Consider the following 70,317-nt stretch of genomic DNA (forward strand, 5'->3'; position numbering starts at 1 on the left):
CCACAAAATAACTTGCTATTAAACAATAAATTGATTTTGATTGGGATTGCTTTAATCTATAGATCAAGTTAGGAAGAACTGACATCTTGACAATATTGAATCTTCCTATCCACAAACATGAAATAAATCTCTCTATTATTTAGTTCTTCTTCATCAAAATTTTGTAGTTTTCTTTATATAAATCTTGTACATATTTTGTTAGATTTTATACCTAAGAGCTTCATTTCAGGGAGAGTTAACGTAAATAGTATTGTTTTTAATTTCAAATTCCACTTGTTCATTGCTAGTATAAAGGAAAGTGATGGACTTTTGTATATTTACCTTGTGTCATGCAACCTTGCTATAATTGCTTATTCATTGCAGGAATTTTTGTCATTGATCTTCAGATTTTCTACATAGACATCATGCTATTCATGGACAAATGTTTTATTTCTTCCTTCCTAATCTGTATATCTTGCATTTCCTTTTCTTATTCCATTAGCTACAACTTTCAGTACAATGTTGAAGAGCAATGGTTAGAGGGGACATCCTTGCCTTCTTCCTGATGGTAGTGGGAAAGATCTGAGTTTCTTACCATTAAGTATGATGTCAGCTGTAGGTTTTTGTAGATATTATTTATCAAATTGAAGAAGCTCCCCTCTATTTCTTGTTTGCCAAGAGTTGGGGTTTTTTGTTTTGTTTTTTTAATCATGAATGGACATTGGATTTCAAATGCTTTTTCAGCATCTATTGATATGAATATGTGATGTTTCTTCTTTAGCCTGTTGATGTGATAGATTACACTGATTTTTGAATGTTGAGCCAGCCTTGTGTAACCGGGATAAATCTCACTTGGTCAAGGTGTATAATTATCTTTATACATGGTTGGGTTCAATTTGCTGATATTTTATTGAGGATTTTTGCATCCATGTTCGTGACATGTTGGTCTGTCATTTTCTTTTCTTGTAATGTCTGTCTGGTTTTCATATTAGGGTAATGCTGGCTTCATGGAATGCTGCTTCTATCTTTCAAAAGAGATTGTAGAAAATAGGTATAATTTATAATAAAGAATTCACCAGTGAACCCATCTGGACTTGGTTTTTTTTGGAAAGTTATTACTTATTGATTCAATTTCTTTAATGGGCATAGGCCTATTCTGGTTGTCTGTTTCCTCTTGTGTATTGGCAGATCGTGCCTTTCAATAAACTGATCTATTTCATCTAGGTTATCAAATTTGTGGACATAGACTTGTCATATTATTCCTTTATTATCCTTTTTATTTGTTTTTTTTAAGATTTTATTTATTTGAGATAGAGTGAGAGAAAGAGAGAAAGCACGAGTGAGAGGCAGGGGAGAGGGAGAGGGAGAAGCAGGCTCTCAACTGAGCAGGGAGCCTGATGCAGGGCTTGATTCCAGGACCCTGGGATCATGACCTAAGCCGAAGGCAGACACTTAACCAACTGAGCCACCCAGGTGCCCCTATAATCCTTTTTTTTAAAAAAGATTTTTAAAAATTATGTATTTGAGAGAGACAGAGAGAGAGCACAAGTCGGGGGGGTGGCAGAAGGACAGGGAGAGGGACAAGCAGACTCCCTGTTGAATGTGGAGCTCAGCATGGGCCTTGATCCCAAGACCCTGAGATCATGACCTGAGCCGAAGTCAGATGCTTAATCAACTGAGCCACCCAGGCACCCCACTTTATTACCCTTTTAGTGTCCATGGGATCTATAGTGATGTCTCCTTTTTCATTTCTGATATTAGTAATTTGTGTCCTCTCTCTTTTTTTCTTGGTTAGCCTGGCTAGAGACTTATTGATCTTATTAATCTTTTCAAAGAAATGGCTTTTGGTTTTGTTGATTTTCTCTATTAATTTGTTTTCAAATTTATTGTTTTCTGCTCTAGTTTTTATTTATTTTTCCTGCATCCTTTGGATTTAATTTGTTCTTTTTCTAGTTTCCTAAGGTGGAAGCTTAGATGATTGATTTTTATATCTTTTCTTTTTTCCTAATACATGCAATCAATACTTATAAACTTCCCTGTAAGCACTGGTTTCACTCCATCCTACAAGATAAAAATGTGTTTTCATTTTTAGTTCAAAATATTTTTAAAATTCCTCAACTATCCTTCTGTCGTTGATTTCTAACTTAATTCTATTGTGGTCTAAGAGCAGACACTGTATGATTTCTCTTCTTTTAAATTTGTTAAAGTGTATTTTATGGCAAAATGTGGTCTAATCTTGGTGAATCTTCCATGTGAGGTTGAGAATGTATATCCTGCTATTGTTGGATGAAGAGGTCTATGGATATCCATTATATCCAGCTTATTGTTGGTGCTGTTGAGTTCAACATCCTTACTGATTTTCTGTCTGCTGGATGTGTCCATTTCTGATAAAGGAATGTTAAAGTCTCCAACTATTAATAGTGAGTTCATCTATTTCTCTTTGCAGTTCTTTCAGTTTTTGTCTCAGTTTGATACTCTGTTGTTAGGTGCATACATATTAAGGACTGTTATGTCTTCTTGGAGAATTGACCCATTTATCATTATGTAATGCCCCTTTTTATTCCTGATGACCTTCTTTGCTCTGAAGTCTGCTCTGTTCTATCGGAAATTAATATAGCTATCCTTGTTTCTGTCCGATTATTGTTAGCATGGTATATGTTTCTCCATCCATTTACTTTCAATTTATATGTATCTTTATATTTAAAGCATGTTTCTTATAGACAACATATGGTTGAGTCTTGTTTCTTGATCCATTCTGATAATCTGTTTTTTTTTTCTGATAATCTGTTTTAACTGGTACATTTAGACCATTAATATTCAAAGTGATTATTGATATAGTTTGATTAATATCTATCATATGTTACTGTTTAATATTTGTTATTCTCATTCTCCATTCCTATTTTCTGCCTTTGTGGTTTTGAGCATTTTACATGATTCCATTTTCTCTCCTTAGTATATTATTTATACTTCTTTTATTTATTTATTTTACTTTTTTTAGTGGCTGCCCTGGAGTTTGCCATATTTATAGCTACTCCAAGCCCACTTTCAAACAACACTATACCACTTCACAGGTACTGCGAGTACCTTATAATAACAAAAGAATCCTAATACCTCCATCCCATCCCTGTATCACTGATGTCATTCATTTCACTTATACTTAAGTGTGTGTGACATATAATACATAGCATACATAGTCAAATATATCATTGCCGTTATTATTTCGAACATATTTTTATTTTTTAGATCAATTAAGCTAAAGAAGTTTTCATTTTGCCTCTACTTATTCTTTCTCCAATGCTCTTCCTTTCTTCATGTAGATCCAAATTTCTTATCCATTATCATTTTCCTTCTCTCTAAAGAACTTCTTTTAACATTTCTTGCAAAATAGGTCTTTTGGCAACAAATTCCTTAACTTTGTCTGAGAAAGTCTTTGTTTCCCCTGAACTTTTGAAGGATAATTTCACAAGGTACAGAATGGTAGGTTGGTAGGGACTTTTTCTCTCTCTCTTAACACTTTAAATATTTCGGTCTACTCTCTTCTTGCTTGTATGGTTTCCATGCTTGCATGGAAAAGCTGGATGCAATTCTTTTTTTTTTTTTAAAGATTTTATTTATTTGACAGAGAGAGACACAGCGAGAGAGGGAATACAAGCAGGGGGAGTGGGAGAGGGAGAAGCAGGCTTCCTGCCGAGCAGGGAGCCCGATGCGGGGCTCTATCCCAGGACCCTGGATCATGACCTGAGCTGAAGGCAGACGCTTAACGACTGAGCCACCCAGCCGCCCTGCTGGATGCAATTCTTATCTTTGCTTCTCTATAGGTAAGGTGTTTGTCCTGGTTTTTCAGGATTTTTTTCTTTATCTTTGATTTTCTGTAGTTATAATATGCTTAAGTGTAGTTTTCTTTGGTATTTATCCTGCTTGGTATTCTTCGAGCTTCCTGGATCTATGGTTTGGTGTTTGACACTATTTTAGGGAAAATTCCCAGTCATTATTTTTTCAAATATCTCTTCTGTTCCTTTCTTTTTTCTTCTGGTTTTCTGATTATGTATATATTATACCTCTTGTAGTTGTCCTACAGTTTTGGATAATCTGTTCTGGTCTTTTCAGTCTTTCTCTGTTTGCTTTTCAGTTTTGGAGGTTGCCATTGAAATATCCTCTAGCTCAGAGATTCTTTCCTCAGCCATGTCCATTCTACCTATAAGTTTGTCAAAGGCATTCTTCATTTCTTTCTTTTTTAAAATTCTTTTTTATAATTTATTTAAGTATAACTAACATGTCATTCTTCATTCCTATTACAATGATTTTTTTTTAATCTCTAGTATATCTTTTTGGTTCTTTCTATGAATTCCCATCTCTGTTTACATTGTCCCTCTGTTCTTTCATGCTGTTTTGTTTGTTAGAGGTCTTAGCATATTAATCATAATTGTTTTTAATTCCCAATCTGATAATTCCAGCATGCCATATCTGAGTCTGGTTCTGATTTCCAATTGTGTTTTCTTTTTAATATGTCTCATGATTTTTTTTTTTTTTTGACAGGCATGATGTACTGGGTAACAGGAACTATTACAGTCTTTAGTAATGTTAAGTTGTAGGGGGAGAGGAAGCATTCTACAGTCCTATGATTAGGTCTCTGAGCCTGTGCCTCTAGACTGAGAACTTCACATGTACTTCTCGGTCCCTCCTACCCCACTTAGGTGGGACAGGATGGCCAGAGGGAGCTGGTGGGTATTTCCCTTCCCCCAGGTGAGTTAGGCTCTGATAAACCCCAGCAAATCAGACTCCAGTTAAATAGCTTCTCTGGAAGCAGACCTTGCTAAGACAAATGCTCTGGTGTATTTCAAAATGGTTCCTTTTCCTCCTCTCCCTTCCAGAAGCATGTGGAAATTTTTCCATTTATTCACTGTGAGATCCAGGTAGAACTACAGAAGGTAAAACTCACAAAAGTGTGAGGACCTCTGGATGACTGGGTTCCCCTGGAGTTTTTAATTCTCAGAATTTTCCATACTGAGCTCCCAGCAATTCATAAATTACAGTTCATGTTTCCATACCCTAGCACTGGTTCCTACAGAGGTTTCAGCTCATTGGGTTCCTGCTACTGTCAGCTCTGATTCTCTCCATTTACCTATTGGTCTCTTCAATGCAGAGGGCAACACCTTGCCCTAATGACTTCACTTCTCTTACAAATCGAAGAAGAGTTGTTGATTTTTCAGTTTGTTTAGTTTTTTGTTGTTAGGGCAGAGTGGTGACTTCTAAGCCCAGAAACTGGAAGTCTTATATCTTATTATTACTGATTTCCAGCTTATGTGTCAGATTTTAATCCCATAAAATTTGTAGAGATGTCTGTTATGGCCCAGCTTAAAACAAGACTCAAAAGGATCAAACTGTTGCCAGGTAACTTAACTGCATCCCAGAACAGAGCTCAAATACAGGAATATTCTAAAGGAATAGAAAATAACCCAACACCCAATAAAGTAAAATTCACAATGATTGGCACCCAATCAAAGATTACTTGGCTTACAAAGAAGCAGAAAAATATCACCTAAAAGGAAGAAAAAAATTAATCAAAACCAACCCAGAACTGATACAGATTTTAGGATCAGCAGCCAAGGGCATTAAAACAGTTATTGTAACTGTATTACATATGTTCAATGGTTAAGTGAACACTCAGAAGAAAGTTTTTAAAAGAACTAAATCAACCATCTACAGATGAAACTACAATGTGTGAGACTGAAAGGGATTAGCAACAGCTTAGACACTGCAGAAAGAAAAGACTAGTGAACCTGAAGACACAGACTGTGGTAAGTTTAAGATGTATGCTATAAACCCTACAGGAGCCACCAAAATAACGAACACAGAGTTATATAGCTAAAAATCCAATGAAGCAAAGAGTAGAATAATAAAAGGTACTCAGTCCAAAAGAAGGGAGAAAAGGAGGAAAGGGGAGCAAAGAACAGATAGGACAAATAGAAAACAAACAAGGTAATAATCAACCTAACCATATTTTAAAAATCACATTAAATGTAGCTGAATTAATTAAATGGCAGAGATTGTCAGTTTGGATTTTTAAAAAAAGACCCAACTATGTGTCTCCTAAAAGAAACACACTTCAAATATAAAGACACAGACATTTTTAAAAAGTAAAAGGACAGAAAAAGACATATCATGCTATCAGTAAAAGAAAGCCAAGATGACTATGTTAATACTGGACAAAGTAGATTTCAGAGAAAAAATATAACCAGGAATAAAGAAAGTCATTATATAATGACAAAGGGTCAATTCATCAAAAGAACATGAGAAGCCTGAGTGTTTATGCACCTGAAAGCAGAGCTCCAAGATTCAGAATGCAAAAACTAATAGGACTGCCTGGAGTAATCCAGGATTCTATTCAGAGATTTCAATATCCCTCTGTCAATAACGGATAAACAAGTAGAAATTCATAAGGATAGAGAAGGTATAAGCAACCACTATCAACCACCTTAACCTAAGTGACATTTATAGAACAGTCCTCTCAACAACAGCAACATTCTTTTCAGTCAGATATGCAGGTCTGCAGCTTAGAAGAGCCACCTGGGTAGGAAAGAGACTTGAGAGTCATTAGCTTTAAGATGGCAATCAAAGCCTTGAGAGTGGAGACAAAGAGTGTAGAGGGTGAGAAGAGAGGATGAGTGAAGGAAGAGGAACCAGCAGAGCAACCTGAGGAGCAGCCAAGATGTAGAAGCAGGAGAGTGGGTGTAATCAAGACCACTGAAGAGTGTTTCATGCAGGGACTGGCCCATAGAGTCAAGTCTGCATTTATTCATTCAACAATTCTGAGCACCTGCCTCATAGCAGGCACTGTGCTAGGGACACACTGGAAGAGAAAAAGCAGACTTAGACCCTACTGTCCTGGTGTTCACAGTCTAGTGGGGAAGTCAATCAAATAAATCCACCAACAAATTTGTAATTACCAAGATGGTTTTGTGAGAGGATATATCAAAGGAATTCAATCTTCCTGAGGAAGTAACATTTGAGCAAGATCAAGACAGGCGGACTCTAGATAAAACATCAAAAGCACAAGCAACCAAAGGAAAAATAGGTAAGCTGGACTTCATCAAAATTAAAAATTTTTGTGCTTCAAAGGACACCATCAAGAAAGTGAAAACATACCCTGAGCACAGGAGAAAATGTTTGTAAAACATGTATCTGAAAAGGTATTTCTATCTAGAATATATTAATTTAAAAATTTTTTAAGACTTTATTTATTTGACAAAGAGAGTGTGTGTGTGTACGCGCATGAGTCGGGGGGAGAAGCAGAGGAAGAGGGAGAAAATCTCAAGCCAACTCCGTGCTGAGCCAGAGTCCGACACAGGGCTCTGATCCCACGACCCTGAGATCATGACGTGAGCCAAAATCAAGAGTCGGATGCTTAACCGACTGAGCCACCCAGGCACCCCTAGAATATATTAAGAACTCCTAATACTCAATAATAAAAGGACAAACAACCCAATTTAAAAGTGAGCAGAGGATGTGAATGGACATTTATCCAAAGTTATACAAATGGCTAGTAAGCATGTGAAAGTATGCACCAAAACATTTGCACTAAGGAAATGCAAATCAAAACCATAATGAGATACAGCCTCACACCCAAAAGGATGGTCATAATGATAACCTTTAAAGTGGAAAATAACAAGTGTTGGTGAATGTACTAGTTTGCTAATGCTGCCATAACAGAGTACCATAAACTGAGTGTTAAACAAAAATTTATTAACTCACAGTTTTAGATGTGTTAAAAGATAAACTGAGGCACATTAAAAATTTCAAGAGTTTATTTGAGCAAAAATTGATTTGAATCAGGCAGCATCCAATCTAGCAGATAGAAGGGACCTCTGAGGAGCTGTACAAAATGAAAGACTTTCATAGACAGAAGGCAGTGGGAATAAGGAAGTTACAGCAGCAAAAAGCAGATTCGTTCTTGCAAGGTTACTTTCCTTTAGGGGATGGCAGAGGTCTAGCTAGTGCTGATCAGGTGATTCCTGATTGACTGGTTTAAGATTCCATTTCTGGGGAGCTGAAACTGTAATTAAGTTAAGCCTCAGTCTGGTGATGTGGGGCTCAGTATAAGTGACTCCATTGTGGGTCTGTTATCTTGTTTTTAACAGAGGCTAGAAGTCCAAGATCAAGGGGTCAGCAGGGCCATGCTCCCTCCAAAGGGGCTAGGGAAGGATCTGTCCCAGGCCTCTCTCCCAGTTTCTGGTAGTTGCTTGGTTTGTGGCAGCCTGATGCCAATCTTCACACAGCATTCTCCTTGTGTGCGAGTCTCTGTGTCCAGATTTCTCCTTTTAACAAAAGACCCCTGTCATATTGGATTAAGAGTCCAGTTTGCCCTCATCGTAACTAATTACACACGCAATAACCCTATTTCCAAAGAAGTTCACATTATGAGGGACTCCGGGATTAGGACTTCAACATATGAATTTTGAACGGACATAATTCAACCCATAGCAGCAAGGATATGGAGAAACTGGAACCCTCATACAGTGCTTTTGGGAATGTAAAATGGTGCAGCCACTTTGAAACACAGTCTGGCAGTTTCTCAACATGTTAAACATAGAATTACCATATGATCTAGCAATTCCACTCCTAGGTACATAACCAAGAAAATGAAAACATATGTCCATACAAAAAATTATATACAAATATTCATAGCAGCATAACTCATGAAAGCCAAAAAGGGGAAACAGTCCAAATGTCCTTCAACTGATGACTGGATAAACAAAATGTAGTATTACCACACCACAGAATATTATTTGGCAATAAAATAAATGAAGTACTTAAACTTACACGGTATTATATGTCAATTATATCTCAATAAAAAATGAGGTACTGACACATGAGTCAGCATGACAGCATGGATGCACCTTGAAAATGTTATGCTAAGTAAAAGACGCCAGTCATACAAGACCACATAATGTATGATTCCATTTATAAGAAATGTTCAGAGTTGGCAAATTTGCAGAGGCAGAAAGGAGATTGGTGGCCCAGGGCTGGGGAATTTGTGGAAGGTATGGGGAAGTGACTATCTATGGGTACAAGGTTTCTTTCTGGGGTAATGAAAATGTTCTGAAATTGAGTGTGGTAATGGTTGCACAACTATGAATACACAAAGTTTAGCTGTATACTTTCAATGGGTGGATTTTATAGTATGTGAATCGTATCTTAATAAAACTGTTATTAAAAAATAACAACAAACAAATAGGAATAAATAAATAAACTCCTTACCATGAAAGAAGAGGAAGAAAGGGGAAGAACATTCCAGCAAAAAATAATCACCAGAAGGTGAGTTCCAGAAAGGCAGCAATTTTTGCCAGTTTTGTTCACTACTGCACTCCCAGTACCAAAACAATGTCTGGTAAATAGTAGGTATAATGTGTGTACACACACATATTTATAGTGTACAGTATAACGTATAATATAGTGACATGTGCAAAAGTCTCGTGGCTGGCTCAGTCGGTAGAGCATGCAACTCTTGATCCTGGGGTCATGAGTTCAAGCCCCATGTTGGGGGTAGAGTTTACATTAAAAAAATAAAAAGCCCTGTATCCAGAAAAGAGCACTGGCCTCTGGAGAAAAAGATCGGTGTGTGTGTGACCCGGATGATGCTGAAGAGGACCAGTGGACTGTGAAGGTCAGAGATTTGGATCTGAATCCTAAAAGCAATGGGGAGCCACTGAAGGATTTTAAGTGGAGGTGGAAAAGATTTATATTTTAAAAGACCGCACCAGTAGCAGGGGAGGGTCGATTCAGGTAAGGACTGAAAAGTTGGATTTAGCAACGAAGAAGTTGTTGGTGACCTTGGACAATATCAGTCCAGGTAGAGAGACGGGGTGACTAATTTTGGGAACTGGAAAGGAAGTAGAGCTGGCAAAATTATACTACACTTGGTAAGACCTCTCCATATTCACAAGTCTCCAAGGAAACCGACCAAAAATACACTTGGCTTGGGAAATAACAAAAGACATGTTCATATGAATATTCACACACAGCCGGTTCACCAGCTGATTCTGTTTCTGTTCAAGGGTTCCACACTTCTCACCCTGACACAGAGGGAGGACCCATGGCACAGTTCTTCATTCCCTCCCACCAGATGCGGCCTTTCATTGCTGGGAGTGGTGGATGGAAGGCCACAGAGAAGGCTGCCATCGTCTGAGAATTGGGGACACTTCAGAAACATAACTTGTGCCCTTTTAGCTTCACTGGGCCTCTTACCTGGACTACGTACAACCCCAGAACCCAAGGGCAAGCCAAGTGGACACACTCAAGGCCTATTCACTGGAGACTAAAGGTGAAAGCTTTTGGAATAGGGCACTTGTCCATAGTGTGACCAGATATCTGAACTCAGAACCAAAAAGGCTGGGTTCTAGTTCTCGTTCTGTCAGTCACCGTAGCAAAGCCTTGGGCAAGCAACTTAAACTCTCTGGGCTTCCATCCGCTCAGCTTAAAAATGAAGAGAATAAACACATGCCCTGACCTGATCAGAGTGGTTAGGAGGAGATGACAACCATGCAAGGGCATATCTAGATTTTATGGGTCCTGAAGTTTATATCATTTCATGGAACCCCTTTAAGAGAAAGTATATAAAATTATAAGAACAAAATTAGGTACGGATGTGAATATGTTTATAATGAGAATTATATCAAACAATAAATTTTAAGAAGGTAATAAAAAAATCAAAACATTTTTTGGGGCATCTGGGTGGCTCAGTCGTTAAGCATCTGCGTTCGGCTCAGGTCATGGTCCCGGGGTCCTGGGATTGAGCCCCACATCGGGCTCCCTGTTCCACGGGAAGTCTGCTTCTCCCTCTCCCACTCCCCCTGCTTGTGTTCCCTCTCTCACTGTGTGTCTCTCTCTGCCAAATAAATAAATAAATAAATAAATAAAATCTTAAAAAAAGTCAAAACATTTTTTAAAATCACATATTTGTTGGGGTGCCTCGGTGGCTCAGTGGGTTGAGTGCCCAACTCTTGGTTTTGGCTCAGGTCATATCAGGGTCATAGGGTCGAGCCTGTGTCGGGCTCACTTTCACCACAGTCTGTTGGAGGTTCTCTCCCTTTCCCTCTCCTTCCCCCTCTGCCCCTCTCAGGGTATGAGCTCTTGTAAGAGTTCTCTCTCTCTCCCTCTCAAATAAATAAAATATATTTTTTTAAATCACCTATTTGTTAAATTAATTGCCTGGAATACTACTATCCATTTTTTCCCCACCACATTTTTTGGCTACATATTCTTGAATGGTTTCCTCAAAGACAACAATTTTGTAATGTTTTCTATGGAGAGAACAGGAAGATAATTTAGTCTTTCTCTCTCATGGTTGATCAAAATTTGTTATTACTGCCAGTTCAAAAAAGATACTTTCAGTGTCCCAGCTCATTATTTTACAATGGTTCTCAAATTTGGGGAAATCTCTATCAAACTTCTTTTCTTTCTAAGCTATAAGATTTCAAGGATTTTCACATTTTCTTGTGCAGTGATTAATCTTTTATATCTCCTCATTCTTCTGGTGCTGGACACAACGGGACCAAAGGACCTCTGGCACCTTCAGATCACCATGCTTGTAATTCAACAAAAGGAGTTAGGAGTATTCTAGAAGCCATTCCTACACATGGGAGGCAGCAATAATTTAACTATATACACGAACCAAATATATGTATCCCAACTTAACTCAAATTAAGAGTATTTCCTGCTCCAAAATGTCTACAAATGCTCATGGCTACTTCAGTAGCCCCACATAGGGAAGTTGTAGTGAAAAGAGACCACTGGTGATCTTAACAGGTTTGGGCTAAAATATCGTAGCTTTGGGGCGCCTGGGTGGCTCAGTCGGTTAAACCTCTGCCTTTGGCTCAGGTCATGATCCCGGGGTCCTGGGATCCGCCTGCATGGGGGGCTCCCTGTTCAGAGGGGGGTCCGCTTCTCCCTCTCCCTCTGCCCCTCCTCGTTAGTAGTGTTCTCTCTCTCTCTCTTCAAATAAATAAATTAATTAAATAAGTCTTTAAAAAAATAAAATATCCTAGTTCTGCTAATTTTATAAAAACACGACCTCTTCCATGGCCATAGAGGGGGCCTGGGGCGAGTGAGGGTCCAGAAAGTGAAGTTGCGTTAGCGCTGGGGCAAATCACCTCCGTGGCCACAAATACTCTTTAAAAGGCTGAGCCAGAGGCAGGGAATGTTACTCACGTTTGGAGGGATGCACAGCGGCCCCAAAAGCCTGGCTCATAGCTGGTGGCCGGCCCACGGTAGTGCCCCAGTGAATGAAGCTGTGGCCACTGCCAGCCAAACCTCACACGGAGGTCCTGGCTGACCCCGCCCCCCCACACACACACCTGCGGCCCCACTCTAGGCCCACAAAGGTCAGCTACCTCCAGCCCACCTTTCCGCTACGCAGGTCTCCGCGTCGGGTTTCAAAAGGAGCGCGCTCCCTCGGGCCCGCCCCCCACTTCCGGCCTGGAAACGCTTTGGTCCCACCGGGTCTCGCGATATCGCGACTTCTCGCCTCCCCGAGCTAACCTCAGAGAGCAGCACCTGCCGGTCTCCCGGTGGTGACGTTGCTGGCTGGTGTTTGGGACCAGGGCTCTTCGCCCGGCACGTTTTCTAGCAGCACGGCCCAGGCTATTAAGGCGCACTTAAGTCCATGAGGCCCAAGGTTCAGATCAGGAGCGGAGGGGCGAGGGTCCTCCTTCAACCTGACCCTGGTCTAGTTGTGCGCGTATGGGTGACAAGGACTCAAAAATATGAATGACTACCGGACACTGGGCTCTACGCATGTCATCTCATTTAATCCCCACAATAACCCCGAGAGAAAGGCGTGGTTTTTACCCTCGTTATAGAGATGGGGAAACTGAGGCTCAAAAGCGGAGGAATGCCGAGGTCATGGGAAAGGATGTGACGGGACAGTCTGACTGTAAGGTCTCTTTACTTGGTAAAGCAATTTGTCAACAGATTCCTCTGACCCCTAGATTCCTAGAGGACAGCGTAGCTCCGTGAAAACTATTCCACCTTTGGGTTCACACCGACTCATGTTCATATGAAAATCCAGACACGTTCTATGCTGTGTGGCCTCGAACAACTCGCTTAACCTTTCTGAGACTCAAGTGATGGGAATAATAATACCTCATGGGATTATGAGGATCGGATGTATAGTCAGTGCCTGCTCCAAAATAAGCACTCAATAAATGGAAGCTATTGTTATTAATAATCTTTGTATCCCCTTACATGTTGTGCAGTGTTCGATGGGTAGGAGATGCTTAATAAGCCATAAGTGAATGAGGTGAATGAATGGAGGGAGAAATGAATAAGTCTGGCCAGACACCAGGTGTCCCTGCCTCCAGTCCACTAATCTCATCCCCTTCCCTGGTGTGGCTACACCTCAAAGGGCTTGAAGTGGGAAATGACGGTTCATCCTCCTTTTCCCAAACAATTGTGTGTGTGTTCACTTGTTATTAAAGTAGCATACAGAAAAATGCACGAATCAAAGGGCGCCTGGGTGGCTCAGTCAGTTAAGCGTCTGCCTTGGGCTCAGGTCATGATCCTGGGATCCTGGGATCGAGCCCGGCATCGGGCTCTCTGCTTGGCGGGGAGCCCGCTTCTCTCTCTTCTTGGCGGGGAGCCCGCTTCTCCCTCTCCTTCTGCCAGCAGCTCTGCCTGCTTGTGCATGCTCGCTCTCTCTGTGTGTCAAAGAAATAAATAAAATATTTTTAAAAAAGAAAAATGCACAAATCTTAAGTGCACTTAAGTTCTTATAAAATGAACACACTGGTATAACCAGTCCCCTGATGAAGAAGCAAAACATTACCAGCCCCCAGAATGCCCTTCATGTTTTCTTCTAGGCATATATCCCTCTGGGTTAACCATTTTATTGCCTTCTACTAATAGACATTAGGTTTGCTTGTTTTTGCATGGGATGCAACTGGAATCAGATAGCATGTGCTAATCTGTAACTCCCAGATTTCCATGTTTCCTCGCTTCCAGTGGGAGTCCAGGAAGAAGCCTGATGGGGTTGACTCCATGTGATCAGGGCGACTGCCCAATGCCACCCATCTCAACATCATGGCTAGCCTCTCTACCTGCTCACTGGCCCATGGATCCCTGTGCCCATGGATTCCTGGCATAACTCTCCCTTTCTGAGGCAAGAAAGCATCCTCTGCTGCTTCTTCTCAGCTCTTTCATAAGGATTCCGATGGTAGAGATGCGTGTCCCTGGTGGCCCCTGTTTTTGCCATTATACCCCAGATCTTTCCTCCTCCACCGGGAAGGCCCTGGGAGAGTGGATGATGGGGATGTGCTGAGCCACAAGGAGGTCATGCCCAGCTTCACAGCATTCCAAGTTAATACTCCTCCCTCTGCTTGTTTCAGTGTGCTCCTTCCCTCTCCATCAAAAACTGTTTCTCGCTCAGGGTGATGAGCTCTTGAGGTCTCTGCTGTTCCTCCTTGCCGTCTAGCATCTGCCAGATTCCCTCGGCCCACTAGACATGTTTGTTCATTCCCAAACCCCAATTGTGGGCATGGTTTTTGTCCTCTTACAAAGGACTCCTGATGCCATGCAGATTAAGGGATGTGACTTACGGGTTCTGGGCATTCTGCCTCGAGGGGGCAGTGTCGCCTAATACCACAAGACAGCCCAGTCCTTAGCCTAGTCAAGAAGCCCCATTACACAGATATTATTATCAAACCCATGTTACATATGAGGAGGGTAAGGCTCAGAGAAGTTTAAGGGATTTGTCCAAAACCCTATAGTTCATAAGTGATGACAAGTAGACCTCAGGAGTGCCGTTTGATGCAGGTCTAGAAGGCTTGATATCTGCTAAAGGCCATCATTCAATGAAACTAGAATGAGACACATGGATATTTTACATATTTCATATCTAGCCCTAAAACAACTCCAGGAGAAAGGTTGTTGTTTTTTTTAATTTCCATACGGCAGATACAGAAATTGAGGTCCAGAGAAATTAATTATTCTGCCCAAGATCACAGGGATAGAGACTAAACTAGGATTCAGCCCTTCCCATCCCACAGACTGACCCTAAAGCCTGGCTCTTTCTTCTGTGCTCTGCCACACTCATCAAAGGGATTCTGGCAAGTACAGATATGAGTGGGTACATGATAAGATAGGACAGTGGGGACTAGGTATTTACCCAAAGACTACAAAAATACTAATTCAAAGGGCACCCTGGTGTTTACAGCAGCATTATCTACAATAGCCAAATTATGGAAACAGCCCAGTGTCCACCAACTGATGAATGAATAAAGAATACACATATATAACATATATATACACACACACAGAGAATGGAAAATTATTCAGCCATAAAAAAGAAGGAAATCTTGCCATCTGCAACAACATGGATGAGCTGGAAAGTAACATGCTAAGTGAAATAAGTCAGTCAGAGAAAGACAAATACCATATGATTTCACTCATATATGGAATTTAAGAAACAAAACAAATGAGCAAAGGGGGAAAAAGAGAGAGAGAGAGAGAGAGAGGCAAGCCAAGAAACAGACTCTAACTATAGAGAACAAACTGCTGGTTGGGAAGGTGGGCGGGGGGGGGATGGGTATAATAGGTGATGGGAGTTAAGGGGTGCACTTGTAATGAGCACTGGGTGTTGCATGGAAGTGTTGAATCCTATATTTTACACCTGAAACTAACATAATCCTGTATGTTAACTAGCTGGAATTTAAATAAAAACTTAAAAAAAAAAAAAAGGACAGTGGGAAAGCATTCCAGAGAGAACAAAACATGTCTCACAAAGGGACAGTTTTGCTTCTCTGTTAGTGTGTGGCAAACCACCCCCCCACACACAAGTTAGTGGCTTAAAATATCAATTTATTTTTATCTTTCACAGTCCTATGGGTTGACTCCACTCAGCTGGGCGGTTCTCACTGGGGGTTTGTCACGCCATTGCAGTTAGATGGGAAGCTGGGCTGGAGTCATCTGAAGGCTCATCTGGGCTGGATGTCCAAGATGGCTTTTTAAAAACACCAGTCTGGCATTTCATCTGAACTGGCAGGACCAGATGGGGACTGGCCAGGCATTCCTCTCTCTCTCCAGACAGTGTTTCCTTGTGGCTTACTTAGGTTTCCTTGTAGATGGTGATCTCAGGTATTCAAACCCCATACGTGGTGGCTGACTTTCCCCACAATGAACATTCCAACAGGCTGAGACAGCAGCTGCAAGACTTCTTAGGACTTCTCTTTGGAATTCACACAGCATCACTTCCACAGCATGCTATGAGTGAGAATGAATCCCAGGGCCTGCCCAGATTCAAAGAGAGGGGCATAATTCGTAGGTATGGATCTCAAGAAGCGTGCATGTTTCAATGGGGGCCATCTTTGGAGATCGGCTACTACAGAGGGCTAAGGCGGGAAGGATCAACTCAGGAACTGCATGTTTTCCTGTTTCAGCAGAAGATGGTGTACAAAGGAGCAAAACTGGAAGTGATGGCTTGTGGCATACTGTGGAGGGGTTCAGTGACACGCTCAGGAACCTGTAAGTGGGTTCCTTCTGGGGTCTTTAGCTGCAGACCTTCAGCTGTGGACTTGGTGGCCTGGAGGCGCAAAGGGAAGCCACGGGGCCCCACTCCCCACACATCTGGGCCTCCTTCCTTTGTTGGAGGATCCTCCTCAGTGAAGGTATTAGTGGGAGGTCAGGATCTCCAACTTTGAACCCTGGTAGGAAGGTCATGGTTCACAAGGACCTCAGAAGCGTGCCAAATCAATGATCCCACTTGGGACTCTGATCAGTAAGTGACCCAAGGAAGCAGAGGACTGTTTATAATTCATCCTAGAGACAGCAGTAGCCAGTTGCTCTTAGTGTAGGTAGTGGCTGTGCAAGAGAGGACCCCCAGAGCCCAGGGGCAGGAGTCCCCTAATCAGGCTGCTCCTGAGGCAAGCCCTGACTGAGGTTCCGGCTGCTTGGCTCCTCTTGGTTCCTGCCTACTTCCTGAGACTGATTCTGGAGGCTTCATGTCAATTTTGTGAGTTTCCTGATATTATTCCAGTGAATTCCTCTTCTACTTAAGTGAACCGGAGTCCATTTCTGTTGTTTGCAATTAAGAACCCTAATCAGCACAAAGACCCATTGAAATCTGCAGCCAGAGGAAATGACATGATCAAAACACTTTATGGAAGAGAAAAAGAGAAAAATCTGATAAAGATGGATTGAAGAGAGAGAAACAGGAATGAGAGAGGCCAATTGGGAGGTTGTTGTGATATTTGGGGTGTATGGTGAACTACAATATTGCCAGTGCCAAGGAAGTGGGAGAAATAGCAGCTTTTGGCCACGGAGTGAATACGGAAAAAAGAAGAGAGGGGAAAGTCCAAGTTGACAGAGTTTTGAGTCTTAGCAACTAGGAAAATAATAATGTCACAAAGGGAAACAAGAAAGTCAGGGAGAACTAGTTTGGAGGGGGAGATCTTTCATTCATTTATTCAACAAATATTAATTGCCTGCTCTATGCCAGGCACTGTTCTAGGCATCGAGAAGACAGGAAGGAAGAAAACAAAGTATCAGTCCTAAATTAACAAATACATACATGAGAGAATGACACTGCTTTAATAAAGCTTTAGTAGGTTTTTTTTTTAAGATTTTATTTATTTATTTGACAGAGAGAGAGAGACAGCGAGAGAGGGAACACAAGCGGGGGAGTGGGAGAGGGAGAAGCAGGCTTCCCACAGAGCAGGGAGCCCGATGTGGGACTCAATCCCAGGACCCTCGGATCATGACCTGAGCCGAAGGCAGATGCTAAACGACTGAGCCACCCAGGCGCCCCCATAAAGCTTTAGTTTGTGGTGCCACAGACACAGAGCAAAACATGTCTAACTGGCAACAGGACTTCAGGAAAAATCCTACAGGGATTTAGGCCCAGCAAGGCTGGGCCTAAAGACAAATTGGCCATCATTCCCATAGACATTCATTCATTCATTCACTCATTAATATTTACTGAGTACCTACTATATACTCAGTACCATTCTTGCCATAGAAATACAGCAAAAAAATTAAAAAAAGGGTCTCAGCTCTCGTGGAGTTTCCATTATAGAGTACAAGGCAGACAGTAAACAAATACACAGATATGTCAGATATGTGATGTGTATGATGAAGAAAAATAAAGCAAGGGAAAACTAAGAGGAGGTTTGCTATTTTAGACTAGGTTGTTCTAAGCAAGGTCTCCTCTTGTAAGGAGATATTTGAGTGAAGTCCTGAATGAAGAGAAGAGACATCCATGTGGTTACTATGGGAAACCTATTTCAGGCAGAGGGAATAATAAGTGCAAAGGCCCTGAGGCGGGACAATTCAGTTTCTTCCAAGCACTGCTAGGAGACCAGTGTGGCTAGACTAAATGGATGAGGGCAGGAGTAGGAGGAGAACAGGTGAACGTGGGAGTGGGGGTGGGAGCCAGATCTTGTAGGGCCTTGCAAGTCATTGCAAGTACTTTGGCTCTTGTTCTGAATGAGACAGAAAGACTTTGGAGAATTTTGAGCAGAGGAAGCACACTATATGACTAACACTTTAAAAAGATTATTCTGGCTTCTGTGTATAGAATAGACTGGGGGTGTGTGAGGGCAGAAGCAGGAAGACCAACTAGGAGACAGCTGCAATCATTCAAGGCAAGAGACCACGGTGGCATGGAGCAGGATGGTAATGATGCGATCAGATTCTAGAAATAAACAGAAGGAGAACAAATAGGGTCTGTTGATAGGTTGGATGTGAGGTGTCAAAGAAATAAAGGAGTCCAGTGACTCCAGAGCTTTTAATAGGACTCACTAGAAGAGCAGTGCCATTTACTGAACAGAGAGGATTGAGAATTATATCTAGAGCTTCAAGAAAGAGTAAAATTGTCACCAGCCTTCCTGCCTGCCTGCCTTTCTGAATAATTTGGCTCCAAAGCCATGATAGGGGGCCAAGGTAAAGCACCCATGTGGGGACGGGGGGAGGACATTCAGCTAGCATAAGTTATCAGGGCCAAGATGGGAGAAGGTGAAGTCTGTGAGGGGAATGGAGGGGGCAGTACCAATGGCAGGGAATAGGTTATTTTTTTTAAAGATTTTATTTATTTATTTGAGAGAGAGAGAGCACATGAGAGGGGGGAAGATGAGAGGGAGAAGCAGACTCCCTGCTGGGCAGGGAGCCCAATGCAGGACTTGATCCCGGGACTCCAGGATCATGACCTGAGCCGGAGGCAGTTGCTTAACCAACTGAGCCACCCAGGTGCCCCAGGGAATAGGTTATTTACAGAGGGATTAAATAACCCTTCAACAGAAAGAGAGAAGGAAGTCACAGAATAGAAAGGGGGGAAATTAGAATAAATCTTGTGGTGTTGGACTGGAATTGAAGGTATGGTGTGCACCCATGGTTTTCTACATAGAGAGATTGAGAGAATGATTGATTGATCGATCAATCGATAGAAATGTGTGTATATAGTTATACATGTATTTCCTAGCACTGTCCATTGAGATGCCCAAAAGCAGTGACACCCCAAGAACAATGCACACACCTAGCACCCAGGTCTTGATTTCTAAATATCACTCTCCATTAAAAAGAACAAAGGTGCCTCAGAGAAATGGCTGGTTGGAGGGCCGGATCAGAGAAAGTACAAAATGAGCCCGGTACATCTTATGCCAGAAAATAAGGAAGTGCTCAAAGAATCAGGGTGATAGAAGCCAGCTTGGCAGCTGGCCAAATCTCAGAAATTTTTGAGCATCAAAATCAATAATGATACAACAAGTAAAACACTCACGTCCATAATAATGTTGCCAAAGATGCACCACCCAAATCGAATCATGAGGAAACAACAGATAAACCCAAATTGAGGGACATTCCGCAATATAATCAGTCTGCAGTCTTTTCAATTGTCCTGGTCATGAAAGTAAAGGAAGGGTGCCTGGGTGGCTCAGATGGTTAAGGGTCTGCCTTCGGCTCAGGTCATGATCTCTGCTCAGCTGGGAGCCTGTCTGCTTCTTCCTCTCTCCCTGCCTCTCCCCCTGCTTGTGTTCTCTCTCTCTCTCTCTCAAATGAATAAATACCATCTTCAAAAAAAAAAGAAAGCAAAGGAAACCTTGGCACTGTGTCAGACTGAAGGACACTGGAAAGACAGGATAACCAAATGTAATGAATAATTCTGGACTGGATCCTTTCATCATTAGGCCAAGTGATGAAAGCCCAATAAGGTCTGGGAGTTAGATGGTATGAATGTATCGATGTTAATTTCCTGATCTCAAGCATTGTATTGTTATGTAGGAGAATGTCCTTTTTTGTAAGACATTTACACTCAAGTACAAGGGGTGATTGGGCATCATGTAGGCAACTTACTCTCAAGTATCAAGGAAGGAGAAAGTTCTTTGTATATTGTAATTTTTCTGTTACATCAAATAAAAAGAAAAAAGACAAGGAAAGAATGGATGAAGTCCCTGAGACAGTGGAGAGTGAAAGGAAGATCAGCCAGTGCACCAACTGGTGGATGGAATATTCCTAAGGAGAGGACAATTGATGTGCAGTGTTGCAAAGAGATGGGAGAAATCAAGACTGAGATAAAAGTATTAAACTTACAAATGTTTTTCTATGTTGTCAATCATGGCAAAATCTGTTTCAATATGCAGTACAATGGAATATAAATTGGTTATTTATCATGAGAATATTGAATGTGCCTATGGATTTCTAACAATTTCTTGGCTTCCTTGGGCCTTGGGATTCAGAGGTTGGAAACCTGCTTTCACTACAAACCATCACAACTTTGAGAAGATAATCCCAATGACATAATTATATTAGCTCTTGTGAGGAGGACCCGTCTCTGTAATTCCTAGTTTTAGAAGGGTTCTTTCTTAAATTTAGTATATTCCAATGATATAATTCAAACCTCACATTTTGGGCCAAAAGTATTCTGATATGGAATTATTATTGTGCCCACGTAATACATGTTCATTATAAACTAATGAAAAATGTAGATAAAAAGAGAGAACAAGTTTTAAACCACCTACAATCCCATCATCCTGAACTAATTTCCGTTAGAAATTTGCTGCTTATTTTAGACTTTTAAAATGCAATCACATCTCTAAATTTTTGTTGCACTAAAGGAGGGATCCTGCCTTATGCTATTTTGTATCTTGCACACACACACCCCATATAGAGCAAACACTGGCTCAGTCACTAAATATGCTTCAACCACCTCATTTTTAAGGACGCTGCGAAGAATGCCATTGAGCAGATGGACGATGATTTATATAATCATGTGCCTATTTGCGGACTTTTACACTGGGCGCAGAGAGATCGCGCCGCAGAGCTTGCCCACGAAGCACGGACGACTAGAGAAGATGACAAGTTGGGGGACAGCTAGGTCACCGAACAAGGTTTTAAGTACACAGGTCATCGAGGCCACGGCCGGCGGAAAGCAAAGGGCCGAAGGAATCGGGTTGTGCCCCAGGACAAGGCGCGCGGAACGAGTGGACTCCGAAACCCACGGAAATGAAGCGAGACCCCAGGCCGGCGGCGGTGGAGGCGGTAAGCCGCGGCTGCTGACGGCTGTCCAGGCCCGAAAGCTGGTGCACAGCCGCTCCTCACCAACAGAGGGCGCTGGGCCCCCAGCGGTTCGCAGTGGGCGGGTCCCAGCTGCCCGCCAGATGTGGGCAGCTGGACCGCGCGAGACGCGAGCTCTACTCCAGCCCCTGCAGGCCCGCAGGCAGGGGGAGAGCGAAAATGGGATGCAGGGGCAAGGGTGATGGCAGAATACCCCATCGCTCCTCGGAAGGGTCCCAGATTGCCTTCCCTTGTGGGGCAGAAGTGGTGGGGGGGAGCTTCCCGCCCAGAGAGGGAGCCGTTTTCTGATTCCCAGAAAAGTGCGGTACGGGCTGGCAGCCACCCTGGGGCTGGCTCAGCAAGACAGAGCCAGGTCCACTGGGTGGGGCTCCGGGCCAGGGGAGACCCACGCGACTGTCTGCGGCGGGAAAGACAGCGGCCTTGAGGGCTTTGAGCTTCTTGAGTATCCAGCCCTCGAGTCCAGACGCTCCAACACACACACACACACACACACACACACACACACACACACACACCACACCACACCACACCACACCACAAACAACCTTCCTGCGCTCTTTCTGCCCTGGGTGCGGTGTGCATTCAAGAAGAAAGCAACTGAGGCACAGCAGGACGAAGCACTGAGTAGACCCCTCCTCCCCATATTGTCTGGAGCGGAGAAGAGCTGGGCTAGAGGGCGGCAGTCCGAAGTTCCAATTAAGGATCCTAGGCTAGGGACAACCTCAGGGACCCCGCCCCCTTGGCCTGCCTTCTGTCCCCACCCCGGCCGCTTCCCTGACTCCGGAGTAATCAGCTGCTGCGCGCGGCTGTAATTGACGGTGCAGGCCCTGTCTGGCAGAGAGCCGGCGGGCGGCGCAGGGGCGGGCGAGGGGCTTAATTGCAGGGCTTCGGGTCGCAGTCTGGGCTGCAGCTCCGCTTGGGGAGAAAGGGACAGACACTAAGCTCGGAGAGCCCGGCCTCAGAGGAAGCTAAAAGACCTCCGAGTCGGTAGTCGGGGATTTCTACCCCGGAAACGGGATTGAGGGGCTTGAATCCTAGCGAGGGTGCAGGGGGAGGCGTGGGACGTCTCAGGAGAGCTAGGAGGAGGGGGGCAGATTCCAAACTCCCCACCCTAACTCCACGGAGCCCCGGTTCATCTTGTCCGAGACTCCTCCCTCGTTCTGACCCTCCCTCCACCACCACCCCCCGCTCCCCTTTCTGCCGCCCCCGTCACTCCCCTTCTCGTATCCCCAGGGCGCTCCCACCCTGGGGAAGAATGTGCCCTCCTAGCGCACCCTTGCCATGGTAACGGCACACCCCCACCCCCGCGCACCGCAGCGGCCGGGCCTGGCCAGCAGGGCGGCGAGAAAAGGGGGAGTGGGCGCCTCCCGGCCGGGTGGACGCACCTCGACTGCCCTGGTTGCCACAGTAACCGGGGGCGTTTCGAAGTGCGCAGCCGCAAAGTGGCACCGGGCACTCCTCTTGATCCTTCACCCCTCTAATCCACCAGCAGAGGACCCCGGCTCCTAGGACAGACTGCAGCCCACCCTCCTCCACCCCCCGCGCAACTTCAAGGACAAAGGCCAGAGAGGGATCATGGGGCGTTCCAGCTTCCACGCACCGCAAGCCTAGGGGACAAAGGCGGCCGGAGGACCCAGAGAGTCTGAAACCTGAAAAGGGATCCCCCTGTCCCCAGCCCGCCCTCCTCCCCCAGCAGAGCCTGAGGGGGGCGCTGGCAGCAGGAAGCCGGGAAGGGCCCCGGAGGCGCACAGGCCCCACAGTGGAGCGGTGATTACAGGGACCTGTCCCTCCCGCCCCCGGCTCCCACTCTCATTAAGTCATTTTTTCCCCTGTTGGAAAGTCCCCGTGCCTTGAGCGCAGGGGTTGGGGCGACCGCAGGCAGCTGCCGGCAACCACATGAGAAGGGGGGTAAGAGGGGAGGAGGGGGCCCGCGACTAGGGCCTGGACAAACTCCAACGTGGAAGGCCCCCTGCCGGGGGCTAGCTGGGGGCACGTTAATTTGGGAAGAGGAGCGCCTGGATGCCGCTGACCTGGCTTCTCACTCACCGAGGTCCTCCTCCAGCTGCCAGGGCCCTTACCTTTGCCTCTCTCCTCTTTTTTCAGCCTTGCGACCTTGGGTGACTGACAAGCAGAATGCCTGGGTTCCGATCCCCACCCCAGTCTGGCCGCCTCTCCCTGACCCTTAGCCCTACCGCTGCCTGCTGATGTGTCCACCACCCTCATTCTCCGTTAGTGCTCTCCCTCCCTCCCGTCGGGGCCATCCAGGCTCTATGAGACCATACTATTTTTTCCTTCTGCAAGGAAGTGACCCAGGGTCCATCAAGGTGAAAGGTGTTGAGGACTAGGACCCTTCCCTCCCCCTCTGATCTATGTCTCACCATGTTCTTATTCCCAAATTGCAACCCTGGCCCTCCCCAAGCAACTTGGCAAGTTCTTCCTCCCATCTACCACCACCACCCCCTATTTCCAATCAGCACATTGATTCCTGCCACACCCTTCGGCCAGTATGCCTAAGCCCGGTGCCCCTTGGCCTTATTTTCCTGCCCTTTGTCACCTCCACATGTCCCTTTAGGGCCCTTGCCAAATCCCACATTTTCCCCTTTTCAATTGTGGGGTCCAGGTTTGATCCTCAGACTCTAGTTAGCTTCCAGCCCAGAGAAAGGATGTGGATCGGGCAACACCTTGTTTGTTCCTTTCCCAACTTTCCCTCTCTTCCTTTATAGGTCAGGCCAGCATATATCAGCTCACCAGGATATGACTGGAACATGTCCCTCCCCGATAACGTGGTGTCCAGCCCCTGCCCCACCCCACCACCCACCCCTCCCTCTGAAGGCAGCATGCTCTGCAGTATTCCTGCTCCTACCTCGTTATCCCAACCCTGATCCTATATCTCTCCTCTTCAGCCTCTCCTCCCCCAGCTCTGTCCTCCTTCAGCCTGGAAGCCACAGGAGGGTGACACCAAAGCTAATGCTGTAGTGGACACTCCTGGGGTGGGAGTGCCCCGCCAAGGCCTTCATTTATCTCCCCCCCCCCCCATACACACACCTCTCCTCTCCTCCTCCCTGGGTCGGGAGGGAGCAAGGGGGCGGGGAACCCAGCCCCCACAGCCCTCTCCTGGGTGAACAAGAGGAAAGGAATGAGGCAGGTGTGTCTGACTGTTCCTGCTTACCCCTCCTCCCCGGGGGACTCTCACCCGCCTGCCTGTGGGGCTGTCTTTTGGGGGTTGGGGAGAGAAACCCTGTCCTCCACAGAAGCAGCCGAGCTGAGCATGTGGAAGGCCCTGCTGTCTTGGGCATGTCCAGGAGCTGCTGGGAGGCAGGCAGCTGGAGGGAAGGAAGCTGAAGGCAAGCTAGTGGGGGCAAATCTCCCAACTGGTAGGCCTACAGGGGTACATCATCATGAGAGCCTCCTTTCCTTCTCACCCCTACCCAGAGGGCTAGGGAAATATGGGGATTTGTGTAGGCTGGCAACTGGGAAAAGGAACAAGACTCCATCCACATCTGGTTCATCGAGAAGGATGCCATTCTGGGTAAACTGAGGTAGGCAGCAGGATCCTCAACTGTGAGCAGCAGGAGGTCTGGAGGAAGTAGGTGAGGTGTTCTTTCTCTGAGATCCTGACCCTACCTCCATCTCCACCACCCTCCGTGAGGGTCTATTCCAGAAAAATATCCAATCTGAAAGCCAAGGAGAGTGCAACACTGGACCCAGACTGCCAGCCAGCAGTGTTCTTAGGGGGGTAGGAAGAAGGAGGCTTGCTGACCTGCCAAAGGGCACCCTGAGCTGAGGATCTGGAGACAGGAGAGGCGTAGGAAAGTTGTCGCTCCACCTCTGGCCTTACCTACATACCTACCTCCCCTGCATGGACTCAGAGAGACCAGAATCCAGACAGTGAGTCTCCTGGCCCTCCCCCACCACCCTCCTCTTGGCCGCACCTCCTAGCCCCACCTGCTCCCCGGGGCGCTGGGCTGGCTGGGTTGAGCTGGGTCTTGCCCAGGATTACTCCTCTCAGAGTGCCTGTCTCTGCCGAAGTGTGCTGCTGGGCACCGCCACCCGTCCTGGCTTGTGGCCGAAGGCTCAGGCACGAGGTGGACAGTGAGAGCTCTGGCATCAAGAGCTCCTGATCCAGCTTCTTGTCAACATCCCCAAGGCCTCCGTCCAGTCAGACCCCCCATCTCTGTTTCGGAAGTTGGCTGTAATTTCTTAACTGGCCCCCTGCTGTCAGTTTGTCTCCTCTTCATTCAGTTCCCTGTACAGCAATCCATGTGGAAATCAGACCATGACACTCACCTGCTTAAGACTCTCTGAAGTTTCTCATTCATCTTAAAAACCCCAACTCCTTACATTGGCCCTGAGGGACATGTGGTATGACTCTTGCCTGCCCTCTGAGCTCCTCTCCTGCTAATCTGCTCTTTGATTCCTACACTCCAATCACACTGGCCTCTTTGCTGCTCCTTCTGAGGACATCTTTCTCACCACTGAGCTTTTGCATTTGCATGATCTCTGCCTGGAAAGCCCTTACCCTCAATCTGTGCAGAGCTGTCCCCATTGTACCAGTCTCAGCATGAGGAACACAACTCAGAGAGGCCTTCCCAGACCAATGGCTTTATCTAAAGGGGCCACACTCCTACCTACAGGTCTATCAATAAATGAATGGATAAAAAAAGCTGTGGGCTGTGTGTGTGTATATGCACATACACATATACATGCACACTATGTAATATTATGCAGCCATAACAAAAGATGAGATCTTGCCATTCGCAACCACATGGATGGACCTCGAGGGGATTACATGAAGTGAAATAAGTCAGGCTGGGAAAGACAAATACCAGAGGAGTTCGCTCATATGTGGAATCTAAAAAAATGAAACAAATGAATAAACAAACAAAAAGCAGAATTGGAACTATAAATACAGAGAACAAGCTGATGGTTGCCTGAGGTGGGTACGGGGATAGACAAATGGGTGAAGGGGAGTGGGAGATACAGGCTTCCAGTTACGGAATGAATTAGTCACAGGAATACAAGGCACAGCATAGGGAATAGAATCCCTGGTGGTGTAATAGCATCCTATGGTGACAAATGGTAGCTACACTTGTGAGCAGAGCATAACGTATAGACTTGTCCCATCACTGTGTTGTACACCTGCAACTAATGTACATTGTGTGTCAACTGTACTCAAAAGGGTTTTTTTTAATGCAAACAAAACATAAAGGGGCCCCACTCCCCACAAATCACTCTACATCCAGCACCGAGCTTTATTTTCTTCATGGCACAGAGCATTGTCTGAGATGAGCTTGTTGGTGTATTTACTTGTTTATTGTCCATCTCCCCCAGCCAGAATGTAAACTCCAAGAGGGCAGGTGCTGTGTCTCTCTTATTCACATCTGTATCCCCAGCACCCCTCATCCCCTGCAGAGTGCCAGGCCACAAAGAGTGCAAAATAAATATTTGTTAAATGAATGATGAGGGGCAGGGGCCCTTGGGGGAGGGCAGCTGAGGCCTCTGCAGAATCCCTTCAGCTCAGTTACGTCCATTTCTTCTTTTCTAATCATCCTCCCCCCTGCCCTTCGGCTTCCATTCATTCTCTCTCCGGGGGCAGAGGTGAAGGCAGGACAGGGGAGAGGCCCAGAGGCTGCCTGGCTGACACTTGCCCGCCCTCGCCCTCAGGTGTGGGGCACTCCCCAGCCCAGCTGAGCTGTCCGAGGCGGGGACAAGGAGCGGGGAGGCGAATGGGTCCTTGGAGCCCACCGAAGTGGGGGGGGGGGTAGTCCAGGCAGGACTGGCCCGTCCCCTGATTGCAGATCTGACCCTCGGAGCCGGGAGGTTCCTATCGGATCAGATGGTCCGAGCTCCTGTCCCAGGAGCCTAGGCGACGCGGCCGGGGGGACAGGCTCTGGGAGGGGCGCCTTCGGCTCACTTGCAGACGCTGACCCACTCGGTGATGCGGCACTCCTCGCAGACGACGAAGCAGCACCAGTGGAAGCGGCAGTGGCAGCGCTCGCTGCGCGTCTGCCGCAGGATGTTGTGGCCGCGGCCGCAGCACATGCTGCCGCAGCCATCGGGGCCCGCGCTGCTCTTGTTGCACAGGCGGCCCACGGTGCCCGCCGAGTCCAGGCGCGGCTCGCGCTCGCAGAAGTCGGGCGACTTCTCGAAGTAGACCAGGTCAGCGGGGCTGGCGCGGCGCCGCGGCCCCGGCACGCCCGGGGCGGGCGAGGGGGCCCCCGCGGGGCCGGGCTCCAGCTGGCCGCCGTTGCGGTTGTGCGGCCGGATGAGCGTGGCGCGGTGGAAGCGGCTGCGCAGCAGCGCCCCCACGGCGCGGAACTCCGGCGTCACCTGCCAGCACGTCTTGAGCTGGCAGCTGCCTGACGTGCCGTGGCACTTGCACTTCCGCCGCATGTTCTCCATCACCGCCTGCAGAGGGAGGCACGGCGAGGGGTGACGCCCGCGGCCAGCCCCACGGCCCTCCTCCCAGCGCAGACACTGGCCTTCGAGAATCTCGGAGACTTCTGAAACCGACTCCCATGGAACAGAGGCAAAAGCCGAGGCTCGAAGCGGGGGGGCACGGGGAGGGGGGCAAGAGCACGGGGGTGGGGGCCGAGAGTAGGGTTGGGGGCGCACAGCTCCTGAGCCCGGCAGTCCGGAGAAGAACTCCGCCCGCTCTTCTGCTGCTCTCCCATCCACCTCCCACCAGGCCAGGTCCTGGGGGAATTCCCTCCTTTCCTCCCCTCCTCTCCTTCCCCAGCAGCTGCAGGGGGCCCTTGGGGCTGGAGGCTCTTGCTTCCTGAGGGGGGATCCCAGATCCTCAGGGAAATTCCCTCTCTTTCCATCCCTCAGGTGGGGGCCAGGAGCAGGGGGTGCTGGCCCCACTATATCCCCTCCCCAAAGCCTCTGGCCTCAATCCAGGCGTGAGTGGGGGCTGCGGGGAGTCTGAGAAAGCCCCTTTCCTCCTCTGGGCCCTGCAGCCCTCTGCAGGGAGCCTAAGGACCGGACAGAAACTGGGGAGACTCCTCTTTCCCCCATTATACTGGCTGGGGCTTATTCTGCCCAATGCTGAATGCCACGGTTCCTCCTAGGGAATAGTGAGCACCAACAGGGGCCAAAGGCTCTACCTGAATACGGAATGGGAACAGTCCCAGAGAACCAGACCCCCTGCGCAGTGAAAGTGAGAAGTCCCCAAACCTGCAAGGGAGGTAGTTACAGGAACACAACCTACCCACCCCCTGCCCAGCTCTCACCCTGCTCTAGAATCTCCTCCCAAAGAATCCCTTGACATTATCCTCACTAGAGAAACCAGAAGCAGTTGGCCACATCTTCCTTTCCCCAACTCCATTCCAGAACACACCGCAGACTGGGAGAGCAGTGCTCTGGGGCCCTCTAGCCTGGGCGGTTAGGGCCACAGGAGAGAGACCCTGCCCTCTGAGTCTTAAAGGGCTCCTCAGCTTGTAGGTGCAGCCTGTGGTGTTGGCACCACAGAGGAACCAGCCCAAGGCCTCCCCTGGCCAACAGCTCCAGAACATTTTCTTCCCACAGGCAGCAGCCATTAATTAACCAGTTTAACAAGGAGGAGGAGGCACTGTTTGGTATGGGCTGGGATAGTATGGAAGCTTGGGAAAAGAGCTGCACGAACAGGGCAGGGCTGGGTGGAAGCTGGATGTGACCCGAGGGTGGATATGCCTCAGTTTACTTCACCTCTAAGTCAGGATGGGAAGAGCTGAATCAGCTCCGAGTCCCTCTGGAAAGAGAAGGTGAACCGCCTGGGTTGAGAGGCCAGGAGCAAGGGGGATGAGGAAGAGCAGGTGCCAGCCAGAGCGAGGGGAAGGCAGAAACAAGGCCCGAGGGCAGGCCAGGCAGAGCCGAGAGAAGGGATGGGGGCTGAACAGCCAGGAAAGGAGGGTGCGGAGCTACCACGAGGGCTAAGGAGGCCTCTTAGTGGTGGCGGTCACACAGTGCAGACAAGGCCACAGAGCGAAAGAGCCCAGGCTCAGTGCTCAGCTGCCTGGTGACGAACCCTGAGGAAGACTCTACCACTTCCTCACCGGTTGCACCACCTTGGGCAAGCTTCTCCATCTCCCTGTACCTCAGTTTCCGTATCTGAACATAAGGCTAATACTAGGACCCTCATAGCTAGTTGTAGGGATTAAATAGGCCACTCTGCACTAAGGTGCTCCGGGCAGTGCCTAACACATAGGAAGGACTCCATAAATGCAGGCGATTATTGATTATTCCTTTCCTTCCTTCCTTCCTTTCTTTTTCTTCTTCTTCTTCTTCTTTTTTTTTTTTTTATGAATGACCTTTGAGGTAGTATGAACATTCAAAGGTAGGGAGAAAAAGGAGAAAGGCAACCATGCAACCGCCACACGGGGCCACGGTGCCCCCCCCCCAGGAACCTCCCCTTGCAGGAACCCCTCATTCTGCACAAAAAGCCTGGGAGAGGAGGTAGAGGATCACAGCATAGAACAGCACAGAATAATGGAACATTAGAGCTGGGCTGGGGCAGGGGGACTCAGGGATTGGGTGATCCAGTTCAACTTTCTTGCTTTATAAGGGGAGGCGACAGAGTGGCAGAGCAGGGCCAAGGCCCAGGAGGCCCTGACTGCAGCCCAGTGCCCCCTCCACTGCTCACCACAAAATAATGAGAGGAGCAGGCTGCTCAGCAGAGGGGGAGTTGATCCAGGGCAGGGCCCCCGGGGTTTCATCCCTGCATTCCCAGCCTAGTCCAGTGCCTGGCACACAGTAGGTATCCAATGCATGTTTGATGACTGGATTAGGCAGGGGCAATGAGAAAGCTGCTGAGCTAGGGCTAGTGGTGTGGTCCCCAGAGGAGAGGTAGGCCTGGTGGGGGAGGGGAGGAGCCCTAGGCAGAGGGATTTGGAGCAGGCCCAGGCGGGTGGGTGGGGCTCTCACCTGCCTCCCAACTCGGTTGTTGTGGAGCCTCATGCGCGCGTGGATGTCTCTGTGAGGCTCCCGGGAGTCCAGAAAGTCCTTAGAGAAGCGCTCCCCGAAGCCCACGTCGGGGCTACAGCCGCCCCACTCCCAGGAGTCCTGCAGGCCCGGGCTGGCAGGGGGCAGGGCTGGGTGTTCCGGGACCCCGTGGCTCAGGCCCTTACCGCGCTGCAGCGCGTCCAGCTGCAGGCGGTGCAGCTTCCTGCGGAAGGCTTCCTCGTCCCCGCGCCGGGAGGCGTCGCAACCGCACGCCCTCAGTTTGCCCAGGGCGCAAGCATTGGACACCGCGTGCACAACCCCGGCGGCGGCGATGGCGTAGGCGAAAGCGCTCTCTCGAAAACCTGAGGGTGGAGATCCAGGACACAGGCTCTGGGGGGCGTCAACGTCTCATCCATCTGCCCTCCCTGCCCACCCTTCTTACCACAAGAGGGAGAAACCGAGGCCCAGTGTTGGGGGAAGGTCTGGTACAAGGACACAGACTCAAAGAGGGGCAGAAATCACCCCCAGAAGTTCGGGGTGCAGGGTGGAGGGGGGAGGGGAGGGAGGGTTACATCACCCTTAGCAAGCTCAGAATTCGTGTCTACCTCTCTCCTGTTGGACAGAAAGTATCTGGTAAACATTCTTTTGAAGATCAGGGACTTAAGCTATTACCTCTCATGAGATGTTTGCAATTTAAAAATAAGCCTGCAGAAAGAAGGCAAAATTTAACCTAAAAAAATAAATCATTCGTGATGGACTTCCAGGCCCCAGAAGATGCTAATGGGCAGAAGGGTAAGTAAGAGGAGATGGGGTCCTCCTAAAGCTCCCGGCCCCAAGGTTGCCTGCCTGGTGCCACCCCCTTCAGCCCACTACAGAACACTTTCTCATGGCAGTGGGTCTAGGTCAGCTGAAGGGGTTGTTGGAGGAATGCTGGAAGTCAGCCCAGTGCCCTGCAGTAGTGTTGAAAGTTGAGAGGGAAAGGTGAACTAAGGCAGACACCTTCCTTGAGATGCTCGGGGGGCACAAAGACCCTGATGAACAAAGACCCCACTCTCAGGGGCACAGGACTTGTCTACACTACTTTTCTCCTCAGTGTTTCCCAGCCTGAGCCATCCTTTGGGAAGGCCCTGGTAGGTCTGGGCCTCCCTGGCAGGGGGAGGTCTGCTTGCAGAGGAAGCTCTGGCTCCTGGACCCACAAGTGGCTTCTGGCTTATTCTGCATCTGACAAGGGACCAGCCAGCAGCATTTTCTGGTACAAGTCTCTGACCAGCCTCTGAAACCAAGAGAATGTGGGCAGTGGGAGAAGAAGCCAGGAGCAATCATAGCCTGCACATGAAGAGGAGACCTCACCTGTGCCGTAGGCACCTGTTGGGGGAAGCCCAGACCCTGGCAAGAGACTGAAGGCTTGCAGGAGACCAGAGATTCAGAGGAAAAAACTCTGGGTCCTTCCATCCTAGCATCAAAGACTGGGAGGATGTGCTCTGGGAGTTCCCACAGACCTCAGAGAGCCAACCAGGACTGGACCCCAATCCTGCACCCCCCATGCTCACCCTCAGCATCACAGGGTCCTGTCCTCCGGTCCTTACCTAGCCACCACCCCCCCAAATAGAAGAGAAAGTGTGCAGTAGTTAAAAGCATGAACTCTGGAGCCAAATTGTCTGGGTTCAAATCTTAGCTCTTCCACTTACTAACTGTTAATAACGACATGACCTTGGCCAAGTGACTTGACCTCTGTGCCTCAGTTTTCTCATCTGTAAAACAAGATTGTTATTATCTGCTTCACTGTTGTCCCAAAAATGGAATTAGTTAGTAAATTTCAAATACTTAGAAGAGCACCTTACTCATGGTAAGTACTGCACAAACATTAGCTATTTTTTGAAGTTCTTCATGTTCTCTCATTCCATTCACTAGAGTTGCAGTTTCAGGCCATTGGTTCTTGTTTCCCCCAATCATGGACAGAGCCCAGCAGCTCATGACCCACTTTAGGATAAATCACATGGGCCACCAGAAGCCCGAGAAGCAGGCCATCCCTCTCTATCTTCTCTCTCGGTTTGTGGCATCTCAGGACCTTTTCTGTAAGGAGCCCAGCTATTAGCAGACAGGAGGGGATGAGGATTGGGTGGGAGCCTTTTAAAGGGCTGTTGGGAATTGGTGGGAGTTGCAGAGGAGTAGACGCTGACATGGGAGTGGGGCCCAAGGGAAAGGAGGGGAGACCCAAGTCCCTAGGGAACATACCCTGTGTTTATCCCCTGCCTTTTAGCTGTGGAACTCTCAGCACTTCCCCTATTGCTAGGGGGCTCATCAGCCCACTGCTAGGACAAATGGCAATACTCAGACCTTCAGAAGCAGCCCAGGCCTCAGAAATCATCCCCCCCAACACACACACACACACACACACACACACACACACACACACACAGTGGAAAAGGGAGATGCCCAAGGTCACAGGGTTATGCAGCAGACCCAGACCCAGCTCTCTCAGTTCCCAGGCCTGGTAACTTCCTGCTAAAGGACATTTGGCTCTAGGGAAGACATGTTCCTGAGTAAAAAACCCAGGTCATTCAGGTCCCAGTTCCTAAGGCCCTATCTACGCATGCCACCAAGAAAGAGCAAGAGCCTGGTCCAGGGGGATGTGCTGGGCCAATCACCATCTTCCAGGCTCTGTTACATTCAGAGGCAGGCCCAGAGGAGTCTGGAAAAATGTAGTTCACAATCTACAGAGAACACCCCTACCTACCACAGGCAGCTAAAGACACCATGCCAGGGCCTCTGGCCACTGTCACAGCCACGTGTAGGGGTGGCCAGGCAGGGCTTGTGTGACCAACTTCTGCTCCTAGCATCCAGGATTCAGAGAAGTCCAGCCTCCTGGGTCTGCCCCCAGCTCCCACTCAGGGCCCCAGTTTCGGTCCTGGCCCCGACTGTCTGGGGCAGACGGCGCTGTGCCATCTGACCAGCTGGAGGGGGAGAGGGGTGGGGCCGTGGCCAGCTGGGCTGCCTGGAGCATGGTGGGGGGGGGGCTTGTTAAGACGCACAATTAGCCGTCCTGCCTTTGATCTGGGACAGGGACTGCCAGCATCTAAGTGGAGTCAGCTGCTGCTCCAGGCCAGTGGCCAGGATGGGGCTGGGGGAGGAGATTTGGAGGGCAGGGTAGCATGGAGGAGAGGGGATTCAGGAGCCAGTGGGAACCAGGAGGGGTCAGAGAAGCTTGAGCCCCGCCTATCTGAGTCAAAGAGTGAGGCAAGCGGAGAGATCTGGTCTCCATCCCCTCCATGCAAATAATCTGTGCACGCTCCTGTGCCTGGGCTGAGAGAGAGAGAGAGAGAGAGAGAGAGAGAGAGAGTTGTGTGCATGTGGGAACACTTAGGGGGAACACTGAATGTGGCTACACGTTTGCACAAACAGAGGTAGGTGTTTGTGTGTGTGTGTATACATGTCAGTTTCATTTCTTGGACTACTCCTCCGTTGTACCACTCACTTCTGGACACACCGTGGGAGACCCTGGTGGCTTGGTAGCTTAGGGAGGCAGTATGGCAGGGGGTTGAGAGCGATCTCTAAAGTCAGCTAGGCTGCATTTGAGTCCTGGCTGTATAGCTCCCTTAGAAGCTGCGTGACCAATGGCAAGTTACCCAACCTCTCATTGCTTCACTTGTAAAATGAGGATACTAATAGGAGCCATTGCATGGGGATTGTTTGAGAATATTAAAGTATAGATAAAGTGCTTTAGAACAGTGCCAAGCAAACAGCAAGTACTTAATATGTATTAGCTAATTTATCGGGGGCTATTTGAATAATGGAACTTTAGGAGATCCTGGGATATGATTGCCTGAGGCTCTGTCTCCCTATCTGCGTGCTACCACTCACCCCAAGCCTGGAGGCCTAGGCATAGAACCAATGCTCCTCAAGGGTGACCGTTAAAGGGAGGTGGGAGAAGAAAAGAGCCAGAAAAGAAAAGAGAACAGAAGCTGGACTCTCAAACTGTGGGCTTCCATTGGGCTGAGAGCCTGGCTGGGCTGCAGGGCCTCATGCCCCCTCTCTTTCCATCCATTCCAGATGGGTCTTGGCCTTGGGAGAGGGCAGTAATAACCTGTGTGGGCGCTCCTAGGACCTGCTGCTTGAATCTCCTACACTTGCCTCCACCAGCCTCTCCCTGGCCCCTCCTCCCTTTCCACTCCATTGCCCCTGTATCCGCATCCCTCCCTGTGAGAGAAGGACGGGTGCTCTAGTTCTCACAATGAGGGGTTCCCCTCTAGATGGGCTGCCCAGCAGGTACTAATTGTCTGGGTGTTCAGAACAAAAAGCTGGGGATATCATTGCCCTGGCCCTTAGGTCAGAGCAGCCCCTGGGTTGGGGACCTTCCCACAACTTTTTTTTTTTTAATTCTAACCCCCCCACCCCCGAGAGGCCTCTCTCCCTGTCTCCTACCCACCTAGGTTCTAGCACCCTGTCATGTCGTCTCCTGGACTGGGTAAAGCCCTATCACATGTCCTGCCTTCCCAAGTTTGTCCACTCCAGGTGTTCAAGCACCCTTCCCTCCTACACTGGAACCTCATCCCTTCACCCAATCCATTTCAGGGGAGATGCCAGGACAATCAGATGGCAGTAACAGCATTAAGGTGGAAGGCCCCAGGGACCACCTCCTCCCAGCAGTCTTTAAATTTTCGACATGGCAGAACGCACCTTTAAGAGAATCCCACTGGGTTGGAAGAGGGGTCAGCACCCTGTATTCCACTTGGGGGAAACGGGTCACCTGACCCCACATGGGACAATTCACAACTTGAAAAGAAGGGAGACTGGGGGGATGGACCTAGTCCAGGGACTAGCTGCCACCAAGAGTGGCCCCGTAGAATTCAAACTTAGCTAGTCCTTGAGGTGATGGGCCAAGGCAGATAACCCCATAGGTGGGTGAAGGGTGAACCCAGATATGGAGTGAGGGAAGGGTTGTAATGGTGGCCGGTGGAGGGAGAAAGTGGCAATTTCTTCCAGAGGCCCAGAGGCCCCTCCGAGGAGGGAGAGGTAGAAAATGGGGTGTCGCAATGCGGGAGCAGAAGCCACCTAGGTAGGACAGTGTTCCAAGGCCAAAGGAAGGAGCCCAGCCCCCCTGCCAGAGCCCAGGAGCGGCTGTCCCGCCCCTTCCCCCCCGCGCTGGGCACCGCCCCGCCCTGGCTAGCCCCGGCAAGTCTCCCCCCTCCACCCCTAACCTTCCCCCCCCCACCGGGTCCCCCCAGCTCACCTCCCGCTTATTAAACTACAGGTGAACCCGGGAGCGCCTGGCGCTGCGCCAACCCCGCGCGCTTCCACCTCTCCGAACTCACCCCTGAGCTTCAAAGACCCCACGTCCTCCACCGGACCACACGGGCCTCACGCGGGCGAAGTAATCAGGACGCGTGGGTTCACTCTCTCTAGAGGGGACAGGAGGCCCAGAGGGGAAGAGGGGACACCGTGGCCGGGAAGAGGGATGAAGAGCTTGCCTTGCCTTGCCTCACCCGAAGCGGCAGGGGTGAGAACCTCAGCGCCTGTCAACCCCGCCCCCCCCCCCCCCCCCCGCTAGCAGAACCCAAAGCAAGGGCTCCGGCGCCCTCACCGCGCCCCCTCCCCAGCGCTGGAGGGAACCCGGGGCGTCGGGGAGCGCACAGGTCATCTAGAAACCCGGAGTGGGCGCGGGCGCGGGCGCGCGGGGAGAGGCACAGGCCTGGAAAGAGGCACAGGCCCGTCCCGTGGCGTGGGCGAGCGCGGGCGGCCGGGGCGGGGCGGGTAGCCCGGCCGGGGTCCCCCGCAGCCGCCGTCTGCCGGCCTGCGGGGCTCAGGCGCGGCGGGGCGGGCGGGGCGGGAGCGCGGGGCAGGGGCGGGATGGCGGGGGGCGCCCCTTGGAGAGCCGCGCGGCTCGGGCCAGGAGCCGTCTGCCGCGGCCCGCGGGGATTAGTTCGCGGCTGCATGCCGCCACACGCGTCGGGCTGGGCTCGGCCGGGTAGAAACAGCGCCCCGGGCGCGCGGGGGAGGGAAGGGGGAGGGCGCGCGGGGGCGGGGCGGGCGGCGTGGGGCTGGGCTGCGGGAGGCTGCGATGGCCCCTGACTTGGGGGCCCCTGGGGATGCAAGGAGGGGTCCTGGTGAAAAGGGAGAGTCCCCGGCTGGCCGAATTCTTTCTGAAATTAGGGTACCTTAGAATCTGACTCTTCCAGAAGCCTCTAGGCCGCAAGGCCACAGGGTATAGGAGTACCCCTCTTCCTCCACTGTCAACTGAGAATTGGACAAGTCCCAAGGAGCCAGGTCCCCACACTGTCCCACTCAAGAAGCTGAGAGGAAAGATAGATAACCCCCATCTTCCCCAAAAGACCTAAGTCAAGGCCTAAGATCTCAGGGCCCGAAGTGGTTGTGAACAGAAAGGAGTGACGAAAGCTCCTGCCATCTCCAGCCCAAGCTACTCTAGGAGTCGTCAGGGTGGGCCCTGGGTCACCCAGAAGACCCAGAGGGAGGACAGGGAGTGGGCTGTGGCTTCTCTGGGCTGTGAAGGGAAGAGGGATTGGCAGAGCTGTCAGGCCTGCTGGGCAGGAGGCATGCACACACCCAGTGCCTCTGATTCAGAGAAGGTTCTCGGGGGCGGCGGGAATGACACAGAGGCTGGTGGTGTACCCTGCCGGGAAGAGCTTCTACAGAAGTACAGACATTTTACCTGCCCAGGCTTCCCTCACCAACACCGTTTGGCAAAAGTCCTTAACGCTGGCTCTGGGCACCTTATCCTAGGCTCTCCATCCTAAATGCTGTTTACTAGGTAGAGGGTATATTGAGGAAGGTGACAGATGTGGATGTTTCCTGGGCCTGAGATATATAGTGTCAATGACCAGGCAGGATAACCCAGGAGTCAATTATCAGGCATGGAACCTACTACCCTCAGCCCATGCAGCGCAGGCTGGAGACACCTCTGCCTGTTTGGCCCTCGTGGACTGCCCAAGACCAGAAAGGAGCAGTATGGCTGGTAGATGGGCACCTGTGTGTGTGGGGGGGGGTTGCCAGCTTGAGGGAGTGGGTTGGGGATGGTTGGCTTTTGGGGTGGAGGTGTTGGATGGGTGCGCAGAAGGGCAAGGGTGAGGGGGGCAGCTACCTCTGCTGAAGATGGGACTCTCGTAGGGGATCTTGTTGCGAGTCTCCAGACTGGAGCAGTTCCAGCGCTGGTCCCGGAACTGGTGCTGGCACTCATGGATGGCGATCTGGATGCCCTGGATGGCGGAGGCAGCCACGTCAGGGTGGCGCACACACACTTCCATCTGCCTCCTGCTCAGGCCCGGCAATGTCAGGCACACTGTGTTGGCATTGAGCACGGGCTCCGGGGGGAGGCGGAGGCCCAGAATGTCGTTGGGTGCAGACCTGCAGGCGGTGGGGTGTGGGTGTGGGTGAGTGTTTTGGGGAGCTAGGAGGGCCCCACTTAGCAATTTACACTCTGTCCCAAAGGCCATAGTCCCTCTGTTCCAACCTCTTCTTCTAAAGGTTAGGCCTATAGGTAGGTTCCTAAAGCATTCTCCTGTTCTGGGTCCTCTCATCATCATTTCCTCCACCACCACCTGCCCAGCTGCACACCCACACAAGTTAACGTGTAAATGCACACACATCCAAAATACCTGTGCACACAGTATTTCATAAGTACATCCTGAGGCAGAGATGCTCACATAAGTAGCGTTCCCCAGGAGACCACTCCCAACGCATGTTTCAGACAGTCCCATTCACACAGACATACTTCTGCACACATTGAGGGGGCCACACAGACCCAGGAACACTTATACGCATGCACACTTCAGACAGAGGTATACACACAGACACTCACAAGCATGTACATGTGCGCATCTTAACATATATCAATCTGTAAGCTCTCAGTCACATACATGTGCACACACAGACTGCTGTTTACAACATAACTACCAGGGTTCACAAAATTACAGACACATACACACACACACACACACACGCACACACACACTGAGAACCCTTCCAGCTTCAGTGTCTCAGTGACCCCACCTGAACTACTCCCTTCCAGCCCCCCACCCATGCCCCTGCCTGGGAGTGATCTCCAAGATGGAGCAAGGCAGTTTGAGCTTTCTCCTGGGGTGAGGGTGCATGCCCCCAGCCTGGCATGGACTCCAGGTTGGCACTTGTTTCCCCCCCACACACACATACACACACCTCCTCTTCTAGTAGGCCTTCACTTTCCTGGGCACTCACTGCCTTGTCTCCCTAGACTGCCCAGATTCTGTCACCAGTTCAGCCCCCTCCTGTGAGGGCAGTGTCTTTCATTGGGTACCAGCACTTTCCTACGACACTGTCCCTCCCTCCTTCCAGGGTCCCCTGCCCCGACGGGAGCACCAGAGGCCCCCCGTGGCTGGGGGTCCCAGCTCTCCAGGAGGGCGGGGCATACGGTGAGGGCTCACCTGGGCACGGCGGCAGCCAGCAGCAGTAGGAAGAACAGGAGCGCGCAGAGCGCGGGCCGCGGCTGGGGCCGAGGTCGGAGCCGCAGCCAGGGGCAAGGGTGGGTGCTGCCCATGGCGCGCGGGCCGTCACGGGCCAGCAGTGGGGGGCTCACAGCCCGGCGGGACCGGCGGGCCAGGGGCGACGGCGCATGATCCGCGGGGGTCGGGGCGGCTGCGACACACAGCTCCAACTCGGGTCACGGCTCCGGGAGCAGACGGCGCCCGCCTCCCCGCTCCATGGGGCAGCGCCCCCGGGCACCGCCCTCGGGGTGGGGGGGCGGGCGGGCGCACCGGGCACCTCCTGGCACAGGGGTCCAGGGAATTTCCCGAGGCCCCCCTGCGACAACTCCTGGTACCTCTCGAGGGTGGGGGGGGCCCGGAGGTGCTGCGGGCTGGGGGCGAGAGGCTGGGGTGCCGGGGAGCCCCCCAGAGCAGCGCCGCGAGCCTGCACTTCCGAGGGCGTGCGAGGCGGGCGGGGGGGGAGGTTGTGGGGGGGCGGCGCTGTCTGTGCCCGGCCCCACCGCCCAGAGAGTGAGTGACTGTCCCGGCTCGGGGAGCTCTGCCGCCTCCCCTTTCCTCCCCCCAGCCCCCGCCCGAGTGTCTCAGGGCTCTACCCCAGGTGACGTCACGACGGGGGGGTGGAGGCGTGTATGGGTCCTGAGGCCACTGCGTCCGCTCAGGACTCCGGGTGGGAGCGGCGGTGGGAGGGCGGGGGAAGGAGAGGTGTTGGGGGGTCTGTACGCGCGTGCACGTGGAGGTGCCAGTGCCAGGGCGCGCTGGTTTGTGTAAGAAGCTGTGTGTTACTGGGAAGTGTGTGTGTCTGGCCGGGACACAGCTGCCGGGGAGCAGTCCTCCCCAATACACACACCTGCAGGGGCTGGAGGGGAGGGGCTGTCCCCCCCCCCCCCCGCTTGCCTCTCCCACCTCAGGAGGGACTTCCCAGGCTTGGCTGGTGTGGCAGGTGTTGGGGGGTCCTGTAAAGGGGTTTGGCAGCCTCTGGATTTTGCTCTTCTTCCCGGTGTGACCCTAAACAGGTGCCTCGTGCACACTGAACCACCCTCTGCCCCTTTGTGAAATGAGGTTACTGAGGCCCACCTCATCTAGTCAGTGAGCCAATGAAGGTAAAAACGCTGGGACTCCAGTAAATGCTTGTTTGGGAGCAGAACTCCTTGGGGTGACACACCCTGGGAGAGGGATTAGTGAGTCCTTTAATTCCAAAAGTATGCTTTGGGGGTCATCTTATTTTGTCCCTTTTTATTTCACAAGAAAATAATGAGGCTCAGAGAGGGCCATGACTTACTCAAGGTCACACAGCAAATTAGTCCAAGAGCTAGAACTGAGCCCAGTTCTCTTGACCCTGAGCATAGTAGCAGTGGCCCCCACACTGAGGGTTACTTGCCTGGGCCTTCCTGCAGATGCTCCAGATCTTGCCCTGGTCCTGCTACCTGTACTTGGTCCCCTGGGAGCCACCCCAAACCAGACTCCGAGCTCAGGCCCACTCCTCTCCGGGATTTTCCTCTTGTCCTCCCGCCCCGCTGAACACTGAGCTCATCTCAGTATGGGGTTAGTGTACTAGACCCGGGCAAGGGCCTGAGAAACCAGAGGGCTGGGGAGAGAGGCTCTGTTTCTGGTTCCAACCTGGGCCCTAATAGTGAATCCTGCCCCCACTGTGGCCTTAGCATCCTACTCTGTAAAATGGGCGCAAGTCTTCCACTCTATACACACACCTCCTTCCCAACCTCAGTGTCCTCTCCTGGTTTAAGGACAAACTCTGGGCTCTGAGACAAAAGGGGCCCATTCCTGGAATTGCCCATCCCTGGGGAATTGGAGAGGGGTGGGGCCTTCCCTGTCCCCAGACTGTCAGGTGGTGGGGGCAGCCTGAGCAACAGCAGGCTGACGGCATCCTCCCCCCCTCCTTTCCCCCATCTCTGCCGGCAGCCACTGCAGCTGTCAGGAATTAAGGGCTTGAGGCTGCTGGGGGTGGGGGTGGGGCAATGGGGGGAGCAGTCTGGCTGGACAGCAGGAAAACAGCCGGGGGCAGGAAGCAGTCTGCGTCAGCCAGAGCCTTGTTTGACCCTGGCCGCCCCCTGCCCTCCCCACTCTCCTTTGCCATGCTGCAAGGGCAAGGACAGCTTGGGATTAGAGTTCAGGAAGAGTATGGTGAAGGCTAGGGCAGGACCAGACTTAGCACGGGAAGGAGGCAATGAGCCTGGGCTGAGAGAGGGCACCACCACAGGGACAAGCCAGGCTGGGGAGTCAGGTGCCCATTGGCTGTTGGGGAAACTGAGGCACAGAAGGGATTAGGAAGAGGCCCAAGATGGGACAGGGAATTCGTTCATGACTTCCTTACTCCCTGGGTAGAGCTCACACTAGCCTTTCCATGCTTGAGGCATCATATGTATTCCCTGGGGTAGGCCATTGTGGGGAATACCGATTCTGGGTCCCATGCAGCTGAATCAGCCCATCCAGGGGCAGGGCCTAGGGGTCTGCATTTCTAGTTGGTATCTCAAGTGATTTTCATGAGGACCACATCTGCTGAGCTGCTTGAGAGGTCAATTTTTTTTTCCTTTCACCTGCCGAGGGAAGGTTTCTTCATCCCCACCCCCCCCCACTCTACTGCTCATGAAATATAGAGGTGTAAAAGAGAAGGAGAAGTCCCTTTCTTTGAAAACCCCAGGAGGCAAATAATGATTTTCAAGTCTTGTTTGCACTGGGACATAGTTCTGGCCTGATGTCATGAGGGTCTAAAAGTGCCCAAGCCTGGGGCACTTCTCAGTGCAGGGAGGAGAGGGCATATGTAGGCACAGGAGCTTGGCATGTGGGGAGAGGAGGCCCAGAAAGAGTGTCTGCAACTGGCACCCCAGTCCCAAATGACCCCTGCCATGGGCAAGCCCCTATCAGCAGCCCCCAGACCCCACCCTGGCCCTGCCCTGGGCCCTGGCCCTCAGCCCAGCCCCAGCCCCCGCAGCCACCAGCTGAGACCACAATTATAGGGGCCACTGGGGGTGGGGGGAGCACCAAGGATGAAAGGCAGCGCAGAGAATGGTTCCAGCTGTGGCAACTCTGGAGGAGGTTGCAGGGAAGGGAGGGCGAGGGGAGGCACCAGGGTGAGAACAGGTGGGACCCTCACGGCCCCAACCCAGACCAGGCCAGGCTCAGTCCCGAGGTTCTGCAAGAGAAGTCTATCTCGGTGAAGAGGAGAGGGAAGGAGCCCCAGACCAAAAAGGGAGCTCTTTGTCTTATCCTCAGGCCTCAGGGACCAGAGCCCCTCCGTAAGGTAAGGGGATTAACTTGCTGCTTTAGTCACCCAAACTCCTTGTGGGTCATTGGAAGGAGGGGGAAATGAGCCCTTGGCCTTAGGCTGATCATGGGCTTTCCAGTAGCTTCCCCACCATCTGCCTGCATTCTGGCTGTTCCTGATGTGGTCATGCACACATCTGGGGCGCCTCTGTGCTCTTCCCCCAACTCCCCGGTACCACATGTCCCCCACCACTCAGTCAGCAGAGAACCTTCATGGCTCAGACTGTGCCCTGGGCTGAGCTGCTGGGTGAGCAAGGGGGTGGTGGTAAGGGGGCATTTCTGAGCTCTGGGCCTAGCCTTCTCCCAAGGCAATGGTGCAAGAGCGTAGAGCTATCTCTGAGCTTAGAGATGACCAAGATAATGGTCAAAATGGTGCCTCTCAGGACAAGGCTCTGACCCTTCACAGAGGGCATTTCCCAGACTTCTGCTGAGCTTGGTCACAGAAGATGGACCACTAGCATACAACTAGCAGTTTGAAGATCGCAACGCCCTCTTACGATGTCCTAAAAAGCTATCAGGGGCGCCTGGGTGGTTCAGTCATTAAGCATCTGCCTTTGGCTCAGGTCATGATCCCAGGGTCCTGGGATCGAGTCCCACATTGGGCTCTCTGTTCCGCGGGAAGCCTGCTTCTCCCTCTCCCACTCCTCCTGCTTGTGTTCCTGCCCTCACTATGTCTCTCTCTGTCAAATAAATAAATAAAATCTTTAAAAAATAAAAGAAATAAAAAGCTATCAGGCACCGCCATTTTTGATGGGAAACTGAGGCTCAGAGAGATTAACTGACGTGATCAAGGTCCAGCTAGCAAAGTAAGCCTTTTTTTTCACTGTATCATGCTACTTCCTCTGAATTCCTTTTAACCTGACTGGGGTGGTGTCAGTTCATGCCACTGCCTCAGTTTCCTTCTGTGGCATCATGGAAGAGTCCAGCATCACCCACTCTACCCCACTCACCAGGACCTGGCAATAGAGACCGGGAGGCAAGTGTCCCAGCCCTAGGTCCGGGTCAGCCCCAGAGGTCCCAGACAGTCTGGAACCCTAGCAGCTTGACCCAAGCTGTCCATGGGTCTCCTTGTTTCCTTTCATCCTACCTTCTCCTGCCCACGGCTCTCTGAGCTCCCCAGATGTCTTGCAGGTCCTGTCTGTTAGGCCCAGTTAATAGGGACGCTGGGCTCTGTGCACCCTCTTGTGGTCTCTGAGAGAAGTGCAGGATTTATTTATTTATTTATTTATTTATTTATTTAGCGTATTGAACCCAGCTCCGGGGAAGGCTGAGCTGTGAATATATATAAACCCCACCCTTAGGGAGCTTCCTTTCTCCTCCATGTGATGCCACGATGCCAATTCCACTCTCCCCCTTGGTAAGTTATCCAAACCCCCTTGAGTAGAGAGGTTCTGAGTCCAGATTCTCCATGACACTTCCCTGAAGCCCGGACTTTTGATCTAAGAGGGCCAGGAGGAGGCAGGAAGGAAAAGTCAGACGCCCTTTCCTTCCCACTGCCGCCTGATACCCCCTCTCCATACATGCCTCACTCTGGGGTCCCGACGTGATTCTCGAAGGCTGAACCAGGCTAGGTCAAGAGGTGGATGTGGAGCCTTTGTGGGGAGGGAGGACAGATGCACTAGAAGGCATGGTTAAGGTCTGTTACATCCAGGATGAGTTCCCCTTCCTTGTTTCATTTGAAAAACTCTCCTCTCCTCCCTGTGCCCCCAATACCTGTGGTCTTGGGTGGGTGGGTGGGGAGAGCACCAGTCCCAGTCACAGTAATACATCTTCCTGGATGGTTATTGGTTTGGGGATGGGCAAGTGACCCACACTGACCAAATCAGGGTCTTCCTTAAGACTTTTGCTGGGAAAGCCATTCCTTTTTAGACCAGCTCTAAGAATGTGGGCATCGGGCTGACATATAAAGTCTACCTGCAGCAGGAGGTAATGAGGACAGTATGAAAAGAAGAGCAGAGATAAGCTAGAAACTATAGATGTGAGGATGGTGATGAGGGAAGAAGGCAGGGGAGAAAGACCTAGGACATTGTTTGGGCCACTGGGTTCAGTTGTGCTTGAATTCAGTCTTACCTCTGGACTTTCCAGGTAATTAATTCTCTTTTTAATTATTTTTCCAATAATTCATTCCTTTGGCCTAAGCTAGTTTGAGTTGGGTACCTTCATTTGCAACCAGGGTCTGCCCTGAGAGTATCAGCTCTCTATCCCCACTCCCACAGTAACTGCCATTTATTACATATAAGCTTGACATAATTATTGTGCCAAATGTTGTGCTAAGTGCTTTTCATGTCTCAAAAAAATTCCTCCCCACGATTCTATGATGATGTGAATGGGTTATGACAGTGTTGCCACTTTCCCATTGAGAGACAGAATCTATTTGCCCTTCCCTTGAATTTTGACTGGTTCTGTGACTTGTGTCAACCAATAGCGAGTGACAGCAGTGCTGTGTAACTTTCAAAGCTGGACCTTCAGGAGTTTCTGCCTTGACATTCAACGCAATCTATTTTGAAAGCCAGCCTGAAGTCTGATGACACTAAAGCCACCATGCTGTGAGGAAGCCCAAGCTAGCCACACGGAGAGGAGCATGGAGGAGCCTCAGGGCACTAGACACATATGAGGAAAGCCTCTTCAACTGTCCAGCCCAGCCCAGCCATCGCAGGAGTGAAGGACCGAGTGAAGGACCACAGACAATAGTTCTGCCATAAGGAGCAGAACCACCAAGCTGAATTCTGGCAAATTCGTAATCTACAGGATCATAAGTAATTATTTTGGGGTTGTTTGTTATGCAGCAATAGATAACTGAGACACGATGGTGTTCCCATTGTATAGCTAAAGAGACTGAGGCTAACATGCTTATATTGCAACCTTCTAAGCAGCAGCAGCGGGTTCCAACCCAGAGTGCCTGAATCCGAAGCTCATGCTTTGCCTACATACCTAGGTGGGGCAGTCATTGTCCACTATAGTATTTGGACTGTGGGAAAATTGGGGGCTTCCTGAGAAAGAACCAGAAGGAAGGAAATGTGGTTGGGAGCCAAGAGAAACCTTGGGACAGCTTAGCTTCATCGCCTTCTGAGTGTGATTAGAAATGCCGTTCTGGGCAGTCTTTTGGACAGTAACGGGGGTGAAGTTAGTTTTGATGGTAACAAAGTCGGATGTTACTAATAACATTGTTTCATCACATTCTACAGTTTATAAAGTGCTTTAATCCTATGGGCTTGGGTGGCCCTAAAAGTCTACCCTCGAATTCCCCTGGGGGTCACAGAAACAGAAGGACAGTTGAAGGTGTCACAGTCCCCTAGAATTAAGATGAGGGCTGATCTGAGAGCTGAGTACACTACCAGAGGTGTCTGGTCTTCTTTTCCTAGACCTGTTCAGTCTGTTCCTTTAAAAAGGGACGGCTTAGGTCTTCCTAAGATGCAGGCCGGAGAAATGTGGCAAGGGTGACTCTCCATCACGTTGCCAGGAGAGCTTAATCCAATAGGTGAGAAGATAGGGACCTAAGGCTGACCCCTGAGATGCTAGTTCTGTCAAAACCATCTTCTTTTACACACTCCTTGGGAAGCCTGGCCCCATGTCAGCCCCCTGGAGGCCAGCTCCCCTCCCAAACTGTGGGCCCAGTCCTATTGGTTTAAATACTTTTATTGATACTAAACTCACCCACCCACCCCATAGCCAGCAGTTCTAAGGAGTCCTGCATCCAGAGGCCTAGAGACTGGCTCTTTGGTTTCCATATGGGGGCCAAAGAGCGAGAGGGACTGCATTGCCTCCCCCCAGGAGCCCTCCAAAGCGCTCCCTGGCGGGCTGAGGTGGGGGGTGCGGTTCTCCAGCGCCCTGGGGCCTTCCTGGGCGGGCGTCTATCCCCAGCCCCGCCGCCTCTCCGTTTCCGGAGGCCTGGGAGATGGGCTGTCGCCGGGAGAAGCTGGGCAGCGCCCCCGCTGGGGTGTAGAGGTCCCGCAGCCGCCAGGCGGCGCGTCAGAGACAGAGGCTGAGCTCCTTGCGCACGCGGCAGCGGTGACACTGCACGACGCAGCACCAGTGGAAGCGACACAGGCAGTTCTCCTCGAGCTGCACGCTCTCCTGGCGGTGCCCGCGGCCGCAGCACAGCAGGTCGCAGCCGCTGAGGTCCGGGGCGCTGCTGTTGCAGGCGCGGCCGCGCGTGCCGGGCGAGCCGGTGCGCCGGTTGGGAGCGCAGAAGTCGGGCGAGTCGGCGGCGTAGAGGAGGTCGGCGCGGCCGGGCGGCTTGAGAGTGCGGACGGCGGGCAGCAGGGCCTTCCCGTCGTTGGTTCCCATGACACGCGAGGCGCCGTGGAAGCGCTCGAGCAGCCGCGCGCCCACCTCGCGGAACGGGGGCAGCTTCTGCCAGCAGGTCCGCAGAGCGCACGAGCCCGACAGCCCGTGGCACTTGCACTCGGTGCGCGTATGGCTCCGCACGGCCTGCGGCGGAGAGCGAATGAGCGGGCGGATGGGGACAGATTGCGGGTGCGTGGTTTGGCAAGGCCCAAAGGACCGACCTAGAATAAGATGGGGAGGGTGGGGGGTGGACGGAAGAGAAAAGAGCAGCCCAAAAACAAAAAGGAGAGCCCAAGGTGGAGAGGAGGAAATGCAGGGAGCAAGAGCTCCGAGAGAAAGAAAAATGATAAAGATGGAAGAGTAAGAGAAGTGGGGGGAGTGGGGCGCTGTACTGTACGTAGCACAGAGACCGCAGGGTCCAAAGTCAGGGAGCGGGAGAGAAAGCAGAACGGACGGCAGGGGTGACATTCTCCCTGGAGGGAGACGGGCAGGGGTTGCAGCTGTCGTGCTCTATTCCTCCTACCAACCTACCAACCCGGCCCCCTCTCGTTGCTGCCCCTCACGGCCCCAGGCAGGGCTGAGCAGAGTCGCAGAGCCGGCCTCCTGGGCGTCTGTCTCTGCCACCCCTCCCCACTCCTCTCTGACAGGTATGTGGGCCTGTCTGGACTTTCCTCTCCGGGCCCCCTCTTAGCCCCTGCCTGATGCCTCAGGCCTGAACCCTGGAGGACACAGGGTGTGTGTGGGGGCGTCCCTAGAGCACACTGGAACTGAGGCCTAGGGTGCCGAAGGGCCCACCGTGAATGCATTACTGAGAACTGGAATCCAGAACTCCTGCCCCTTCTTTGCTATTTTGTGTCTGAAGCTGGGGTCTAAGAGTCACAACCCCACTAGAAATTTATGATGTCAGAGGACCCGGGAAGATCATCTCTGGAAGCTCAGAATCCAGAGGCCAACCTGATCTACGGACTTGTGTGCCCCCCTCTTCCCAGGCCTCTCTCCTTCCTCACACCCCCTCCTGGAAACATCTGACCCAAACAGCTTTCTCGTCCCTAAACAGGAGCTCCTGGGGCCCCCCTCCTTGCAGAGGGAAAGAGAGAGGCTGCCAGGATCCCGAGCAGGGCCCCCACTCTGGGGTTGGTGGGCAGCCAGTTGGCAAGTCCCCAGATTCGGTCACAGCTTTCCTGGCCTCTGCCTGACTCCCTCCCACCTTCACCAACATCCACTCTTTGTCTCTCACACCTTTCCAAGCCCCATCCCTCTTGGGCCTGTTCTAGCCCCTCCCAGGCCTTGCCTGACTCCCCTACCTCCAGACCCCACACCTTTGCCCCAACTTCTGTCTTTTCTTTTGTCCCCAGCTTTTGTCACCCTCCTCTGCCCCTGCCCTGGCAGCTAGGTCTCTACCTGCCCCAAGCTTTGTCCCATCTGTCTGGTTTCAGAGGTTCTTCTGCCCTACCTGAGGTCCCTTAAGGCCCCGAGTCCTCTTTGCGTGTCCCCTCCCCACCCTCCCCATTAGACCACCAGCTCCAGGCCCTCCCAAGCCTCCCAAGGGACTCCTTCTTCTAGGCTAGCCACCTTACCTCCCACATATCCCTCCCCGCAGCCCATCTTCCAAGTGGTCCCTCTCTGCCAGGTGGCTCCCACACACATAACATACTCCTGCACCCATAGGCCCTCCCACGCACCCCCACTTCCTCACCCTTAAACAAACACGGGCCCACAGACCCCACCCTCACCCACGCCCACTCACACCCACCCATGCTCGCACATTCACACCCACACACACTCTTACACACCCCTGCCCCCACTCACCAGCCGGCCGGCCTCGTTGTTGTGAAGTTGCACCAACGCACGGATGTCTCCGCGTCCCCGCTTGTGCCGCGCATCCATAAAGAGCCTCGACTTCTCATCCCCAAAGTCCACGTCGTCGCCGCAGCCTCCCCACTCCCAGGCAGCGCTGCCATCGGGGGAGCCGGCCGGGCCCGGGGGCCCCGGGGTGCCGGGCAGACCAGGGGGGCGGGGAGGGGCCCGCCCGCGGGGCGCCTGGCAGCCGCACTGCAGCAGCTCGCCCATGGAGCAGGCCTGCGTGACCGCGTGGCTGGCGCCCGCAGCCGTAATCGCAAACACGAAGGCCGTCTCCCGGATGTCTGCGGGCGCGGGGATGGGCGGTCAGCGGGCAGGACCGATGCTGGGTCCAGGGGCACCGGGGCAGGGGAGGGGCGAGGAGGTGTGGCTGGGAGACAGGGCCAGGGCAGGGTGCCCACAGACCCATGGGACAGGCGGGGCTCCGGCAGCCTCCCCCAACCCCCCTGATCCCCTAGAGACCAAAAAGCAGCCCCACCCCCCACCCGGGTGCTCTGCCCTCACTGACCCTGCTGCAGGATGCGCCCGAAGGCCTTGCTGTGGCTGGAGCAGTTCCAGCGGCGGAAACGGAACTGGAACTGGCACTCTCGCACCCCAAGCCGGGCGCCCCGGGCCAGCTCCGCCACCACTTCTGGCTCGGCCTGACACAGCTCAGCCTGCCGCCCTGCCAGCCTCCGTGCTTTCCTGCAGATGCTGGTGGGGTCCATGACCAGGGGGCTGCCCACCGCCCTGGAAAGCAAAGAGCCAAGTTCCAGGGTATGACTCACAGGGCTTCGTGGGGAGGTCGGAGAGGGGAGGGAGACCAGCCCTGCTCAGCCCAGGGCTAAGAGCTGGCATGTGCCTCTTGTCTCACCCCACCCCAACTGAGTTTGAGATTGTCCTGTCTGGTTCTCCTTACCATTCCAGGTCCCTTCTTAACTAGATTTTAGACTGAAACTGCTATAGGGCAAGGATTCGCTCTTATCCTTCTGTGCACATCTTCATTAATAAGTCCTTATAGGAAAGTGACTCAAGGTCCAGGCACGGGGCACCAGGTGAGCCAAAAGGGAGACAAGGAAGAAATGAACAGGAGAAAGATCAAGAAAACTGTCAGAGTAGAAAACAGTATGAATCACAAAGCGATACAAAGAAAAGTGGGCAGTATCACAGAAGGATCTGGTCTTAGTGGACAACAAGCTGGTTTTGGCAGCTGAATAACCCTGATGCTAGAAAGGCAGGCGCAATCCCAGGGATATAGAAGGCCACAGGATTTTAGAATGGCTAGGGAAGGGAAGCTCTGAAGGCAGTCACACCCCCTCTCTATCTCAGTTTGTCCTTCTGTAAAATGGGAAGGTTGGACTTTGATCTCTAAGGTGGACCCTCAACCATGATATCCTGTTCCCCTGAACTGGAGAGCAGGAGGAAGTAGCTGGGGACCAAGTCTCTGAAGCATGATTGTGAAGTAAGTGATGCGACCCTTCTGCTCCAGGTTCTGTGACCTTTTCAGAGCAGCAGGTCAGCAAGCCAAGCCCTGACTGTCACTGGTTGTGACTGGTTTGGGGAGAGGGAATTGCTGTTTGGCTCGGTGGGTAAAGACCTCACGGGAAGTTCTACATGCTTTCAGAAATCCCTCCATGCCCGGCCTTCATTCCACCTAAGGAGAGAGCTATTATTTGGTTTCCATATAGCAGACCCCTGAAGGTTAAGGTTATTCACACCTGAGTGGAACTGCTTTAATCAGATTGCTCTGACTTGAACCCTTAGCTGGGATCCCTGTGCTTGCTGTAGGAATGAGTGGGTGGAGCACTTGGACCTGAGAGTCATTTGAGATCACACAAAAACCCTTCAGCAGAGGGCAGAAAATGACTCCCCGGTGGGGAGAAGTGGCACCAGGAGATAGAAAATGCAGAGGAGAGTGGGAGCTAGGTGCCAAAGGTCAAGGTGGCCTACTTTTCAGTTTAGCTTTCATGCCCATCCGCCGCCCCCACCCCAGTCCCATCCCCATTTGTTCCACAAGTGCAGGCTGCCCAGGCATGTTCTGGCCCCACAACAATGAGATGTAATGGGCTTGAACAGCAGCGAGCAGAATTTAGGTCTTAAGGTAGAACTTCTCAACTCTGGGGTGTGAGATGCTTGAAGAGAGACTTGCAGGAAGATGTATAAGCTCAGTCCTTTAAGGTCTCCTACTCTTCCCTGCCCCCAATCAGACCCCACCCTATCAGATCATTGTCAGCCTCTCCACCCAAGTAGTCCTGGAGCCAAGATTCTTTTCTCGGTGAAGAGACTTACAGTCCAGACCTTCCTTCCTCCATGCTTAAGACCTGCTCATCACTGCATTCCAACCGCAGCCTGGAAAGGTCCAGCTCCAACCCCTTCCCAACCCTAGAAAAGTGGTGGATGGAGCAGTGGGGAGTGGGCCACGGGTAGGGTAGGGGCAACCCAAGCTGGTTCCCTGTGGCCCAATGACCTTCAAGTGTGCATCAGTCTCTTGGCTCTCTCTCTCTCTCTCTCTCTCTCTCTCTCTATCCCCCCTCCACCCACTTATCCACCTCATTACAACAAGGATTTGAGGCAGCTTCCAGCACGGTTGTATAGGGTCAGTAGATAAAGACTATGAGCACCTTGGGAGTTAAAAGTATATTTTCCTTTGTTTCCCATGGCAGATTTCTAGGTGCTTCATTTGTATTTCCCCCAATTTTTATTATGAAAATTTGCATGTTATGATTACTGTAATACTACAATGAACACCATTTAATACATGTTTCTGAATGAATGAATGAGCCATCTGCGGAGAACGTCCTCCCTTGAGGCCAGGCTCCTGTCCACCCATGATTCCAGGACTCCTTACTAGCTTCCTCTCTCTCCATCCCCTCCCCCCACACTGGATGCAGAGGCAGGGAAGCAGGCCTCCCCATGGCTGTCCAGCTCCTTTCCCGCCACCTCGGAGTCGGGCTCTGAAAATTCATCTTCCCCACCCCACCCCCACGCCACTAAGCTCCCCAGTCTCCCGCCCCAACGCTGCCCTCTGCTAACTCCCTACTTTCCCAAGGTTGACTGGCCTTATCCTCTCAAGGTCACTCTGACCCCATCCCTCTCCTCTTGCTCCTCCTACCCTAGGGAAGCAGGAGAGGGTGGGGGTATGCAGGGAAAAAAGCAAAAACCTACAAACCTCCCGACCTTGTCTGCTTGCCAGGGGCTAGAGATAGGAGAGAAATCGGGAGGAGCAGGAAGGGTAGGGCCCTCCAGGAGGTGGGGCCAGTCCTTTGCAGGGTTGAGGGGCTGCCCCAGAGTCGGTTCCTGGTCTGGGTCTGGCTCCCCAGGCTGGCTGGCTGCCTGGGAACGAGGCTTGTTTACGAGCTGGTCAGGAGGAGGGATGGGCAGTAGTAGCAGCTAGAATCCCAAGGGACCAGCTTGCTCCCTGCCCTGCTGTCCTCGCTCCCATCCCCAAGTCACAGGAAAGAAAACTCCAGAAGAGGAGTGGCAGGGGGGCATTGGGCAAAACATCAAGCCTCACTTCTGTACCCTGGTCTCTGTCAACTCCGGGTGAGCTGTGCCACTGTGGGCAAGTCATTCTCTCTCTGGGCTTCAGAAACCTGAGGAGTTAGCATGAGAAGCTCCCTTATCCCCTCTAACGTTACAACTTGACTCCACATCAAGAAATAACACCCCCATCTCCCCTCTTCCTTTACCCTCCTTTCTTCCCTTCTGCTTCCTTAGGGAATCAACTCCTCTTTTTTGGCCCTTGAGTCAGCATTGGCCTGGGGTCAGCCCAGGGAAGATGTGCCCGTTTGGGAGCATCTGCATGTTGTGGGGGCTGGAGCACAGTGGTGGTACGAAATATATAATATGTAGTATGTAGGACCTGAGATCCTAATCAAATAGCCATTCCCGGGGAATGGAAAAAAGGAGGCTAGTCCTAAAAGAAATCAGTATGCAGACAAGAAGGGACAAGCCTAGGGTTGGCCATTCTAACTGGCTTGGCCTGCGCCAAGATCTCCCTCCCAGGGACCTTGATTGGTAGAGTCAATAGCCAAGTGAGGTGGCATTAAGGGCCAGCCAGTTGCTACTAGCAGCATCTGTAGATCTAAGCCCTGGGGGCCCCAGGTTCTGGCCTAACCCACCTTTCCATGCCTAGATTCAGAGGGCCAAAGGGAATGCCAGAAATCACCCAGTCCTACCTCACCCACCTCACACACACACACACACACCCATTATACAGATGAACATCTAAGGAGGGAGGTGACTGACGCAGGCCACTCAGCAGAGGGATCCTTACTGCAAGGAATTTAGGTGAATATTTTTAAAAATTTTTTAAAATATTTATTTAGTTAGTTGAGAGAAAGAGAGAGAAAGCATGAGCAGGGGGAGGAGCATGCTGAGCAGAGAGCCCAACATGCCGGGGCTCCATCTCAGGACCCCAGGATCATGACCTGAGCTGAAGGCAAGTGCTAAACGGAGTGAGCCACCCAGGCGCCCCTAGGTGAATATTTTTGAAACCAAAGGGGCTGGAGGGATATGACCGCATGAGGTATCAAGGTATCAGGAGACCTCAGATGGAGTCACAAGCCCTCCTCCACACAGCCCTTCCTTACTCTTAGCTGGGCTGGCTAACTCTGCATTCATCTGAGATTACACCTCTAACTTTCTGGACTCAAAGCCACCCCCTCACACCCCCTAAGTCATTGAAATCATACCCAGCATGTCTCCAAGCTCACCTCAGATCCCACTTGCCCCAAGAAGCCACCCCTGAGCCCCAGCCCTCACTGACCCCACCCCTTCCGCAATGCAACACCTCAGGTGTCGCTCATATGGGGGTGCTTGTGATCCTGCTAGCGCATGACTATTTTGTCTTGTTTTCTCGTCTTATCTTTCCACTTAGCTTGAAGACACACTAAAGACAAAGATTTCACGAGGAAGCATAACATCATCAATAGCGCACCTTCAGAGTTTGGGGAGACTGTGACTGGGGTTTGGATCTGGGCTCTGCCATTTGCTTATTCTAAGATGTTAGCAAGTCCCTTGCCCGTGAAGTTGGCACTTAATATTTGTTGGATGAATGAGACCTAACCTTCTGAACCTCAGTTTCCACAACTGTAAAATGGAAATAAATGATACCTGACTGCTTCTCTGGTAACAGGAAAAGGGTCTGTCTGGACAGTGAGCTCCAGCAAGTGGGTTTTGTCTTCCGGGTATCACCCGGATTCATCTCTTGGGCCTGCCCACTGCGGGGCAGGCAGCGTTTGTGGGTTTGTGAGAACACCCTTCTCACCAACTCTCTGCCCTTACTCCTCAGCTAGGATCCCTGTGTTTCCTCCTCCTGGCCCTGCCCCTGGACCAGAAGCACCCTCCAGGACCCCTTCCCTTCCCCAGAGAGCACTCCTAGGTGGATTACTGAGGAGATCACAGACCCTTTTGATGTCCAGCCTCTTCTGAAGGGCCTCATGGCCAGCCCCCTCTATTTCTTCACACTCACCCCCAGGGTCCCTAGTCTGACCCCCACCTTCTAGGAGCCAGCAGAGGGAGCCCTGAGCCCTGGGGCTGTGGGTGGGGGCTGCACGGGGGTGGGGGAGGTGGGTGGTGGAGAAGGGGCAGAAAAATGTTGCCTGACGGCTGCTGAGGCGGCTGGGCCCGGGCCTGTGCCCGCCCGCCTGTCCTGTCCTGCTCTGTCTAACTCGGTAATTACTGCTCCCCCTCCCCCAGCCCCTACCCCCACCCCAAGCACCACATCAAAGCCAGTGATGCCCCAGCTCCATTAACCCCTGCCTCCCCACCGCCCACCAGACACCCCATTCCCCCCCTCTCCCACACTGGCCCAATTGGGTTCCCTCTGCCTCGTCCTGAACACTGCCCTTCCCCTCTCCTTCTCGTAGCTCTTGGGAGAGGCAGGGGCTCTCCCTTCCCTGATGGCCTTCACCAGTCGAGAGGGCTTCCTATCAGGCAGGGCTGTGGAAGGCAAAGGAGTGCACACACTGACCCTCCACGGGATTCTCTGAGGAGAATCTGTCCTGTGCCTCTGCTCCCCCATGCTGCGGTGGGGAATACCCAGGTGAAGGGGGGGCTGGGGAGCAGAAGGGGCCTGTGGAAGGCCCTGTACCCCTTTCCTGACTGCACACAAAGATGAGGTACTCAGCAAGAGGTGGACTCCCAGCCCTGGTCCTCACTGCCTGTATCCTGGGTGGCCTTAGGCACCAGGCCACTTAGGCCTTAGGCAAGTCCCCTCCTGTCCCTGGATTTCTAACTTCTGCTGGACTTCTAACCAGAAGTGAGAAGATTGGCTTAGATGATCTCCAAGTCCTTCCTAGATCTAATTTCTGGCTTAGATGAAGGGCTTGGAGCTGGAGGAACCAGCTTTGGAGGCCAGGTGGAAAACAGAAGATCCCTCCCAGCGACCTTTCCCTCCCTCAGCTCCTCCTCAGGCGGATTAGGGGAAGCACTCAAGGTCTCACCCCACTCTGCCCCGGGGCAGGAAGGAGGACACAGGCTAGAGGGCGCTCTGCCCAGTCCCCGGGGACAGGCTGCTGTGTTCCCCAGCGCCTCCTGCTCTGGCTGGCTGGGCGCCCTGCTACCAGCCTGACCGTGGCCTGGCTGCCCGCCCCGCCCTCGTCTCATCCCCTCCACAGCTGCATTTCTCCATCAAAGTACACATTCTGGAATCCCCCTCACTGGGCCCTGGTGATCAAACCTCCCACTGACCTCCCCCCCCACCAACTCCTGGTTTCCGTTGAGAACGGGGCAGGAGGGGGCTGCCCCCCCCACCAGGAGATGTCACAGTGCCAGGACTCTGGTGGGCTCGGGGCATGCTCTGGGCTGGATCGAGCCAGCCTCCTTTCGCCCCTGCCCTTTTCTGCTCACAGCCCCATTGTCTCCCTCCAGTGGAAGCTGCCAAGCTGGGAGGCCTGGAGGGGGGGTACTGGATGGCCACCCCACCCCTATTCTCCACCCCACCCTGAGCTTGATGGGGGCCAGCCACCGGACTGCCCACAAAGGGTCAGATAAAGACGCAATGGAAGAGGGTAGCCAAGCTCAGCCTGGGGTGGGGGGGGGCGTTCTAAGCTGGACAACCTGGGTGTCAGGAAGAAGCCTGGGTCTTTTCCCTGACTCCCTGTGGGGCCAGAGATGAGGCTGTCCTAAGCCTCTGGTTCCGATTTCCTTTCCGTAAGTGGGGGGGCGGGGGAGAAAGGCAAGATGAGCTGGGGGAAGGGAGTGAGACTGGGTGCTGTTTTGCTTGTGGAACAAGGAGGGGGGGTTGGTTTCTTTCATAGAAAATATAAAACAAAGAGGAAGGGAGAAGGGAGATTGATTTGGCCATTCTGTGAGAGTGAGCTATTTTCCACATCCACTGATTGAAAGCATAAATAAAGATGGGTCAGACAGTAAGAAGAACTTCCTGGGGGACGGTGGGAGGGGTGCAGAGAGCAGGCTGGAAGGGCTGGGAGCTGGTGACCGGGAAGCCGCAGACTTTCCCTCTCTTCCTCACTCTCAAAATTCTCACTCTTCCTCACACTCTGTCAGGGCCAGAGCACAGGCTGGATGGCCTGCAGGCAGTGGGCTGGACAAGATGACCTCAAGAGAGCCTGGCCAATGTCCTGGAATCTGGGATTCTGCGATTTACAAAGATATGGTTACAGATGGGAGAGAGACAGACAGAGAGGCCGGAGGCAGAGTTTAGAAAGCATGCATTGCATGGAGGGGGAAGGAGGAGGGGGGAAAAAAGGTGGAAGGGAAACTTTTCTGGAACCTGGAGCTAGGTACCTGAGCCTATTCCAGGACCTGGATCACTCCCCTACAGGACCCTCCTTTCCTAATCCAGACAGTCCAGTCACTCAGAGTTCCTGGGGTCCTCTCTGTTCCCAGCCTGGCTGCAGTCGACTCTGACATTACATTCTAGTAATGTCAGAGTCGACTGCAGGGGCTGCTGCCTTCCTGTCTACTGCTAGAGCTCTGGCCTGGTTAGCATTCTCTGAGAAGCAGGGAAAAGGGGGCCAGCAAGCAGGTCCTAGACATCAGAGAACAGCCTGGACGCTCTGGGCCTGATAAAGTTCCTAGCCAAAGTAAAACTGGTGTAGGGGGGCAGTGTGGGGACTGAGGGGCAGGCAAGGAGTGGCAGGAGCCTTAGCCTACTGGGGATGCTGGGTCCAGCCCTCCAGCCCAAGCCAGATCTTGGAGATCGATGGTGGGGTGGGGTGGGGACAAGAGAGTAAGCAAGTAGAGTCAAAGATCCTGAGAAAGGAATCTGGGATCAGACCAAAGGAATGAAGTGTCGGAAACAGAGGAGAGTGAGGGGGCCAGTGCAGGTGGGAGAGGCAGGTTCTCTCTGAGAGGCAGCTGAGAGAGGCAGTTGCTGGACACCTTATCACCCCAGCCCCTCACTCTTCACCCAGCTCACCCTGCAGCTGCAGCCATGAAGGCCCCTGTGTTCTCCTACACCTGCTCTCCTCACCTCCTCCCCCACTCCCTGCTTCCCAGCTTCAGGGTCAGTCTCCAAGGGACCAGGCCTCTCTTCCTCTGGCTTGTCACCCACCCAGCAGCCCCTCCTGAACAAAGGAACTCCCATAGACACAAGTCTCAGAAAGGCGAATCAACCAATTCAGCAACACTCCACAAAACTTCCCCAGCACCTTTAGCCTCCAGGGCACAAAGACAAAGCCTCTGCCTTCCAGGAGCAGGGAAGAAGGACCACAGAGGGGATGGCTGTCGCCGTAACTGGCATAGTTGCCCAATGCGTGGGGTGCAGTGGGAGCACACAGAAGGCAAAGGAAGACAAAGAGACAATGTTATGGAGGATGCGGTATTCTACCTGGAAGGATGAGAATGATTTGGAGAAATGGAAAAGGAGTAGAGGGAGGGCAACCACCATCAGGGAGAGACCCCTGTCTCCAATGCCTTGAGAAAGGGCAAAATGAGAAAATGTGAGTCTGGGAAACAAGACAGAGATCCCTTTACAAAGTTTTGCTTGGGACTCTGGATTTTAAATTTAAATTAATCCTCCTTTTCACGCCTACAGAATCTGGCCAGGAGAACCCGCAGCGTGGAGGAGGGGGACTTAACATTTACAGAGCACCTCCCAACGCCAGATCATTTTGTAGGTAATCCTCCTGTCCGGCCTACCAGATAGGGGCACTGTTTCCCAATTTTGTAGTTGAGACGTTGAGGAGCAGGGAAGTGACTTATCCAAGGTCACAGACTTAATAAATGGCCGAGATTGGATCTCAGGTCTATTTCAAAACTGATACTATTATTATACTAAGTTATGCTAAGCCAGGATCGAAGGACGCAAGTCCCCTAGCCGGGACCTGGGTCATCCTCGATTTGCTCCCTCGCTGACACCCCCAGGGACATCTCTCCCGCATCACGAAAGAGGGCTTGCAGCCAGCTGCTCCCTGTGTGGGCATCCAGCTCCCTATCTCCCTGGAAGAGAGGGATCTGCCGGCCCCACCCCTCCTTCCAAACCGGGGGGTGGGGGCGGAGTGGAGGGTAGAGAATCCAGCCAATGCTATGGCGCTATGCAAATAGACAAGACCCTGCTTTCTTAGGATTGGCTGATGCATCAGTGATATTGTCCAAGTCCCTCCTCTTTAAACACCCAGCTATTCCGGGCGGGTCTTTGCAGCTCTGGAGAGACCGGGAAGGAAAAAAAGAAAAAAAAAAAAAAAAAAAGTCTACGGGATCGAGATCGCTGAGAGGTCCCGACCTGGCACCCACCTTCCTAGTTGCTGTCCATCCCCAAGACTCAAAGTTCCCGCGACCTTAGCTCCGTAGTTGTCTGCTCTAGGTTAGGGCCAGGTCTGGAGGCCACGTCTCCTTGGTTGGCCAGGCCTCCCTCCCTTCCACCGGGACCCGCCACGATTCCCAGTACCTCCGAAGCTGTGTTTTTTTTTATTTCTGACCCCCACATCTGGAAGGACCGGGACCCTGGGTCCCTTTCCTGTCTTTCTTCCTCTTTGCTCCAGAAGGAGGATGTAGAAAAAGCCGGGGTCCTGACTCAGTTTCCCTTTACGTTTTCTCCCCCGCCACTACTGTCCACTTTGAAGTAGCCCTCAGAGAGAAGCCGGTGGGTTGTTGAGCAGCGTAAGGCGGGGAAGAGACAGCTGTTTGACCCTCCTTGCCTTGTGCCTTCCCACCTTGTTCCTCTCTTTTCCACAAATCCAGTCTTCCTCCCCTAAATCCAGGGCCCTCCTCACACATTCTTTTCTTCAGATCTCTGACTACAGATCTTCGCCCCCACCCCCGCTGTCTACCCGGTGGCTCTTTCTTACCCACGTGCCAGTTCCTTGAGGACCTGGATTGAGCGCAGCAGCGGAGGGGGAAAGGGGAGGATGGGGGGTGTGTAGCACAAGATAGGAGGAAATACAACCGAATGTGCCGAGTGGAGGTTTCGGAACGTCTGAGTGGCAGTTTAGAAGTGGCCCAGGCGGGGCCCGGCAGGAGGGCTGCACGCACCTCCCCGGCACCTCTCCAGCGGCCCGGGGGGCTGGGCTCGGCTCGCAGGTAGAGCCCGGAGGCAGCGGGAGCGCGTTTGGGAGCAACCCCCGCCCCCGGCGCCGTCAGTTCCGAAGCCCCCACCCTTGAGCTGCCCGAGCCGCGCAGGCACAGCACTCACCACCACAGCCCACCGACGTGCGCGGGACACAGCAGCAGCAGCAGCAGGACGGAGGGCGCGGGCGGCAGCATCGCGAGCGCTCTGCCGCCGGCCGGTGCGGTACCGGGCGAGGCTGCCGGGCCAGCCGGGGCGCGCCGGGGCGCGGGCTTCAGGGCGAGCGCGGGCTTCAGGGCGAGCGCGGCGAGCGCGGCGGCGGCGGCGGCCGGCAGGCGAGGGCTCCGGCGGCGGCGGCGGGGGGGCCCATCGCGGGCGAGGAGGGCGCGGCCCGAGGCGGAGAGCGGACGGGGCAGCCAGCGCCTGTGTCTCCCGCCGAGTTCGCTCGGGAGAAGAAATCAGAGCCGGGGGCGGGGGTGGGAGGGGAGCGGGGCCCGGGCGGGGGCGGGGGCAGGGGGGCCGTGGGGTGGCAGTTGCGACAGTCAGGCGGCGGGACTCTCGGGAGGGAGCCGTGCGCCCCGGGGCTGCAGGCGCGGAGCTCAGCGGAGGGCGGGTGCGAGGTCCCGGGGCGGGGCGCAAGAGCGCCGGTGGCTGCGGGACCCGCCTGCCTCGCCCCTTCCCTTCGCCTCTCGCGGACTGGGAGCCCCCCGCCGCCGCCCAGAGTCAGGGGCAAGGAGGGGCGGGGGAGCAGGGTGGAGAGGAGTAAGGGCGGGGAGGGGGGGTGGAAGAGGAGCTGGGGAATGGGGGACGGGCTGGAAGGGAGACGTTTGACAGGTTTGTTGACTGTAAAGAGAGAAAACTTCCCAGGAATGAGGGAGTTGGGGGGGCGGTTCGGAGGGAGATGCTGGAGCCGGGGCTGGGGAGGAAGTCCGCCTGGGGCGATGGGTGCTCCGGGGAGGGGTGCCGAACTCGACCGTCGGACGGGCGGACTCAGGAGGGGGTCACCCCTTACCGGCCCCGCCTCCGCACTGCACGCCCCTTTCTCAGCCTTTCCTCAAGGAAAGGAGGAAGCCCTAGGCCTCCTCTCTCGCTCCCCAGCCACCCCGCCTCTTCAAGCCCGCGTTCGGGGGAGGTCTGCGAAGGGGAGATTAGACAGCAAGAGGAACCTCTTGGATGGCCTGCGCTCAAGCGCTCGCACGTGTAAGCGAGCGATAGAGCTGAGGTTGCAGACTCGCAAGAGATTAGGAGGGCAGATCTCTCTGCAGCCGGGCCTCGCGTGTCCGCGTGTAGCCTGCCTCACGTTCCTTCCCCAACTTGGCCGGGGCCAGAAGGGGTGGAAGAGCCAGCTGCAGGTGAGATGGTGTTTATCTGATTCTCTAATGCCACAAAAATGTCTTTGATGCCCCTGTCTCCCCCCCCCCCCACGGGGGGGAGATCAAAGGCCCCGTGGGGAGGAGGGACAGCTCCATTCATCACACCAAGCTACTGGCAGTGGCTGCAGTCCCCGCTCCTCCCCTCCGCCTGCTTGCCCCAAGGGTGCCGAGAGACAGGTGGTGCAGGACATTCCACAGCAAGCGCCAGTTTCCCTATCACCGCCATCTAGAGTGGCATCAACCTTTAAGGGGATGAGTGCATCTCCCAAGTGGTAGAAGCTTCGGGTACCCAGAGGAAAGCTCCTGGTCTTTTGGGGTGGAGATACCACCTGAACTCTGGGAGTGAGGCCGCTGCCAAGAAACATAAACATCCTCGGTGAGCAGAGAGAAGGCAAGATTGAGTCCCCCAGAGAGTGGGGACAAGTGAATAGAGATTTTGAAGCTGGGGGACGACGGGGATGCCACAGAAGACCACTGATGCCTAACCCAGGGGACGAGGCAGATCTGGGGAAGGACGGATGAGCAAGTGGAAAACAGAAACGGAGAAACATTGCCCTAGGCACATGGGGAAGCTCCTAGGTTTGCTGTGAGCCCAACCCCAGGGCCAGTGGTGTCCCAGCTGTGTCAGTCTAATGCCCTGTACTGGGGACAGAGAATTTTGGTGAGGGAGCTGGAGCACTCGCGAGAAGGGGAAGGGACCCTGGGTAGGTCGCCTAGTGGCTGAGGGAGCTAATAAGGGGCACGGGGCCCAAGTGTTGCTCCCTCCCATTTTTGCCTTTCATAGCAGCCAGCTACCACCCATGGCCTCTGCACCTCTTAATTTTGTACACAGTTACTGTTTCTGCAGGGCAATGCCAACTCTGGACACGGCACACTCAAAGACAGACCCAGGTTGGGCACACACTCAAGCCAGATGGTACTAAACAGGCATCTGGAGAGCTTTAGGGGTTCCTAAAGGCTGCAGGTGGCCAGTGGCCAGACCCCTGGGAACAACTGCCTGGGTTCTGAGTCCCCTACGCACCCCTGCCCCCACCCTGCTACTGTTATTACAGATTATGAAATGCTCTCCCTATCCTGCATTCTTCTCTGAGGCAAGAATTTTAATGTATTTGTCTTTGTCATCAGGGGACCGGGGCTCTGGGACCGCCCTGCCTCTGCCTGAGGAGGGAGCGCCCCAAATCTAGTCCCTGCTGTCTCCAGACCCCAGCCTCTTTCCATTACCACCCCCTCATGCCCTGGCCCTGCCCCTCGCCTCCCTCTCCTAAGACACAGTCTCTCTGTGGGGTGGATAAAAATGATGTTATTGAAACAACAGAATTGGGAGCAGTGGCAGGGAGCAGGGATAAGCGCAGGAAACTGGGGCGTTTGCCAAGAAGCCTTCTCCCCCGCAGGCGGCCTTTCTGCCCCCACCCCCCACCTTTCCTACAAACACACACAGATCGCCCCACCCCTCCTGCAGCACTCTCTCTGGCCAGATCTTACAGAATATTTGGCCATCCCTGGATTCCCTAAGCCCTCATCCCCCCCCCCCACCCCGCCCAGAGTCCCATTGCAGAATCCATCGGCCCAGAAGTGCCTGCAGAAGCACGGGGGCAGGGGAAGGGTCCACTGGAGTCTGCGATGGGCAGGCTTCGGCTCCGAGGGCAACTGTGCCTCTGCTTACTCTCTTTTGCCTTCTCTGCACCCCCACCTAGGGGTTGGCTGGCATCTGGGCAGAAACCAGAGCAATGACTTCTATACCCTTACGCGTTCCAAACCTTTAGAGAAATGATTTGAGATGTTCCCAAGGCTTCAGTCCTCCACTATTACCCTAGAAGACTTTTCATGGAGCACGGCTGGGGGGACAGACAGAGGTACACAAAGATCAAGATGAGTGCACACCCATGCACACTTGGACACACCCACACCTGGGCAACGGGCATCCAGATATAACCCCACAGAAACACCAGGACACCCTTGTCTCCCCTAGACAATGCTGAGTAACTTTTACCCACAGGTACAGATGGACACACAGACAGGCTGGCTCAGGCTGAGACAGTGCCTGCCTCCTGGGAGATTACATGCACCCCCCCCCCCCCCCCCCCCCCCCCCCCCCCCCCCCCGCACAGACATGCCAAGTGGAGGAACTTTCTGGGAAGATTGGAACACCGCAGCCCAGAAGGGGGCAGCATGGAGTGGAGTGTTGCCACTCTGATTCCCCCTCTGTCAGTCCTCTGGGCACTGGGCCCCCTCCACCTCTTCCTCTGTTGCTCTGCCTTTAGTTCTGAGGACATTTTAACTCCACTTTTAGGCCCTGGTGCAAAAGAAAGAGGGGGAAGGAGCCCAGGGATGTCTGGCTGTGGGTTGGGAGAGGGAGGAGGAGCAGAGGTGGGGACTGGGGGGGGGGGGGGAGGCAGCTGGAGAGAGATAACATCGGAGTCGCTGCAGGGGAAAGCAGAGCCGTCTGTCTGTTGGATCCTCTCTGTCTTTCCGTGTCTTTTCACGTCTCTTCCATCTCCAGAATTTGGTTTCTATTTGTGTCTGTCTCTAAATCACTTTCTCTGCTTCTTTGTTTCTCAGAACGACTGAAGCTGCAGGAGCCTAGGAATTTGGGCCTGTGACCCTTCCCCTCCCAGTAACCTCCCCCTCTCCCTCCCTCTGCACCGCCTTCCCTCCCCCTTCCCCAGCAAGGGGACCTGACTGCCATTCTTTCAGGGTGGTGACTGGGACTTGAGAATTGCTAAGGGCCCTGGGTGTCTAGGTTCTCCAGGAGAACAGGGAGAGGAAGGCCTAGTCCTCTAGAGAGATGAAGGGAAGGAGAAAGAAAAAGGGTCATTTTCCTCTCCTGTACCCGGCATTGCTCCACTCCAGGTTTCCCTGGCCCACCTGAAGTCAGGAGAGTGTGCCTTTCCAGCCAGGGGTGGGAGCTCAAATGCCTGGTTCCCACTTTAGCCCGTTGGATCCCTGCCTTACAAGCCAAGTTTCCTCTGAGACCCCCCTCTGGGCCTTTGTCCAAGGGAGCCCCCCACCCCATATTCCAGTTCCCCACAGAGTCCACCTGCCCCACATTTTCCATATCTCTCAACCCTACCTACACCCCAAACTTCCAATCACCCCATAAGTCAAAGGGAGAAAGAACTGGAGGGGGGCTGGGGAGGAGCTCCAAGGAGGGGAAGGGGAGCAAGAGCTGAGAGGGAGGGGCTGCTCACCAGGACTGGGCTGGGAACAGCCAGAGAACATTTGTTTCCACTTAGCTCAGCCCCAGCGGCCCGGCCCGGGTGGGAGCGATTGGCCCCAGGAGCCTCTCCAGCCATCCATTCCAGGCCTGGCTCCTGCACTAGGGGCTGGGGGTGGGCAGAAGGACCCTGGCATGGCCTCAGGTGTTCTGGGAGGAGCCTCCACCCTCTTCTCCATCCTTCTCCAGGAGACACCCCCATCCACACTGCTTCAGCTCCCACCTCTGAGGGAATCAGGGCTTTCAGTCTCGGTTTGTGTCTCCTAATTGTGTTGGTGTCTGGGGCTACTGCTCCCTGGGCAGAGGGCAGCACGCTTTTACTTGAACACCTACTATGTGCCAGGCACCCAGCTACATAGTGGGAAACAATGGTGAACAAAAGCAGACCTAATCCCTACCCTCGTGGAACTCATGGTCATTAATCATATCATCTTACAAACAAATGGAAAACCACAACCTTGACCTGTATTGTCCAGGAGAAGGGAGGGGCCGTGAGGCTCTGGCTGCAGGGGACTGGCCAGTCAGGGAAGGAGGAGCAGGCTTCTCTGAGGAGAGCATACTCCCTCGGAGATACAAAAATAAGCTGGAGTTAACTGGGAGACACAAGAGAAGGAAGAGCATTTCAAGCTGAGGGAACAGCCTTTGCAAAAGGCCCACAGGGGTAAGGAGAAGGCATGGGGGGCACTGCATCAAGGTTGGCATGGGTTGAAAGAGAGTGAAAAGCAGCCTGGTGGGAGATGAGGCTAGAGAGATTTAGGGGGATCAAACCAAGTCAAGCCTTACAGGCATGGAAGGGAATGTTTTTCTTATTTTAAAAGCAATGGGAACTCTACAAGACAAATACACCGCAAGAGGGAAGAAAAGGAGATGGCGGGGGTGGGGGGGACCTCTGGATTAAAGGAGAACTAACAGACATATAAAAAAACCCAAAACAGGCCAAGTTGAACCATAATAGTTAGAGACATGTGGTTGGATGACAAAAATAAGTAGATGCTTCCCAGGAAAGTCAGGATAGGTAGTTCCTCCGGGGTGGGGGAAGGAGGCAGTTCTATTTTGAGGAATAACCAGAATGGGATGGCTGACAAGGTTCTTTCTCCTTTCATGGCAGTTGGCTTCAAGGGTGTTCAATTGTACATTTGTTCTATGCTCTTTTTTGTATTCATTTTCCTAACGATAAAAGGGTTAAGGAAAAGAACACTCCCTTTGGGCCTGAGCGGGAAGCCACTGTAGCGGTTTCCCTGGGGAGTGAGTGACATGGTCAGCTGTACATTTGGAGAAGATAGCTCTGGCCACGGTGTGAAGGGGAGATTGCAGGGGAGCCCAAGCAGAAGCAGAAGGCCAGCTCAGGCTCCCTGGGGGCCCAGGTGAAAAGCCACTGCAGCCTTGAGCTGGGCGAATGGCAGCCATGATGGATAGAGTGAACAGTTCTGGTCGCTGTTGAGGAAGGAGAGTCAGGTGGACCTGGGGGGTGGCTGGAAAAGGAGGCAAGGAAGAGGGAGTTGTCAAGGACACCTCTGGGATGTTTAACTGGCCTAGCAGGATGAATGGTGGTGTGTCCACGCAGCTAAGGAACACCGGTGGAAGACCAGCATTAGGCAGGGCTGGGTGGGGCGTTTGGGACATGAATTAAAGCTGCTTCCGAAACATTCACTGTCGACTAGCAGTTGGATATATGGCTCTGGAGCTCAGAGGGGAGGCCAGGGCTGAGTCATCGTGGTGTAGGGTATAATTAAGCCAAGCTCAGGGCCAGGATTGCTCAGGAGAGAGTGCAGAGGGAATGGAGGCTCCATGAGCATTTAATGGCCAGAGGAAGGGGAAGAGGCTGCAGAGGAGAATGAGAAGCGCCTCCAGGAGTGTAAGAGGAAAAAGCATTGTGGTTTCACGGAAGCCAAGCAAAGAGAGCACTTGGAGATGAGGGAAGTAGGCAATCGTATCAACCATTTGTGAGAGGTCGGTCAGATGGGGAGGAAAATGTGTCTATATAACACAGGAGGAAAACCACTGAATCAGTTAAACCTCAGGCTGATTTGGCCAAACTACAAATATGACCCACCGTTTTCTTGCTGTCAAACTTGCTCAGCTTTGCTTACAAAATCAGGTGCATACTCCTTAGCTTGGCATTAGGGCCCACCATGGTTTGTCTGTTTGTCCGCTCCCAACCTCACCTTCCTTTCTGTCTACACGAGAGCTCCAGGCTCACTGTGGCTCACTGTGGTGCTCAGTCAGGCCCCAAACACTGGCCTCCCCTCTACACTCTGCTCATCTGCCTCCCGGCCCCAGGAGGCCCAGCTCTGCCCCTTTCTCCAGGATCCCACACACCCATCGTGGGAGGCAATCTCTCCAATTCTCATTAACTTGTAGCACTTTGAACCTTTTTTTATAGGAAGTGCGGCATTTAGAGTTGATTTTGTCTGTATATTTTCCCTCCACTTGCTTATGAGTTTTTTGGTTTGTGTTTGTTTTTGGTTTTTGTGGTTTTTTTGCAGGGCAAGAACTATGTCTGGCCTGCAGTGGACACTTCATAAACTTGGGTTCTTAGGAACTTTGAAAGCATGAAAGATACACAACAGGGCCGGGCAAGGCAGACCATTCCCGGCCGCTCCCCCCCATCCTGCGCCCCCCGCCAACATGTGGTGTCACCTCCTCACCAAAACCAGATTTTCTGAACTCAGGTGGGAAACTGAGGCCCCAGGGGAGACCAGAGGATTTCTTAACATCTCCTCTCTTGGTGCAAACCCACAGCCCACCCCACGGCCCACCACTAACACGACGGTACCGTCTCAGGGAGCCTAGCACAGAGTCACAGCGCCATCTCCTGGCAAGAGGAGACACTGTCCCTCAAGAGAAAATATTTCTGAAAGGTCGTCTCCATGGTAGAGAAACTCAAATTAAAAATTAGAACCAGGAAGAACACCAGCCTGTTACATTGACAACAAAAATTTAGACAACTCAAAGCTGGGAGAGGTGTGGAGAAACCTTTACATACTGCTGGTAGTGCTGTCAAGTTGGCCACGTGTTCCGGAGGGCATGCCAACAAAACTGATCATATACCTTGCGTGATTTCACTTTGGAGTGACACCCAGTGTAAGTTATTTAAGAGAGAATAAAAGAAACTATGCACACAAATGTAACTACCTTTTCTGTATTAGTGGAGAGCTCAAAGCTTATGCAATGCCTAGCTAGCAGAGGGTATGTTGACCACACCATAAAATACTGGTCAGGCTTTAAAATGACATATGTTCATTGCACTGACGCAAGGAACAGTCTCTATAAAATAAATGCTAAGTTACAAAAAGAGCACCCAGAATGTTATTTTCACTTATGAAGTAGAAACAGTGCATGCAGCAATAAGGATCAGAAGAGGATTAAAAATCTTATAAGAAGTTGACGTTATTCAAAGGTGAAGAAGCATTTTGAGGTTTTGGCTTATTTATTTCCTCTCTGGTGGCAGCTTGTTTTTCTGATAGAGACTTTAGCTATTCAGTAAAAATAAATCAAATAAGGAGGGAACTGGTTAGTAAAATGTCCAAAGCTCATGGGGCTGGGCAATGTCCCTTGGGGACAGTCAGGGCCAGAGACCTTTCCTGGGGCGTTTCTCCAAAACTCTCTACGTGCCAGTGCAAGAGCTTGTATATAATATGCATTCAGTAAATGTCTGTGGAGTCCCCTAAGTTTGAATGATGCCAAGCCTGAATACCAGCCATCTTCTTCAGTGCCATCTCCTTTCAAGAAGCCTCCCCCGATTGCCCTGCAGCCCTTAAAGTCTTCAAGTTATTTGCCCTGATTTGATGACGGCCAGATCATGCCTCGAGGCTGTCACTGAACCCCACAGCCTGACCTTCCTACTGCTTTCAGTGCTTCCGCCCAAAATAGATCTAGGACTGGCCAGGAGGGAGGTCCCAACAAGCTGGATAATTCTCACACTTTGGATTCATATCTGGCATCATTTCATCAAATCTAGCAGCATGCCTCCTTTGTCCTGGGCATGGAAAATAGATATGTCACAGATTGGGTCCTCCAGATGCTGGACATGGCTTTTGGGGTGCAAGGGGTTTATCTGGAAAGGAAGGAGGCGGAAGCAGGATTGGGCAGAGGGAGAAGTGGGGCTGGGACGCAGGATCAGCTAAGCCTCCATCACAGGCACTGCCAGCTCTTGCCACCAGAATGTCCCCTACGGATTGAAAGGGCCTGGCCTTTATACCTCTGTCTCACTCGGTCACCAGATGTGTGGGCAGCCCTGAGAAAGGAAGAGTGTGTTCTCTGCAGCTGACCCTGAAGGAGCTGACAGCGAGAGACTGTCTATTGACCCCGGTCCCCATGGGGCAGCAGATCCTTCTGTAAACAGGAGCCCGGGCGTTGCATCTTTGTGTTTATTAGGGGACATCTGACAGATGAGGAAACTGAAGCCAAGATCATAGGCATCACGAGTGGTAGAGCTAGGAGTCCAGCTTACGCTTCTGGTGAACCTTTACCCCCTCCTGTTTCCGTGTATCCCACAGTGCCCCCCCCCCCGCACTGAAAAGGGCTCCCATGGAGAAAATATTACTGAATAGCCCACTGGTGATCAGAAGGGGCTACAGGATATTCAGCAGGGTCAGTGGCATTCTCCAGGGCATCAGGAAGATGGAACCTGGAATGCCCCTCTTAGCCACTTCCATCTCCCCCCTTTTCCCCCACCACCTTGGACTTCTGGCACACACATCCTCTGGTGCCCCCATCCCCATATGCCAGGATACCACACTTTGCCGGGTCTCAACACAGTCTAGCCCATTGCCCTCACACGTTCTCTGTCTGCCTCCCCGGGCATGGGGGGATGTCCCCCAGTCCTCATCTCTTCACTGTAGCTTTGCATCGTCTTAGTTTTAATTTCAAAAGACAACAAGGTCATATCCATTGGCTTTAGAAAGAGTGTGATCATATTCAGCTCAGCCATCTGCCAGCTGTTGGACAACTAATGGTCCCACCTGTGCCTCATCTTCCCCTGAGGTAAGAACACCCCCTCCCCCCATGGACTTGTCATGAGGATTCAATAATATAGTGAAGACACAGTGCAAAGTCAGGACCTGAAAGATACCAGGCTCTCATTCACTAGTAATGGTTATTTTTTAAATAGAGAATTCAGGGTGAGGATCAGGTCTTCTTGTGCCAAATGAAGACAACAAGGATTCAAAGACAATTCCTAGGGAACCAGAAGCATCCATGGATCATCATCCAGGGGAAGGGTAATACATGTCCTTGGACTTTTAAGTTTAAAATGAGACAATTTAAAGAAAAGCATTATGTAAAAGTATAGTCTAGGTGGTACGTGGATATCCATGAAAGGACATACAAATAATGGTGTAGGGGAAGACACATGTCTATGCTTAGGGCCTGATTAAACCTATCCATGCTCTGAGGGCAATAATGAGGCGTCCCAGAGAGGACGGGAGGGCCACTGCCCCAGAACACAGTAGAGGACAAGGTCAGCTGAGCAGAGGTCCCCTGCCTGATGGAGAGTGCCTTAGAGCTCCCAGGGATGTGTGGATGGCAGACTCCCCCTGTTGGGGGGATCCAGTCTGGCATCTCCTATGTCTTCATTCCTTCCAACACTGGCATGCGGGAGACCGGAAGACGGGTCAGAAGGCCAAGTTCTGGTCCTAGGAGCGGTTTGCTTTGTGTTCTTGAGCCAGTCACTTCCGCCCCTGCTGCTTCAGTTTCCCCATATGACAGTGGGGGCTGGGAATGAATGAGCTCTCAGTTGTGCGCACTTGGACAGCCCTTTAAGTGGTGAATCCTCAGTGCCAGCAGAGGGCGCCAGACCCTGAGGAGCAGATTGGAGGCTCCCTTCGGACCATCCAAGTAGAGGGCTGAAAGAGCCACAGTGAGGCAGGAAGAGTGACAGCTTCGAACAGACACGGGGTACCCAAGCGACTGACTGGAGGGACAGGCTCTTCAGAAGAAAGAGCTCTGTGTAAGGGCAGGGCGGACGGCATCCCAGTCTGGCTCTGGGCTAATGGCAATTAGAAACCGAGCACCTGGCGTTCAAAAGCAACTTTCCATTCCGGCACAACGCTCCCCCTGGGGGGGCCTCCGTCGTTGGGTGGGGGTTGAAGATCTCTCCCCCGACCCCTCTCCCTACAAAACTATTTTTAAATATTTGGAGAAAAGAAATGTAGCATCATGGGAAAGTATCATGTTCTACAGACGATTCAAAATGCATCATTCTTACTCTGAGTTCAAAATGCATTTGCCATCTAAGATGCTTAAACAAGACAGCGCGTTACTGGTAATAGTAAAGAAAAAACAAACAAACAAACCTAGAAACCTAAAATGTCCACCAATAGGAAAATAACCTATATTACAGCAAATACCATAAAATATAAGCTCTCCATATATAGTGACAGGGGCAAGACGTGCAGTTCATGAAGCAGACAAGAATGGTGCACCAGGATAAATACTATAAATGGGTAAGCTTCTAGAAAGAAACCAAGGAGCTGTTAACAGGGGTTACCTTTGGGACAACGGGAAAAGGAAGGCTTACTTTTCGATTTTATACCTCTGTATATAAAATTGGGAGTTTTCAAACAACGTGCTTTGTATTATTTTTTTAAATGTCAACAGCGATTATCCCGTGGGAAGATTATGGACCATTTTTGTAAGTTTTTATCTTTCCGCTTTACATTTTTTAAAAACAAAAACATTTTGCTGAAACCAATATTACACTGTATGTTAACCAACTGGAATTTAAATAAAAACTTGAAAAGAAAAAAAAACATTTTGATATTTTGAATGGGTGACATAAGATTCAAAAAATCAGGGCAAGGTAACAAAGTATACATGGAGAAATATTCCCACCCTGCTCTCATCTACCCCATCCCCCTGCCCAACTTCTGCCAAACCCTATGAGTAACTACTTTTTTTTTTTACCTTTTGATTCCCTTCACC

At 51.8% G+C, this 70,317-nt stretch overlaps 2 protein-coding genes across 2 annotated transcripts; both read right to left on the reverse strand.

The window, feature by feature from the left end:
• Positions 1-27,444: 27,444 nt before the first annotated feature.
• On the reverse strand, positions 27,445-38,980 carry WNT10A (Wnt family member 10A). The gene is made up of 4 exons (XM_028092132.1): positions 38,868-38,980; positions 37,550-37,812; positions 30,436-30,815; positions 27,445-27,942 (listed from the first exon to the last, which is right to left on the reverse strand). The coding sequence occupies exons 1-4, from the start codon at positions 38,978-38,980 to the stop codon at positions 27,445-27,447; spliced, it is 1,254 nt and encodes a 417-aa protein (XP_027947933.1).
• Positions 38,981-46,175: 7,195 nt separating this feature from the next.
• WNT6 (Wnt family member 6) lies at positions 46,176-59,003 on the reverse strand. Its single transcript, XM_028092134.1, has 4 exons — positions 58,933-59,003; positions 48,862-49,082; positions 48,303-48,637; positions 46,176-46,637 (listed from the first exon to the last, which is right to left on the reverse strand). Exons 1-4 carry the CDS (start codon positions 59,001-59,003, stop codon positions 46,176-46,178), a joined length of 1,089 nt encoding a protein of 362 aa, XP_027947935.1.
• Between the last annotated feature and the right edge of the window lie 11,314 nt (positions 59,004-70,317).

The sequence above is a fragment of the Eumetopias jubatus genome, unplaced genomic scaffold (assembly GCF_037043125.1).
Source record: "Eumetopias jubatus isolate StellerSeaLion01/CBP00866 unplaced genomic scaffold, mEumJub1_p1.0 scaffold_3, whole genome shotgun sequence".
Taxonomy (NCBI): Eukaryota; Metazoa; Chordata; class Mammalia; order Carnivora; family Otariidae; genus Eumetopias; species Eumetopias jubatus.

Coding starts and splice junctions, on each gene's coding strand:
- WNT10A (XM_028092132.1), bottom strand. CDS start 38,980: ATGGGCAGCACCCACCCTTGCCCCTGGCTGCGGCTCCGACCTCGGCCC. Junction 30,816..37,549: donor GAGTCCCATCTTCAGCAGAG/GTAGCTGCCCCC, acceptor CTCCACCCTCAG/GTTTTCGAGAGAGCGCTTTC. Junction 27,943..30,435: donor ACAACCGAGTTGGGAGGCAG/GTGAGAGCCCCA, acceptor CTCCCTCTGCAG/GCGGTGATGGAGAACATGCG.
- WNT6 (XM_028092134.1), bottom strand. CDS start 59,003: ATGCTGCCGCCCGCGCCCTCCGTCCTGCTGCTGCTGCTGCTGTGTCCC. Junction 49,083..58,932: donor CACGTCGGTGGGCTGTGGTG/GTGAGTGCTGTG, acceptor TTTGCTTTCCAG/GGCGGTGGGCAGCCCCCTGG. Junction 48,638..48,861: donor CGGGCGCATCCTGCAGCAGG/GTCAGTGAGGGC, acceptor CCGCGCCCGCAG/ACATCCGGGAGACGGCCTTC.